Raw genomic sequence first — 72089 nt, forward strand, 5'->3', positions numbered from 1 at the left:
GTGGTGAGTGATAAGTGAATGGAAGTGATAAGTGATAAATGTATGATATGATAATTGAATGATATGTTAAGTGAATGATATGATAAGTGAATGCTTTAAGTGTTTAAAAATAGGGAACAAAACCCTTCCTTGCATGGCAAGGAACGGAGACACAAGGAAACACACGACAATGTCCTAAGGTTGCAAGGAATGTTGTTTTTGTGTTCTAAAATGCGTAGGAGTTTTCAATGATGCTTAAACATGAGGTCTTTTAGGATTTAACTTTCCTACTTCAAGTCTTTAATTTCGTCCATCCTCTTGGCTCCAAGCATATGATATCCATTCCAATCTCTAATTTGCTCCAAAAGGCATCCTTTTGCATACCTTGCCCTTAGAACCTGAAGACACACAAAAGAAGCATAAAGGACTAAAATAACTAGAGAAACATAACGTAAATGCACGAGAACAAGCCATTTAAGTCGCATGAATATGCTCCTATCAAATACCCCCACACTTATCTTTTGCTAGTCCTCGAGCAAAACAGAAAGAAAAACAAAACAACACGAAATGAAACAAAACAAGTAAAACACAACCTAAACCTTCCAACAACTGTCTTAGGGATTTCCAATGCACATGACATGTTAAAAATCATCATTCTCACAGATTTTAGTCATCTTCACACTTAAGTACATTCTTAATCATAGTCACCATATACTAGTTCACAATTAAGCATTTAAAACCATGTTTTGAATGTAGTAACATGCCTTAGAGAATTTGCTCAATTCCTTACAAGATATGCACTCAATTTTCACTCAGAATTTCTAACAACATACCCTAATCTAGTCATATGTGAGAAGATTGATGTAAACATGAAAACGAACACTCACATATATGTATCACAAAGAACGCAATTTCTGGAGTTAATAAGCATGTTTAGATATGATCTCATGAATGGAATGCTATTACTTAGACGCGAGAACCAGTGACACCATATGCTCATACCAAATTCAAACTCCACAATTGAAATGCACAACACTTAAGATAGAAGTCAAGGGTTGTAACGGGGTTTGGGGTATTGGCTCACAAGGAAAGGTAGGGATAAACAAAAGTTCTTTAAACAATAGCAAGCAAAGTAATGAAATTAAGGCTTAGAATTCACTTGGTATGCAGAAATCAACTTTTAGACATAAGGGGGAGATTCAACAACTCTTAGGGCCTAATTTATTGTTTTGGGCCCTTACTTCAACAAACAATACTTTTCAACTTTTTTTTTTTTTTTTTTTTTTTTTTTTTTTTTTTTTTTCTTTTTGGCCGTGCCTATGGCACATCAACTCACATAAACACTCTTTCCCCCACACTTATTTTCTGCAATACCTTAATCAAAAGGAAATCATTGCTTATTATGCTTCAAGAACAAGGGTAAGGATGGTCATATTCTAGGCTAGGTGAGGATAATTGTGGGTTAACAAAGAAAATAGGCTACACAATGCTCAACGGGGTTAAATCCTACAAAACAAATAAAATTGGGAAATATGGCAATTTGGCTTTGGTGGTGGTCACTACACAACTTCTTCTTGAATATGTGTTATGCAAATCAATAACATGCTTTGAATGAAATGGGCATGAGTTCTAGCATTTGGAACTATATGATGAAACGCTTTCTAAGTAGTAACCAAGCAAAGAATAATGAGATCATGCAACGACTTTGGAAAACAATAATGCATAGATTTTAACTCTCCAAAGAACGTTATAGGCTCAAGTCTTTCAGGGCTGTAGCGTTTGTTTGAGTTCCTTCCTTCAGGCATGTTACAAAAACGAATTTTTCTTTTATGATTGCATGTGAAGTCATACATTATAACCATAACCAAGCATATACCAAGAGTAAATCAAACTTTTCTCTATGTTTATAACTCTTTTTAACAGTCATGCAATTAGAAACCAAATCCTTATCATTGTGTTGGAAGGTGACCTACGACACAAAAACGACTCAAAACACTCTTTTTAGGCTTTTCAAAACATGTTTTTCAAATTTTTATGTGATTTTCAAATTTTTAAGTCAAAACACACTAAACACACTTAAAAACAGCAAGAAACAACATTTGAAGTTATGGTGGATAAAATCCTACGAATTTGCATTAAAACACTTTAGTAACTCCCCCACACTTAAATCAAACATTGTCCTCAATGTTAAAAACCACACTAAACACAAACAAACATATAAACAGCAATTAAACATACTAAACATGGCAGAATGTGTCTAACAAAGAGAAGAGTTTAGAGATGCAAATCTGGTTATGGAGTTTTCGTTCCATCTTCTCCTTGGTGATGCAGTGAGGCTTGGATCTTTGTGATTCCACAGGCTTACTCTTGAACTGCGCTGCTCCCATCGTTGATTTTCCTTTGTGCTACTCTTGAACTGGGCAGCAGGCTTCCTTTGGTCTCCCCCGAAGGTCTGAGCTTCCTCCTCTTATCTGTTTCTTTGTTCAATCTCTCCAATTCGTATTGAAGAGGGTTAGAGGATAGCTCAGCAAAGCTAGGTAAGCAACCAGGGAATAGAGTCTAGATAGACTCCAAGTGCCGGCTGATTGCTTCTTTCACTTTGCCATGCAAGTAATATCAAGGACAAAGGAAAAGACAGGGAAAGAGCATGATATGAGATACCTTTGCTTTTGCCCTTGATGATATGAGATACCTTTGCTTTTGAAGAAGCGGTGAATGAATCAGCACATGTATTTGTGGTGCTGTTTCCTCCTGGGTCATCTGTACTCCAGGCATCTGGTATCATCTTTGGGGAAGAAGAAAGAAGTGAGTGTTTCGAAAGGCTTTGCTGGGAGTGCGCCCTCAGAGGTGAGAAAGAGTTGGGCATTTTCTTCAGGTTTGCCTTGCCATAAAAGATGAAAGTCGACAAATATAGGGATAGCAAGTGGTGGTACTGTTTTCTTACCCTTGTCGACAAACGTTTTGATCCCGCAAATCCGGCTTTTTGAAATAGTGACGACTCTTCGAAGACGCCTCTTCGATTTCTGAGCAGGCGCTTTCTGAAAAGCAGAGAAAGCGTCGCCGAACTTTGCGCTTGTCGGCTAAAGACGTGTAGCTGCGATGATGGCCTCCACGTGTTGAACGCGTTTTTTGAAAAGCTGAGGGAGCGTCGCCGAACTTTACGCCTCAAATTCCGGCTTTTTGAATCGGTGGACGCGTTGCCTTGGCTTTTTATAGAGCTATCGATCACCGCCAACTTACACACTCTGAAGATTTCCCATTCTTGAAACTCGTTTCCGGCCCTTTGAAAATTTACTTCGTCCACCCCTTCTCTTTGAACACTTTTTTAAAAAAAATGGCAAACCCATCGAACCTTAGCTTAGAATTGAGTCTCCGCAGTGATACGGGCGTGCCGCTTCAAGGTAACGTATGGCGCCCTTCTTTCTTATCTTCTAACGGTCCTCTTACAGGTGAAGATTCCGTGATGCAGGACGCCACAACAGCTACGATAGTAGCTCGGAACCTCCTCACTCCCAGAGATAGTCAGCTACTTTCAGGACGGTCCGATGAGTTGGCCGTTCAAGAGTCCCTGGCTCTCAGCGTTCAGTGCGCTGGTTCTGTGTCAAACATGGGCCAACGCCTCCTTGCTCGCTCCCGTCAGATTGAATCATTGATGGCGGAGGTGGAGAACCTGAAGCAAGAGATAAAACAACTTAAGCACGATAATAGAACTTTGCACGTGCTTGCAAATAATTATTCATCAGGCATGAAGAGGAAGCTTGATGAGCTTGATGACCGTCAACGGTTTGCAGCTTTCTTCCAGAGGCACCTCTTTCCTGGGTCATCCAGCGTTCCACCAAGGTTTGGGGCCTTGAATGATCTATCCTCGGTGCCTCCCGCTCCTATGCCTCCTGCTCCGATGCCTCCTGCTCCGAGACCTCTTGCTCCGAGAGTGTTGCCACGTAGTGGGGCCTCACGTACACAACCTTTGTAAAGGCTCCATCTTTCTGCCATGTTTAGATACAATTGTAATTTATCGAAAAAAATCAATGAACAAGCAAAAGTTTTATTTACTGTATTGGGTTGCCTCCCAAGTAGCGCTTGCTTTTACGTCTTGTAGCCGGACGAAGAACACAATCATGCCTTAATGGAACCCACGGCATGGAGTTGATCATTGAATGGATGATGATACTTGAAATGTTCCGGCAATGGTTGAATTTCAAGAGTGGGTGCCCTAATCATTGACATCAACAACATATTAGTCAAAAACGACTTTGGATTTTGAGTTGGTGGCTTACCTATGGGCTGCAATATTGGCTCTAAAGTCGCAGCACATTCAACAAATGCACAAGGGATGTTTTCATTCAGATTGGACATTTTGAAGGTTGTGGCTGTGTGATCCACTCCAATTTCCTCCTTGATGAATTCAAGATGCTCCTCAACCACTTTTTCCTCGTGAATTGTTGGAAAGGTGTCCAAGATGTCTTTCTTCCCCTCATCTTTCATGGATTGCATGAACCTGCCAGGGAAGGGTGCATTTGGGGGAACAAAGTTAGAAATAATTAAATTTGGAACAACCTTACTTGAATGGGGTGGTGTAGGAATATTGGGAGGTTGTGGCAAGGGTTGTTCTTCCCTTGCCGTGCCTTGTGCATCCTCCTCCTCTTCGAGCAGTAGCAATTCATCCATGGGCTCATCTTCAACCATTTGTTCTTGAATTTGTTCCATGCATTCTGCATTCTGCCTAAATTGACTGTTCCACTCAGCCAACTTTTTTGCTTGATAGAAATCCTCAATTGGTCGCCAAAATGCGTCTTGTTGAAATGGTTGAGCTTCCCTGCCCTGCTCCACAGAATTCAGTTGTTGAATAACTTCATTATAATAATTTGATATACCTGAATTTGGATGTGAAGATTGAGGGGAAGGCTGTGGTGGTGCATATGAATCCTCATATGGTTGCCAATATGTTTCTTGGTGAGTCTCCTTAGCTTGATTTTGTGAACCCTGCACCAAAGAGTTTAATTCATTAAGAATTTGATTATAATCTATTGACGAATTTGAGTTTGGTTGGGCATATTGAATATGAGGTGGCTCCCAATATCTTTCTTGTTGAACATTTTGAGGTTCCCACCACATAGAAGTTGAATGATCACTCCAATCCGAATTGTAAGTATTGGAAAACACGTTATTCCTTGATTGAAGATCAACTATATCAACGTTTTGCATTTGGGACCTTTCCATGAGCTGTGACAAAAGATAAGCATTATCAAATGCCATGTTGTGCTTCTAAAAAAAAAATAAATAAATAAATAAATAAAGACAAGGGACTAGCAAAGTTGCTAATCCCCGGCAACGGCGCCAAAATTTGATGCGAGAATTACCTGACACTCAAATTAAACCCTCGTTTGACAATTGTAGTAGAATGGATAAGTGAGGGATCGTTCTAGACCGGGGATTAGGAGGGCTTGCTAAAACCTTCTAAATTGACTTAAAAACGTAAAAACAATATAAAACACTAAACTAGACTCAAAGAATGTGAAACTAAACGTTAAAACACTAAGACAAACCAAAAGAATCAAAATGCTTTAAAAACACAAACTAAATTGATTTCTAACTATATTGAACATTAAAGCAAAAGGGGGGTTGAGGTTTGACGAAAATTGAAATAACGAAACAAGTTAATAACTAGACAGAATGTAATTGATGAAATAAGATGGTTGGTGAATTAGCTAGAGGTTCTTTCTCCACACATGATATTTATGCATATGAATCAATTTCCAGTTATTCCTTCATTGAATTATGAACGACAATGCCCCAAATTAACCGTGACATCACTAGTTAACCCTCAGATTTTCCTTATATTATTGGATTGGATGGCATCATTCGACAACCCAAAATATTCTCAAAAGTTCCCTACATGTCATCATAATAGAGATACAATCGAAGATCATTAAGAATAATGAAAACCATAAGCATTGACAAAGCATTTGCAACTATGACATCATGTTACTCATGCTAAGAATTAAACTTAACGCGATCGTGACAAGCGACCTTCACTACTTTCAAGTATAAGTTAGTAACGATTATGTGAAACCTTCTTAAACTTTAGCCACATATTCATGCATGCTAATTAAGTGTCGACCCTCAATCAACAAACACAAATAAGTTAATCATCAAATAGTTAAGCCAATTGCATTCACGAATCAAGAGTTCATAACCGGAATTCATCAATTCATATTACATAAATAATCATGGTATTGAAATCACCCCTAGCCAAAAAGGGTTTAGTTCCTCATAACTTTGAAATCAAAGAAACACCTAAACATTCCAACAACTCAAACTTGAATTGTATGAACGTTTAGGCACTCTTCTCTTCCATTCTTCATATTACAAAACAAAGAGAATTGAATTTAAACATTGAAATCAAAGAAACGCGTAAACATTCCAACAACTCAAACGTGAATTGTATGAACGTTTAGGCCCTCTTATCTTCCTCTTTATTGTGGCACAAGGACTAAGGGATGTTGTTGGTGTGTTGAATGGATTGGGGGATTATGGAAATGGATGAGGAGTGGTGGAGAAAATGGTGAGAAACTTACGGCTAGGGAGAAGATGGAAGTGTTTGTGGTGTGTTGTGTATGAAATGAGATGATCTTTGAATGAATGAATGCAAGGGTATTTATAGGAGGAGTGGAGATGTATATGGCTATTTGTTTAAGGTGTTTGTGGTTGCAATGATGAAGAATTGCATGTGGAAATAAAAGGGAAAATGTGGTGAAATGATGAAGTAGGAAGGTGGAAATGCATGTGAGATGTTGGAAAGGAAATGGGAATATGAGTAGGCCATGGCATGGGAGTTATTTTGTTGGTGTAAATGTGCCATGGTTGCAATGATGAAGAATAAAGGGTGCATGTGGGGTGGAAGTGATGAATGCAAAGTGAATGAATAATGAAATGAGTTAAAGAGGGAGAATGTGGTGAAATGATGAAGTAGGAAGGTGGAAATGCATGTGACTTGTTTGTGGAATAAAGAATGAATGGTGGAATGATGAAGTGAATGCATGTGGAATTAAAGAGGGAGAATGTGGTGAAATGATGAAGTAAGAAGGTGGAAATGCATGTGAGATGTTGGAAAGAGGTGGGTGTGCATGTGAGTTGAAATGCATATGTTTAAATGGTTGAAATGTGTAGATAATTATGAGTATGATAAGTGATAAATGTATGGTTATGATAAGTGAATGGTGAATGATATGTTAAGTGATAAATGAATGATATGTGGTGAGTGATAAGTGAATGGAAGTGATAAGTGATAAGTGTATGTTATGATAAGTGAATGGTTTGATAAGTGATAAATGAATGATATGTGGTGATAAATGAATGATATGTGGTGAGTGATAAGTGAATGGAAGTGATAAGTGATAAATGTATGATATGATAATTGAATGATATGTTAAGTGAATGATATGATAAGTGAATACTTTAAGTGTTTAAAAATAGGGAACAAAACCCTTCCTTGCATGGCAAGGAACGGAGACACAAGGAAACACACGACAATGTCCTAAGGTTGCAAGGAATGTTGTTTTTGTGTTCTAAAATGCGTAGGAGTTTTCAATGATGCTTAAACATGAGGTCTTTTAGGATTTAACTTTCCTACTTCAAGTCTTTAATTTCGTCCATCCTCTTGGCTCCAAGCATATGATATCCATTCCAATCTCTAATTTGCTCCAAAAGGCTCCAAAAGGCATCCTTTTGCATACCTTGCCCTTAGAACCTGAAAACACACAAAAGAAGCATAAAGGACTAAAATAACTAGAGAAACATAACGTAAATGCACGAGAACAAGCCATTTAAGTCGCATGAATATGCTCCTATCAGTGCTCTGATATAAACTCAAGAATAAACACCACTCCCTTTAAAGTTTCAGGGATATTGGACTTGGCCAGATTGCATGTGAGAATTGGTCCTTGTCTAATGTCCTCTTTGATGCCTTCTACATCTTCTCCATCCACTACCTTCTCTTGAATCATTCTTCTTGGTGTACAAAGTCCTTTGAAGAATTCAACACCATCTAAAACTTGCTGTGTTGCACCAAGAATTGGAATAACATTTTGAACTTTTGGGAAGGCTTCCACGATGTCCTTTTTACTCTCTTCTTGGTTGGGAATCAAAAACCTGCTAGGAAAAGGGACATTGGGTGGAATAACATCAGAATAACATGGAATTGGGACGTCCTTACTTGTGGTGGGTGGTTTAGAGGGCTTAGGGGGCTGCAGCAAGGGTTGTTCTTCCCTTGCCGTGTGCATGTCTTCTTCCTCCTCCTCAATTAGCAGCTCCTCATCCACTTCTTGCTCTTGAATTTGTTTTATGAACTCCATAATCTGCCCAATTTGCTCCTCCATATCCATCATCTCCTTCTCGTTATTTGCTATCCGGTTGTTTTGATTTTGCAACCCCTACGAAATAGAGGTTAGTAATTGCATAGCTTGATCACTTTCCAAGGACGTGCCTGAATGAGATGATGTCGAAGGTTGTTGGGGTTGTTGGGGTGCATATGGCTTGGAATAAAAATCAGGGGGGTTTGGCCTAAATCCTCCTTGTTGGGCAGCTTGTTGTGGCTCCCTCCATTTGCAGTTTGGATGGTCCCTCCATCCGGCATTGTAAGTGTTCGAGTATGGGTTGTTTTGATTTTGTCCTTGGAAACCAATTGCATTGGCAGATTCCCACCCACCATTATCGATTAGTTGAGGGCACTTGTCGGATGGATGCCCTTGAATTGAGCACACGCCACAAACTTGGTGTTCTTGTGCTTTTGGACCAATCACAACCTGAGAAACAAGAGAAGTAAGATTAGCAAGTTGTGATTGAATTTCAGAAATAGCACTCACCTCATTTACACTTTGTTGCCGTGGGGCTTCCCTTTGTTGAGCCTCCTCGACTTGGTTTTGTGAGCCCTGCACCAAACAAAGTAATTCATTAAGCTTTTGATTATAATTTATTGACGAACTTAAGTTTGGTTGGGCATATTGAATATGAGGTTGTGGTGGATGCATAGACGTTGAATAGAACTCCTCATAGGGCTGCCAATATCCGTCTTGTTGAATATGTTGAGGTTCCCACCACATAGAGTTTGAATGATCACTCCAATCCGAATTGTAATTATTGGAAAACATGTCGTTCCTTGATTGATTATGATCAAATGTACCAACTCTTTGCATTTGGTACTCTTCCATAAGCTGTGACAAAATGGAAACACTATCAAGTGCCATGTCTTGCGTATAAAATCAACAAAATAAAACTAAAAATATATACACACAAACGAAAAAAAAACAATCCAAGAGATTAGCAAAGTTGCTAATCCCCGGCAACGGCGCCAAAATTTGATGCGAGAATTATGTGCACACAAATTAAACCCTCTTTTTGACAATTGTAGTATAAGTATAAGTAGGGATCGTTCTGGACCGGGGATTAGGAGGGATTGTTAACCTCTTGGATTTGACTCAAAAACGTAAAAACACAAAATAAAACACTATACTAGACTCAAAGAATGTGAAACTAAACTTTTAAAACACTAAGACAAACCAAAAACTCAAAACATTTTAAAACATAAACTAAACAGATTCTAAGAACTAAGAACAAGAAAGTAAAAGGGGGGTTTTGTTTTGATGAAAATTGTAATAACAAAACAAGTTAATAAACTAGGAAGAATTATAAAACGAAGGGATAGAATGGATGGAATGGCTAGCTAAGGGGTTCATCTCCATACATGTTATACTTGCATATAAAACGATTTCCAATTGCTTTTCAATAAATCATGAATTCTCAACGCCCCGGGTTAATTAGGTCCGCTTAAATTAACCGTCAAGTTTTCCTTAAGTTAATGAATTGGATGATTGCATACGACAACCCAAAGCATTCCTCACAAGTTCCCTACATGAATTGCATAATAGAGATACAAGCAAGAATCATTAAGCATCATGAAAACTATAAGTGTTGACGAGGCATTCGTTACTATGATTGCATGAAACTTATGCCAAGAATATGTTTAACGCGATTGTTTATAAGCAACCTCCACTACATGTGAATATAAGTTCATAACTATTACGTGAAACTCACTTATATTCTAGCGTCAAATTCATGCATGAAAATTAAGCGTCGACTCTCAATAAACATACATAAATAGGTTATCAATCAAATAGTTAAACAAATTGAATTCACAACTTATGAAACGTAATTAGAAGTACTCAAATCATATTGCAAGCATAAACATATATTTCGAATCACCCCCTAGCCAAGGGGGGTTTATTTCCTCATACGTACAAAACAAAGAGAATTGAAATTAAACATTGAAATCAAAGAAACGCCTAAACATTCCAACAACTCAATCTTGAATTGTATGAACGTTTAGGCCCTCTTATCTTCCTCTTTATTGTAGCATAAGGTCTAGGGATAGTTGGTTGGGGGGATGGAAGTGTTGGGAAATTATGGAAATGGATGAGAAGTGGTGGAAATGGAAGATGGTTTTTGGATTCTAAGGGAGACTCACGGCTAAGGAGAGAATGGAAATGTTTGTGGCTTGTTGTGTATGAAATGAGATGATTTTTGAATGAATGAATGCAAGGGTATTTATAGGAGGAGTGGAGATGTATATGGCTATTTGTTTAAGGTGTTTGTGGCTACAATGATGAAGAATTGCATGTGGAAATAAAAGGGAAAATGTGGTGAAATGATGAAGTAGGAAGGTGGAAATGCATGTGAGATGTTGGAAAGGAAATGGGAATATGAGTAGGCCATGGCATGGGAGTTGTTTTGTTGGTGTAAATGTGCCATGGTTGCAATGATGAAGAATAAAGGGTGCATGTGGGGTGGAATTGAATGAATGCAAAGTGAATGAATAATGAAATGAGTTAAAGAGGGAGAATGTGGTGAAATGATGAAGTAGGAAGGTGGAAATGCATGTGACTTGTTTGTGGAATAAAGAATGAATGGTGGAATGATGAAGAGTTGCATAAAGAATGCATGTAGGGTTAGCTAGGTTGGCTTTGTTTGGGTGCATGTGTGTTAATGGTGGTTTTGCATGTGAATTGATGGATTGTTTTTTATGGAATGGATGGTTCTTTGCATGGCTTTTGAAGTGATTGTGGGCTTTGGAATTGGAAGGAAATGCATGGCCTTGGGGTTGGTTTAAGAGAGAATGGGCTAGGCCCTTTGTTTTATGTCCAAAATGAATACAAGGCCTTCAAATTCGTCCAACACTTTGGCTCCAATCATATGCTATCCATTCCAAGCCCAATTTTGCTCCGAAATGCTCCAAAATGCATCTTTTTGCTTCCTTAGCCATATGAACCTAAAAACACACGAAAATGGCTTAAACTACTAAAACAACTATGAATTAACAACATAGATGCACGAAAACAAGCTAAGTAAGTCGCCTAAATATGCTCCTATCACTCACGGCTAGGGAAGAATGGATGTGTTTGTGGTGTGTTGTGTATGAAAATGAGATGTGTTTAGGTAATGGGAATGCAAGGGTTTTTATAGGAGGAATGGAGGTGTATATGGCTGTTTGTTTAAGCATGCATGTGGCTGGAATGTGGTGGAAAAACAACTAGGAAAGTTGTGGAAAGCTGGAAAGCATGTGGCAAGCTGGAATTGCATAAGCAACCCACGGCACAAAGGGATTTGGCTGCTGGAATGGGTTGTTTTGCACGGCTCAATGTTGGAGAATGAATGTGTGGCTGCATGGTTGAATGATTAAAGTGCATGTGGGTTAGGTGGAATGTATAAGGGGTACACGGCAAAGGGGGAATGTTGGTGCTGAAATTGCATGTGTGTGCATGTGAAAGCTGGAAATGCATGTGAAGATGCTGGAAATGGGAGTGAAAGCCACGGCAAGGGGATTTTTGGTGGTGTAAATGCATGTGTTTGTGGAGATGTAAAGCAAAGGATGTGCTGGAAATGCAAAGGGGATGCTAGAAAGGCAAGGGAATGCACGGGTTAGGCTTGGTTGAATGATGATAATGCATGTGATTGGTGGGAACAAAGGGGGAAGCAAGGCACAAGGGTGCTTGAGTGAATGATTGAATGTGCATGTGGATTAAAGAATGAATGGTGGTGTAATGATGAAGTGAAATGGCTAGAAAGGGTATGAAATGCACGGCAAAGAGTTGGGAAATGAATGATTAAATGTGCATGTGGGTGAATGTGAAGGGAATGCATGTGAGTGACAACTAGGAATGTGGGAATGCATGTGGAAGTGTGGCTGCAAAGGAAAGCTGGAAATGCAATGTGAAGTCACGGCTAGGATATGTTTGGGTGCTTGAAATGCATGTGAATGCATGTGAGTGCATGTGTGTGTGAATGGTGGTAGCTAAGGTGAATTATGATGAATGCATGTGAGTGACAACTAGGTTAGTTGGTGGAAATCTGAAAATGGCATAAGGGATGCACGGCACAAGGCTAGTGTTTGGTGATGGGTGCATGTGTTGGTGGTTTTGCATGGCTTTGATGGATTGTTTGATTGGGCTAGAGGTTTTCCATGGCTCAAAGGATTTGTTTGATTGGGCTAGGCCCTTTGTTTTATGTCCCAAAGAGCATACAAGGCTTCAATTTCGTCCATCCTCTTTGCTCCATGGATAAGCTAATTAATCCATGCCCAAAAATGCTCCAAATAGCCTCAAAATGCACTTTCTTGCTCCCTAAGCCCTTAGAACCTGAAAACACACAAAAGAAGCATAAAGGACTAAAATAACTAGAGAAACATAATGTAAATGCACGAGAACAAGCCATTTAAGTCGCATGAATATGCTCCTATCATGGATCGTACACCGTGTAAGGTAGAGATTGAAGATTCAACGGAGATGAGTAAGAATAATTAAATGGTTTAATTGTTTATGGCAAGGATTAATTAATATGATTATTAATCAAACGAATAAGTTCGTTAAAAGACCTCGGGATAGTTTTGGACCTTAAGGCCCAATGGGCTTCGAACGTCAAGTCCATTGACTTAAGTTGTATGAAAACTTAATGAATAATGATTCACAAAAGCCCAAATAGCCCAATAAATCCTATATGGCCGGCCATTTAGAGGAGGGTAGTGAACTTGGCTTAATTGCAAGTTTGCCACTCCATTGTGAGGTGGTATAAAGACATCTTTATAGCCATTTCATCCTTAGGGTTTTCTTAGGAGTAAAGATGAGAACACAAACCTCCATTTGCTCTAAAAGAGGCCGGCCACCCTTGAGGAAAACATCTAGCAATCTTACTTCCTCAAGGTCACTCATTTCTTCTACAATATGCCTTGGTGTGGAGACTTAGAGGTTCTCAATTTTGGGAACTTGGAGAAACCTTTTCATCCATCCAAATCCATGGATCTAAGATGCAAGGAATGAAGGCCCTCTCTTTGGGTGATTAGCCTTTGCTTATGCAAAGAGAAATCTACAAAGGTATTGATTTCTCAACTCACTTTGTTTTGAGTTGAGTCTTGGTTCACCTATCTACTAGGCTTTGAAGTTCATGGGTTAAGTTTTGTTTTTGAGTGCATATAAACATGATTCCGCCTTTTAATTGTTAATTGCATGTTGTTGATGTTGCTAAAATGAACTTTTTTTTCACAAATCTTCCTTCAGTTATTGTTTTTTTAAGGCATGAATTTGATGCTAGAGTATAAGGGAGTTTCACGTAATAGTTATTCACTTGTATTCACAAGTAGTGAAGGTTGCTAGTCACAATCGTGTTAAGTAAATCCTTGGCATGAGTCTCATGCGTTTCATGGTGATGAATGCCTTGTCAATGCTTATGATTTTCATATAACTCAATGACTTTTGACATGTATCTCTATTATGCGTTTCATATAGGGAACTTGAGAACGATAATTTGATTTAGATGCGTATTCCATCTAATTCAATGAAATAAGGAAAATGCGATGGTTAGTTGTGCAATGCAACTAACTTGGGGCGTTGTCATTCATAGTCTAAAGGAAAAATAACTGGAAATTGGTTTATATGCATATATCATGTGCGGAGAAGGACCCTCTAACTAGCCTTTCACCCATTTAATTCACCTAATTTCGTTTTTACCAAGTGTTTTCTACAAAGTTTTTTTTTTTTTTAAGTTTTAAATTCGTCAAAAAACAATCACCCTTTCATTTAGTCTTGTTATTTGAGTCAAAATCTGTTTTCTTTGAGTCTTTTGAATCAAGTTAAGGTTTATTTTCGTCCAAAATACTTGTTAGTTCTAAAATTAAGTCGTTTTGAGTGTTTGTTGTTGTTTTGAGTGTTTTAAGTTAGTTTAGAGTCTATAGAGTCTAGTTTAGTGTTTTTGAGTCTTAATTGTGTTGATTAGCATCCCTTCTAATCCCCGGCCTAAAACGATCCCTACTTTCATATACTACAATCATATGATTTTAATTTGAGTGTTAGAATATTTCACATGATCAAGTCAGGGAATCAAGGCCTCATCAAGATCCGAACTCAAATGAGAGACTGAACCACATGATTGAGAATCATGTATAATGGTGACGTCATTATTCTCAAGGTTACTTCTGTGGATACCATATAGATATCCATTGTCTAGGCCTAATACTCAGCCATTTTTTTAAATGAATTCAGAAAAGATATCATCACTGATGACCAAGCTGGTTGGCTCTAGTGCAAGTGGGAGATTGTTGGAAATGTGCCCTACAGCCAATCATATGATGATACTTTACAGACATTTCACATGTTAAACTAATCTAGTTTAATATAAAGTGCAAAGATTATTGTTTAAAGTCGTCTCATATAAATGTTATATGCTTAAACGATAAGTCCAAGGAATATGTAATTGGGAGAATGTGATCTAAAGAAGTTAGATTCATGAGACCATTCTCTTTTGTGTACATATCCAAAATGTTCTTGATCATAGGATTGCCAATTGGGAATTGACAGTTTGTTAAGATTAATACGTACTATGTCTTCTCTTAGGGATAGTGACTGGTCTCGAGTCATTGATGTGACTGACAACAAGACAAGCATGTAGGTGCTCAATAGAAAATGAGTCCACTGAACACGATCAACAAGGAGTTCTCATACTCATGTCACATGAGAACTCAGGGTTGGGATAATGCAAAGTAGTCATTTGACCTGAGGCATCAAAGTGTCTTGTAGTTAGGTCTTTGATCTTTGACTATGTCAAAGTCACTCTGTCAAAGGGTGTCCATGACATAGTTGTGGTTAAGCCACTTAGCCATGGAGGCAAATGAATGCACAACAAGGGATCTCTAACCTTCAAATCGTTTGAGGGAGAATACTCTATGATATGATTAAGAATCTTTGGCTAGAGTATGAATGAGATTTAGGAAGTCGTTCCAAATCACATTCAAGGTAATCCTATAAGTAAAAGAATCACATTGGATAGTAGACATGAATAAACTATCAAACCAAACAATGTGGTCAAGAGTATTGTCTTAGAGAAAAACTGTATTGCATTGTAATCCTAAACTGAATAGGTTCTCCACCTCTTCTGATTAGCTTGGGTAGCCATGATATACTGCTAGGTGTCACTCATGGTTTGTGGAAGCCCTAAAGGTGTATTATCACTAAAGGGAGAATTGAAAGTATGTTTCAATTCACAATTGATTTGAAGAGTTCTAATCACCCACTGTCTAGTTAAAAGGAACCTAATGGATCGTACACCATTTAAGGTAGAGATTGAAGAAACAACGGAGATGAGTAAGGATAATTAAATGGTTTAATTATTTATGGCTAGGATTATTAAATACGTTAATTAATCAAACGAATAAGTTCGTTTTAGCTTTTGAGTAATTATTCGACCTCAAGGCCCATTGAGCTTAGAATCGTCAAGCCCATTAACTTAAGTTGTATGACAACTTAATGACTAAAGACTCAAAAGGGCCCAAACAACCTAAAGCCTTTAGAAGGCCGGCCATATTGTAAATGAATGGGCTTTGGTTCTTTTTGTCACTTAAGTGAAGTGACTATATAGAGGACTTTATAGCCAAAAGTTCATTAGGATTTTCTAGAGAGAAAAAGATGAGAACACAAAGCTCTCTCCTCTCTTAGGAGGCCGGACACTCTAGAGGAAAATAGCTAGCAATCTTTCTTCCTCTAGGTCACTCATCTCTTCCTTAATGCTCTCTTTGGTGTGGAGACTTAGAGGTTCCCCATTTTGGGAACTTGGAGAATCCATTCCTTCATCCATCCAAGAAGTCATGGAGCCAAGAAGCAAAGTTCCTCCATCCACATCCATGGAGTCAAGAAGCAAGGAGAATAAGGAAAGAAGGCCCTCATATGGGTGAATATCCTTTGCTAAGCAAAGAGGTGCTTCAAAGGTATAAAAGTTTCTCAACTCTTTTCTTTAAGATTTGAGTTGAGTCTTGGTTCACCACAATTAATAGGCCTTGAATTTCATGGCTAAAGTTTTGTTTTTGAGTGCATACAAGCATGATTCCGTCTTTTAATTGTTAATTGCATGCAGAGATGTTGCTCAACTAAACTAGTTTTCACAAATATTTCCTTCACATTTCTGGGCCCAATTTAGCCCAAGATTCCTCCTTGGGTTAGTGGGGCTAGTTCACCATATATGTACATTTTTTTTAGTTTTGTATTTAAAAATTCATTGAATCCAACGGTTAAGATCTAATTTGAAATCCAACAATAAAAAAATAAAATCTAACGGTCCAAATTTAAATCTAATAGCTAAAATAATAAAAAAAAATCTTTTATGTATTTCGTATTCTTTCATAATGTTTCATATGTTTCATGGTGTCAGTTAGTGATTTTCAATATTTTTTGAAATCTACACATTTTTAGGTAAAAATGTTCATAAAATTAAATTAGGATAGTTTGCATAATTTTTTCTTTTAAAAAAGCACCTTAAGAAAAAAAATTAGCTTAAATTCATTCTTTAATGATCTAGGGCTAAAATTTTAACCTAGAATGGTTGGAGCAAAAAAGCTGTTTCTGGGTTAAAACGTAAATTTTCTGGATTAAAAATTTTAGGTTTTAGCCAAAGGGTTGGAGATAGTCTTAGGGTGCAAAACCACATTGAGATTTCATACCGCACGTAATCAGAGTTATTTGCCAAGTAGGATGTAAAATCCTCAAAACCCACATCTCCAAACCCACTGTTGACCTCTACATCTCTGACTAGGCCAACCCTCCCTACCTACCTTACTGGGCCCTTCAGGATTTCGACCTCTACTCCTCCATTCCTGATTTGCCTCCCTCTGATCGCACCATCCGCCGTTCCTGCATTGTCACCATCGACGATGATAGCGTCCTTTTTCTCCTAGTAAATCCACCGTCCATGTCATTTGCATCGACGTTGTCTCAGGATCCTTCTCTCAAGATCTGTTGGATCAATCTATCCTCATCGTCTTTTCTAATTTTTTTCCTTTTTCGTAAAAATTGTTCATCACGTTTGCATGACCTCCTCTCTTTCGTTTCGTTAACAGCGGCTAGGGTCGAGTGATAGGAGCATATTCATGCGACTTAAATGGCTTGTTCTCGTGCATTTACGTTATGTTTCTCTAGTTATTTTAGTCCTTTATGCTTCTTTTGTGTGTTTTCAGGTTCTAAGGGCAAGGTATGCAAAAGGATGCCTTTTTGAGCCTTTTGGAGCAAATTAGAGATTGGAATGGATATCATATGCTTGGAGCCAAGAGGATGGACGAAATTAAAGACTTGAAGTAGGAAAGTTAAATCCTAAAAGACCTCATGTTTAAGCATCATTGAAAACTCCTACGCATTTTAGAACACAAAAACAACATTCCTTGCAACCTTAGGACATTGTCGTGTGTTTCCTTGTGTCTCCGTTCCTTGCCATGCAAGGAAGGGTTTTGTTCCCTATTTTTAAACACTTAAAGCATTCACTTATCATATCATTCACTTAACATATCATTCAATTATCATATCATACATTTATCACTTATCACTTCTATTCACTTATCACTTATCATTTCCATTCACTTATCACTCACCACATATCATTCATTTATCACTTATCATACTCATAATCATCTACACATTTCAAACATATGCATTTCATCTCACATGCACACCCACCTCTTTCCAAACTAATTCACATGCATTCACACACATGCACATCATTCACTCACATTTCCACCATTCATTCTTTATTCCACAAAAAAGTCACATGCATTTCCACCTTCCTACTTCATCATTTCACCACATTCTCCCTCTTTAACTCATTTCATTATTCATTCACTTTGCATTCATTCAATTCCACCCCACATGCACCCTTTATTCTTCATCATTGCAACCATGGCACATTTACACCAACAAAACAACTCCCATGCCATGGCCTACTCATATTCCCATTTCCTTTCCAACATCTCACATGCATTTCCACCTTCCTACTTCATCATTTCACCACATTTTCCCTTTTATTTCCACATGCAATTCTTCATCATTGCAACCACAAACACCTTAAACAAATAGCCATATACATCTCCACTCCTCCTATAAATACCCTTGCATTCATTCATTCAAATCTCATCTCATTTCATACACAACACACCACAAACACTTCCATCTTCTCCCTAGCCGTGAGTATCTCTCCCTTAAAATCCAAAAACCATCTTCCATTTCCACCAATCCTCATCCATTTCCATAATTCCCCAACACTTCCATCCCCCCAACCAACCTATCCTTAAACCTTGTGCTACAACAACGAGGAAGAGAAGAGTGCCTAAACGTTCATAAAATTCAAGTTTTGAGTTGTTGGAATGTTTAGGTGTTTCTTTGATTTCAAAGTTTCATTTTAATTCTCTTTGTTTTGTACGTATGAGAAATGGAAGAAAAGAGTGCTTAAACGTTCATACAATTCAAAGTTTTGAGTTGTTGGAATGTTTAGGTGTTTCTTTGATTTCAAAGTTATGAGGAACTAAACCCCCTTTAGCTAGGGGGTAATTCGAAACTATGTTTATGTTTGTAATATGATTTGATTACTTTTAATTACGTTTCATAAATTGTGAATTCAATTTGTTTAACTGTTTAATTGATAACCTATTTATGTATGTTTATTAAGAATGAACGCTTAATTTTCATGCATGAATTTGACGTTAGAATATAAGTGAGTTTCACGTAATAGTTATGAACTTATATTCACAAGTAGTGGAGGTTGCTTATAAACAATCGTGTTAAACATATTCTTGGCATAAGTTTCATGCAATCATAGTAACGAATGCCTCGTCAACACTTATAGTTTTCATGATGCTTAATGATTCTTGCTTGTATCTCTATTATGCAATTCATGTAGGGAACTTGTGAGGAATGCTTTGAATTGTCGTATGCAATCATCCAATTCATTAACTTAAGGAAAACTTGACGGTTAATTTAAGCGGACCTAATTAACCCGGGGCGTTGAGAATTCATGGTTTATTGAAAAGCAATTAGACATCGTTTTGTATGCAAGTATAACATATGTGGAGATGAACCCCTTAGCTAGCTTCCCATCCATTCATTTCCGTCAAATCCATATTTACAATTTGTTTTGTTTCCAAGTTTCCATTTTTAGTTTAAAGTCGTCCAAATCCAATCCCCCTTTACTTTATTGTTCAATTTAGTTAGAAATCAATTTAGTTTGTGTTTTTAAAGCATTTTGAGTCTTTTGGTTTGTCTTAGTGTTTTAACGTTTAGTTTCACATTCTTTGAGTCTAGTTTAGTGTTTTATCTTGTTTTTACGTTTTTGAGTCAGTTTCCAAGAGATTAACAATCCCTCCTAATCCCCGGTCCAGAACGATCCCTACTTATACTTATACTACAATTGACAAAAAGAGGGTTTAATTTGTGTGCGTATAATTCTCGCATCATCGAGGGAGCTTCCCTGAGCTCTTGATGGTGGGGATCAAAGGGCGATGGTGAAACTGGAGATCAAAGAGGAAAGAAGAAACTTTGTTTTTAATTTTAAATTTTTAAATTTTTAAATTTTTCAATATCCATGTAGGCCCGTATTGACATGTGGCACCCGATCATTGTCCACGTGGGTGCCACGTCACCAATTAACGGTGGACTTAACAACCTTAAAGGATATATGTGAATGTCTCAAAATTATGATTTTAGGTACCAGTTTGGGATGAAAAAAAGTTCATATACCTTGAAAACCAAAAAACTTTAAGGTAGTAAACTAAGATTAAATATTTTAAATAAGTTATATTTCTCTGTCTTTATAAAAAAAAATTTATTGAATTTACTTTAAATATTTTAAATAACGTTAGAAAATGAAGAGTTCGAACCGCCAACCAAACTCTTTTCTAATCTTGGAAGCATTAGATTTTGAACTTGTATTTGGATTTTTTTTTTTCTTTAACAAACGATATTATCTGAGAAAAAGATATGTGAGCTTAACTTCACAAAAGGTTAGCATACATGTTGTTCAAATTTCCTTTTAGTAATAATGAAATCTAAAACTTTTCACTTACAAATAAAAAAGAATACTATTACTATAATGTTACGTGACAACTTGTCTTAATTTTTTGCTCCTCAAACATCAACACGACACCATTACACAGTTGGTCTACTCCTCACAAAACGACGCCACGTATGTTAGCGCTCTAACAATTATTTCCATCCCTCTGTTCAAATTCCAAATTCCTTTCCACCCTTGCTTCTCCCAGAGAAATCAAAGGGACAAAAGCCAGCCAGTTTCGCACAGAGAGACCCGAAAACCCGAACCGCGACCCGGAAAAATGGGCAAGGATTTGAGCGATGACCAAGTATCGTCGATGAAGGAGGCGTTCACGCTCTTCGATACCGACAACGACGGCAAGATTGCTCCGTCCGAGCTAGGGATCCTAATGCGATCGCTCGGTGGCAACCCGACCCAGGCCCAACTCAAATCCATAGTCGCCGAGGAGAAGCTCACCGCCCCCTTCGACTTCCCTCGCTTCCTCGAACTCATGGCCAAGCACATGAAGCCCGAGCCCTTCGATCGCCAGCTCCGCGACGCCTTCAAGGTTCTCGACAAGGACTCCACCGGCTTCGTCTCCGTCTCGGAGCTCCGGCACATCCTCACCAGCATCGGCGAGAAATTGGAGCCCTCCGAATTTGACGAGTGGATCCGAGAGGTGGATGTCGGGTCCGATGGGAAGATCAAATACGAGGACTTCATTGCCAGAATGGTGGCCAAGTGAGGTACGAAACGGTACGTTTTGCCTGGGTGAAAGTGTTTTGTGGAAGTAATTTGGGAGTAATGTACGTCTTTTTCTTCTTTTTATGGTAAATTTTGGGTTTGTTTGTTTGGATTTTGTTTGCGGTGAATTGAAATTTGTGTCGAGTACTTGGTAAATTTGGAGGTGTTTGGGATGTAAGTGCTGATGATTTTATGGAATGTAATCTGGATTTGCTGGATTACTTTGTGGTCTGGAATTTTGTTTCTGTCTGGGAAGTTTGCTGTTTTTGTAAAGTCTGATCTTTCGGTTGCATTTCGCTTGCGTTTCGATTGCATTTGCACCTCAAGCTCAAAGAAATGGTAATTGAGAAGCATATGAGGCAATGCTTCCTCTGTAAACTTTATGTCTCGAATACAATCATTTAGTTGTGAATGTAGTATTTAGATGCGAGTTTCGCATCGGTCATTGGTGGTGCAAATTCTCAATGCTGGATTTATTTAACGTGGAAATGTGGAGTGTTATAGTTATAGGATATTTTGATGTAAGAATTAGACAACTTAATAAGTTTGGTCTAGCGGGTTTTGCGGACGAGGATATTTGAAGAGTAATGTTCCATTGTCATAATCTGTCATGTTATGATGTCAATGATCAATGTTGGACCATAGAATTGAATGGAGTTCACCTCATTAACGCTCTAGATTGACCATCTGCCAACATTGAATAGAGTTCAATTCATTATCATGTTGAACACTCAGGTAAGAGGAAGTTCCCTCATCCGTGAATATTTTTGAATGTCTAGACTTGGTCGTCGTTCGGTTGAAGACCAAGTAAACAACAGAACTTGAGCTGCTAATTGTAGTATATGGAAATGGTGCAATGATATTTGTGTTAGTAAAGTGCAGTCTATGCCTTCAATGCAATGCTTGTTGCAATAGTTTGAATGATCTTGGAGAAGCCTTCCCAGTCCTGTGATGAACTGTGGAGTAAAGTATTAATGGGTTATGTAGGTGAGTCTTGCCCTAGGGAATGGGATGTAGCTGAGGTATCGAAAAACCAATGTAAGACCTTCAAGTAACATTTGGAAGCTTGATGTAGTTGCTAAATGCTTTGGTGCTCGTTTGGTGACTAGGATTAGAATGGATTGGGTAACTTGTAACTTTCAAGTTTTATGGAAGGTAGATATGAATAATTTTTAACTTTGAGAAGGAAACATCAGGCATAGTAGGTATTTCGACGCTGCCGAATCTAATGCAAGGAGATGAGGGCTTATATTACTATTCGTAACACCACAAAGGGCTTGGAGATAAGCACATGTGAACTCAGAATCAGAATCCAAGCAACAAACAACAATGTCAAGATGTTCCACTTTACACAACAGGTCTCAGCTTCAGATTGCAGTTCAAACTAATGTACAACGATGCCATATAAAATGAAAGCAAATGAACAGAAAACATCTCACGACCAAGTTGCATAACAAATTCAGTGGTTATAGTGTGTTGATTCTTCAAGGTCGTGTCTCCATCACCGAAGTGGCAGAATTTTGCATTGCTGATGAGCTGGTCTTCTGAGCTATGAGATTCTGAACTCTCTGGAGCAGGAGGTAGCTGAGGTTCTGCAAATGGATTATCCAGGCTTCCTTTATCATCATTGGGTGGATCTTCTGGGTCTTTTTTCTCACTCTCTTCGCTAGAACTACCACCGCCACCTCCCTTTGAAATACCTGGAACTAAGTCAGGTCGAGGTTCCACACCAACCCGTCTTAGATGCAGCTGACCACATTGCAAACACCATTTGGATTATAAGGTCATAAAGACTTGTAGAAGCAAATTAGAGAGACCATTTACCTGAAGATGTAAGTTAACTTCATCTGGTCGTGACAGGAACGGAAAATCTCCCCCAGTCTTCAATTGTGCTTGCCTTGCGTTAAGATACCTTTCGCTAACTTCATCTTTGAGTTGTTGAGGAATCCCGCTGTAGTCATTTGTCTTCATGTATATGTTTCAGGAAGAAATTTTTGACTGGTCAGCTTAAATGTTTAAACTTCCCTATCTATGGTATTGCAAGAAGGTTCAGATATATGAACAAACATGCTAAGGCATAAAGCCGTAGACATTCACATTTAAACAGTGGTTGAAAGAATCATATCCACACCACAGCTGGTCTCTTTAAAACAATTTAGGATGAAGAAGTGAAGTAACTCCGAATCTAGAAAGACATTTATCACAACAAATGCAGTGTGACAAATTTATTACGTAACCAAACACTTGTTTCTAGAGGGATTATTTGAAAATGTATTTGTATGCACTAACACAAACCAAACCAGATCCGGAATACATACATCCATTATAGTAATGAATGAATCTGTAAGCAACAGCGGTCCAACTGAAACAGTATCAGCGGTTAAAGTTAACCGGGAGGCGAGGTCCTCTCTTGAGAGCATCTCAACCTGATTTATCACAGTTCCAAGTCAGAAACTACAACAGCTTGCACAACCGTTCAACTTGTACAAGTAACAAGGATAGCCATAACGGGTAGATTGTAAGGGCGTTCACAGACTCTACCTGAGAAACAACAAAGTCGACTGAATCTGCAATAAATGGCTCATGGGGGCCATCGAGTATTCCGGTCAAGACATATCTTTTCAACAAAAAAGAAGGGGTCCAATTAATGCTGCATAAGACAATACCATAATCAGGTAACTCAATCTGTCAAAACAAAACAAAATTGGAAGCAAATTACTCTATGAGCCAAAAGACTATACAAATGCAGTATGCACCTTGTAACAATATATAGAGAATTTAAATTCCCGAGGAACAGTATATCATATCCAATCAATAATGCCAAACATTTTGATTAAAAATTGAAGTATGGTGGAACCTTTCTTTTCTTGTTTTATTTAAAAATCAAACAAAAATAACCATGAAAAAGGGTGGATAAATGGTTCCAATGAACGTAATCCCTTATAAGGATCGTACGAAGTTTTTTACTTCACAAGTGACATTTCATTAATAATGATGTCACTTTAGAACCTAGATGAGATTAGCCACTTGAGAGGGTAAGTAGATAATTTCAATCAACTTGATCCCTTCAATCAGTTAGGTCAAATGCTCAATATTCCATGGAAGCAGGGAGAAGTTAAAAGGCTAAAGACTTATCCTGGTAATACATAATTTAGGTTATTTGAAAGGAAGAACAGAACTTAAAAAACCAAGAAACATCAAGCAGTACCAAAGACCATTACAACCCTTTGCTAGGTCAATGCAACGTCTGAACACTTACAAAACACTGGAACACAGATGTTGAAATAAATAGCTTAACTATCAACCTCTATCAAAACCACTCATTAAATATTTGCCATCTAATACCTAATTTTTGATTTGGCACAAATTAACAGCATGCCTGTAGCTCTATCAATGTGTAAAATACAATATGACAAACATACACGGGAGCCCATGGCATTTCTGCAGAGAAGTTACGCGTGTCCAAAAATGTGTTTGATAGTATCAATGACCGAACTCTTCTTGGACGATGCTGAGCAAAAAGTTGAGCCAAGAAGCCCCCAAGGGCTGTACCATAGATATGTATCTGTTAGAAAGAAATTGATCAGAGTACCTAAAAGAACTATTTTTTTTTTTTAACTAGAGCCCCCACAAGTATGAGAAGATGTTTTAACATCAATTAGAAAATCTCACAATTCATTTAAGTTATATATCAAGATATGCACTGTTATGAAGCACATTTCTCAAGTACATGATGTAATATTTCATGGACAGCGGGTTTCCCCTTTCTCTGCTCCGATCACTTTTCACCATTTGAATAGGCATTTCATATCCAGAAAATCAGCAACTGTTTAATTATCTAATCTAAAACAAAAAAACAGAATATCATGGTGCTAAGAATGATTTTATTTAAGGGATAGTTAACTCTTTGTTTTTAGACATAGGGATAGTTTAACTGTATTCCATGTAATATGTCTGAAATCCTTCCAATCTGATCCAAATTAAAAGCAATTTTCTAGATGCAGCATTCAGTGTAAATTATTGCAGTGAATTTACTATCTGACTATCATATGACTTAGATACCAAGTTCAAATCTGTCTGTATAACTGAAATCACTACTCAACTACCCACACACTAGAAATCAGGGAATTTAGGATCTTTCTTTAATTTCAAAGTACCGAGAGTTCTACGTGTGTATCTGTGAAGCTGGGCGTGGCATGCAATCAGAAATGTAATATTTCCATCTTGCACAATCACTGAAAAACTGTTGATTCGTGAAGCACCTTGCTAACAGTATAACATGAAGATGCACCCAAATATCATATGTATACTTAAGTAGGGATAAAAGGTCATTAATCACTGAAAGCTGTATGCAGCAGTTGGGTGGTTCTTAAAGAAATTAACAATTTAGAACCAAAAAGCTACTTGTGCATTGTGAAAACGAGAAATTCCTTCAGTGCAAGCAACAGAAATACTAAAGAAAATTAGATTGACACTGGCAGGAGTAAACTGTAAGTAAGTGGAGTTCTTACGTGATGGACATCAATAGCATCCAAGAATTTCTCAAATGCTAGAATCCACTCGTGATGATTCCATACACTTGGAATATCAACAGAAATCACCCGATAACCCTGCATATATTATAATTTACTAGTATTAACGTTTAATCTATTAAGTAGAACTTGAGAAGACTAACCAGCTACAACCATTCAAATATAGGGGTGTTGGACAGAGAGGGGTCGGGATTGGTAAATATAAATGTTACTGAAAAGTGAAACCTGAGTGCACCGGAAGCACAGAGACCAAAAATCAGGGCTTAAAGGTCTAGTTAAACAACTGAATTATCCATTTAAAGAGAATAAAAGGAAATCATTATCTAGAAAGATAAAATCCAAATATACAGAGATTGAACATATACAAAAGACACCAAAAAGTAAAGCAAATATGCACGGAAATTTTTTTTCATCCAAAATCTTGGACTATAAATGCAAGTTGCTGATTGTTTGCAACAAAACAACTAAACAGAAAAAAAATCAAGCTCAGTGGACCATGAAAACTGGAAAGTATAGTCTATAAGTGCCTATGACACAAAAGAAAACGAAAATCAAATACTAATATGCTTTGGAAAGACTTATGTGATACATACAATGAAGATTATATGAAGGCCAGCCAACTACCTTCATGGACAATGGCATGATCTGCTTGTAGCAGACATCAGCTGTCCCTGCTGTTCCAGGAAGACAAATAAGAGGAGGTACTGCTTTTGGGCCAAAATCATAGTATCGCCACTGCTTCGTGCCAATCTGCATACACGGTATTTCAATGTAAACATACACAGTAGTTCAAAGTAAACCCGATTATCAAGACAATAAGAAATCAAAAATAAGCAGAAACCTGCTTATCAACACACCTAAAATTGATTAATCATGTAGCTTTACAGCTGCAAAAGGGTACATACATAAGCAGCTCCACATGCAGAACCTCAACTCACAATTGAGCAAATTAGAAAAAACCCCATATCAAAATTCACAAACTTGATACAAACCCACGTCATAATACAGTTGAAAATACAAAACTATGCACAAACATAGGAACCATCTTACAATTGGGTTTTCTAAAAAGGTAAGACTAAACCCAAAAGAACAAAAAATGCAGCAGTAAAATCAAACTAAAGAATCAAACCCAGGAACAAAATCACAAAAAAATGGAGAAATTCGAAAGGGTAAAGGAGAAGTGGAGGTGAAAAGAAACGTACTGGGATCTTGTGAAGAGGAACTTGGGACCTGAAGTAGATGTAATCTCCGGGCGGCGAGTAGACGCCTTTCATTGCTGGTTTTCTACCCCGAAAACCTCCCCTTGTCATACATACCCATTATTCGATTTGATCTGACCGATCGATCACTCTCTTTCTCTTTCTCTTTCTCTCTCGATTTTTCTATTATTTTTCTATGTGTTTGCTGGGTTGGGGTTTTGGTTGTTTGTCCTCGTTGTTTCGAATTTTCTTTGAAATTTTAATTTGGGGGATTGACCAGCAGGGGGTGAGAGGGACGCCACGTGGCTGGGCCCCCACTATGACAGAACATGACTCAATGGTTCATCAACAGCTTGTCAAAGGTCATTTAGATGTTCCGCATGGTTGGTAGTTGTAGTTGAATTTTTTCTTCTTTTGTTTATTTTGTTTTTGGATTTTTTGTTTTTGCATGGGCTAATTGCATTAACATTAGGTTTATCGAATTTTTAATAAAACCTCATCACTTTTGTAACATTATATTAACACCCCTTAAACTTCAATTCACTTTCACATAACCTTCCCACCATAGCACACGTTTGTCCCTTTCCTCTCCTCCGCCCACCCTCTTTGAAAAAAAATTGGAGGTCTAATCTTTGTACTGTGCATGAATGCACCTGTTTGGGCCCAAAATAATATTGTTGGGCCGAGCAGACAGTTAGGCTTGGCCCAAAGCTATGTCAACTACTATGGGTTGCCTGGTAGATTCTGGGCCAGTTGGTTGGGGCGGTCGAGTCCTATCCTAAAAAGGAATAATTCAAATAAACAAAAAGGTCGAGAAAGTCCTGGTGCAACCAGGATTCCCGGTCAGCGAAGAATAAGGCCTCGGAAGAGGGGAAAGTTCAAAATCCTAATAGGAGTGGGTTTGTTCGAAGCAAAGTTGGAGCGGGACAAAGACTCCCAATCCAGATAAGGGTGCGATTCGGTCTCAAGGGATGGGGGCTATAAATACAAGAAATCATGCGATGCAAAGGACCTTCGATTCAACATACAATTGCCCTGCGCAAAGCCTCTCATACATCTTGAGAATTTTTCCTTTTCTCTTCCGCCAACACACCTTCAGTTTGGATAAACAGCACTGTGGAGGCACCCGACGAACACCTTCAGTTTGGATAAACAGCACTATTTCCGCAGAATCAGCCAACCGAGAAGCACCTTCAGTTTCGATAAACAGCACTGCGTCAAGGCCGACTGATTACCTATCTAAGTCTCGGCAGAGAAGGGTTTTCGAACCCTTGTTGGTAGAGGTCACCTTGCTAAGCCTTCTCGGCATAGTAAGGTGTTACGAATTACATTATTCGGCGTACTGGACGCCGAGTGATTTTATGATTGGATACTCGCAAGTGAGTTTCAGAGTTCGACATTCCGACGGCCGAACTACATTCACCATCAAGACATACATCACATTTGAGTACCTGTGTCCATATAGTTTGGTGTCGATTCAACGTGCCTATACTCTTACAAATATAATCACAGTGACCGAATCGGGCGCCGACGATTTGTGAACTTCGTAGAATTAGTAGCCTTGTCTTCAGGCTCTAGAACCCAAGGACCGAGAACGTTCCTTCCTCGGTCGCAGTCGCAAGATAAAGAAGTCAACAACGCGCTCAACGCGACATCAACGAATTTTACTCCTCGGTCGAGCTCGACCGACGAGTTGGCACGCCCCGTATTCAACCGAAGGACGTAGTTAGCTTATTAGTTACTCGGCCTACGCGCCACGTAGGTTTTGTAATTTTTAGGGTTAACATTTTGGCACGCCCAGTAGGACCATTGTGCTAGACCTTCGGAGTTCATGACCATTGAGACACGGTCTGTAAAGAAGAAAACTATAATGGGAAAGTCAACAGCTGACTTACCACAAGGCCCTGGGCAGGATTTGCACCCGGCAAAAAATTCGATCATTGTTGCGCCACCCGAGGCCACAATTACGACGCGCCGAGAAAATGAGATCTATATCGGCGGACAACCTCGCAACTCAGAAGTCCCTAACCAAATAGCAGGCATGTTTGTTGAAGGAGTAGTAGAAGATTGCAACGAAGATGGTGGGGAGGGTTCTGATCCACCAACTAGGTCGTTTCTTCGAAGACGACTCAATGAACAATATCGATAGGTCGAGCATCGATTGGTCAAAAGATGAATGATTTACTAGACGCAATACGAAGTAACAACGACACGCAGACTAGGATGCTTGAACTATTGGTTAGTAAAGCCGTTGAAGATGGCCAGGTAGGACAACCTCGGCAGCTTTCTACGAATGTTCCAATACAAGCCGAGAGAGGAACAACCCGGCCACAACCAATCAACTTAGAGAAAAGAGGTGGACCGAGCAATAGATCCGACGGACCAAACTAGGGAGAAGAAGCCGCTTCTGTAAACATAACCGAGGTCCAAAGAATGATTGATTCGGCCTTGAAGAAAGGACCAAAGTTTCCAAAATTCATCCATCCATACCCAGCTTATGTAGAAAGGTTTGAATACCCGCGAGGTTTCAAGATCCCTGATTTCAGTCTTTTCGCCAGAGAATCGTCTTTATCCTCATTAGAACATGTGGCTCGATTCACGGCGCAGTGTGAAAACGTCAATAGCGACTTCTATAAGTTACGACTGTTAATTTTTCACTGACAGGCTCAGCTTTCGCTTGGTACATTAATCTCCCACCGAACTCCGTACAGAGTTGGGAAGAATTAGTCGAGAAATTCCATGAGCAATTCTATCGGCCGGGGATGGAAATGTCCGTATCATCGTTAGCCAGGATGGCTCAGGCGTCCGATGAATCCCCAATGGAATACCTAACAAGGTTTAAGTCGGCCAGGAATTGGTGCCGAGTACTTCTCCCCGAAGTGGAATTCGTCAGGATTGCCCTAAACGGTTTGGACATGGAATACAAAAAGAAGTTTCTAGGGGCAAATATTCGAGATATGTATGAACTTGCTCATCACATTAAGCAGTATGATTATTTGCTCCGAGAAGAGAAGATATGAAAGTGACCATCCCGGGGAACGTTGTATAAAAATCCCACGGTTAGTTATGCATTGGCCGAAAGCGAGGATCCTCAGTATGCTAGTGTGGACGCGGCCGAAATAGTAATCGATAAACCATATGTCTGCAAGGCATTAGCTCAAGTTAGTTCCAAAGACAACAAAACCCGTTCGGCCATCGAGGAAATGAGTAAAACATCAAAAGTATACACTTTTGATATCACCAAAGCCGATGCAATTTTCGATCAATTATTGGTAGCAAAAATCATCAAACTTCGCCCGGGGCATACTATCCCTAAGGCCGACGAACTGAAGGGCAAGATATACTGCAAGTATCATAATTCTAATAAGCACGCAACCAATAATTGTGTTGTATTCCGAGATACGATTCAAAGTTAGATCGAGAAAGGAAAGTTGAAATTCCCGGAGAAGCAGATGGCGGTCGACGTCAATCCTTTCCCTTCAACAACAATTGGCATGGTGGAGGCTCATCTCCCTAAAAACAAAGGAAAAGGGAAGGCCGAATCCTGCCCGGTGCAGCATGTCCGTAAGAAGAATGGTCAACCACGATTGAAGCTTGATTTGTTTTCGAATGCACCACCAACTGAATGCTCGGGGCCAACCATCGATGAGCCGATGACGGGGTCGAGTTCCGAGGAAACTAATGAATCAATGGTTCTATGCGACCATTATAAAACACCAGTCGAACCTAGGAAGAAGACATCTTCAACACCAACATTAGGCCCACCGTCTACGACCTCTACAACATCGTCAAGGGAATTTGGTAATGGTCCACGACGCCAAGTATTTGAGAAACTCGGCCCACAGGTACGACCAAAAGACAAGGCCCCGGTCAGGTGACGTCTTAACTTTGACGCACCTTTCTATAACGAGGATTATTACTTGCGCAATGCTAGCAGTTCGGGCTCATCAGCCGATCGAAAAACGTTCAAATCGCCCAAGACACCAGATCAACGTTGGTACAGCTACAACTCCTCGACTGGCCTATATACAGTGTTATCTAAATCTCAAAAACGTCGTCGCCAACGGATAGATTGCATGGCTCGACGACGAGAAACGCAGACCAACACTGCCAGCCGGTGGCAACCAAAAGAGGCCGTGGAAAGCATTAACGATCAGCCAACCCGGACTATCATGACCAAATTACTCGAAGGGAAAAAAGCGGCGACTCCCGACGTTGAGACCACCATTGAAGAGTCTGAGAAACGTATCAAGCTTCTTCTCCGGCCTGGGGAGACAAGAACTCGTCTCGAGCATTTTAGACAAGAGGCCGAAAGGAAACTTTCTCCATTACCACGGCTCGATCCGTTCATCAAAATACGGCGAAATCTACACCCTCCATTCCTCGGTGACTCCTTGGAGTACATGCGGAAGTTTCATAAGACATATTCTGCCAAGGACTTGTACGGACTACCCAAGGCCTGTCAGGAAGCCCTCGACCTAGCACTAACTTGCCCTGATGCACAGCAAATTATCCAGAAAACTTCCGACCCAGCAATGAAAGCTAGATTTCAACATATACGGGAGGCTCGGGTCCTTGGCTTTGAGGTCGATCCCTACACGGATATTGACATTGCCGAATTACCTTTTTCTCTCGAGGACCTTCAGCAGTTGCGATATCATTTTGAAGTCTTCTCGGCTGTATCTCTCTTCGGCCTCACGGCCGATGAGAAAAAAAGGGTGGCATGTTTGGATGTGTATCTAGACACGCGAAACGCCCGTATCGCTTATGAAGAACGAGCCCGTAAGGTACAGGACCAAAATAAATCTTCAGCAGTAAACATGGTCGAGGACAACATCCAGCATAAGCTAGACTCGGTCAACACGCCTCAAATGCCGGTTCACATCGAGGCACTCCAAGGTTCGACTGAGGATGCTCCGTCGACTAATACCATGATTACCTCTGCAGAAAATGACGACCACGATCTGATGGTCCCGTCGGTCCTTAAACATATGGAGATCAGTATGGTCCACGTCCTACCGGCTGAGTTCCAACCAAGTACCTATCAGTCAAATTTCTTAGACGAGGATGTAGTTACTGAGGAAGCAACACAAGTGGATTTCGTCGCAAACGACGACGATAGGGAAGTCCGAAACGAGGACAACCTAAAAGCAACCTTGGTCGAGTTATTCCCCCGTTCCCTATCGGTTAATCTTCAACATCTAAAGCCGTTATACGTCACGGCTCATATCGAAGGATTTCCCATTTCTAAAGTGTTTGTCGACTGTGGAGCCACAGTCAACATTATGCCGATGTCCGTCATGAAAGCCTTACGCCGTTCTGATAACGAGCTCATCCCGTCAGGTATAACTATGAGCAGCTTCGTCGGCGACAAGTCTCAGACCAAAGGAGTGCTCCCGTTGGAAGTCAGCATTGCCGGTCGTCACCACATGACGGCATTCTTTATAATTGACTCCAAGACCGACTATAACGCATTACTCGGCTGCGATTGGATCCACCAAACCAGTTGCATTCCTTCCTCACTATACCAAGTCCTCATCTTTTGGGATGGCAAATCGGTCGTAGTACACCCAGCCGATAATCAGCCATTTGAAACCAACATGATTCAGGCCCGCTATTACGACGATCACGTCGGCTATATCACCCTCCAAGGTTTTAACGAGGATGGGCGGCCGACGAAAATTTCGGTACAGAAAGTTATTGAGGTAGGCGCCGAGACTGTCCAACAGGATGCGGTGAGACTCGACTTGGCAGATTTACTCACCAATGCCGATGATTGACGCCACCAAGCAAGAAAGGCGTCAGGCCGCGGTTTCATCAACAATGGAACGTCTGCTGTCCCATTGGTACGCCATCGCCAAACAACCAAATTCCGGCATCAACCTGATCGAATTTTTGACCGAAGCGGATAACGGCCCCGTTCTATCTTTTGATAAAGTTCAGGCCGCACCAGCCGAACTCGAAGACAGTCGGCCCCAGGTTAAGGACCCATTGGAGGAAATCAATGTGGGCACAGCCGATGAGCCTCGAACATTGTTTATCAGCGCGTTACTACCACCATCTATGAAGGTCGAGCTCTGTAAATTACTCAGGGAGTTTAGAGATTGCTTCGCGTGGAACTATCATGAAATGCCAGGCCTTGATCGAAACCTTGTCGAACTTGAGCCACGCATCAAGGACAGTTGTAAACCTTTTCGCCAACCCCCACGCCGGTTTTCGACCGAAGTACAACTTGGCATCAAGGACGAATTAGTTCGGCTTTTGAAAGCCGGGTTTATTAGGACCGCTCGATATGTCGAATGGTTGGCCAATATCATCCCGGTGTTAAAAAAAAGTGGAGCCCTTCGTATTTGCAAATTTTCGTAATCTAAATCTGGCCACTCCCAAGGATGAATACACAATGCCCATCTCAGACTTGCTAATTGTTGCGGCAGCTAATCATGAATTGCTATCCTTCATGGACGGCCATGCCGGTTACAACCAGATCTTTATCGCCGAAGCCGACGTCCACAAGACGGCTTTCCGCTGCCCGGGGGCACTCGGTACTTATGAATGGGTAGTCATACCTTTCCGCCTGAAGAATGCCGGTGCCATATACCAACGAGCCATGAACACGATATTCCACAACTTAATCGGTACAATCATCGAAGTTTATATCGATGATGTAGTGGTAAAATCTAAACGCCGCCAAATGCACCTGGACGATTTGCGGCAAGCGTTCCTTCGCATGCGCAAAAATAGTCTCAAAATGAACCCGGCCAAGTGTGCCTTTGGCGTCTCGGCCAGTAATTTCTTAGGGTTTTTGGTGCACCATCGTGACATCGAAGTCGACGAAAATAAAGCCCGCGCAATCATTAGCGCCCCACCTCCGACAACAAAAAAACAGCTCCAGTCATTACTCGGGAAGATAAATTTCCTTCGCCGCTTCATCGCCAATTCGGCCGGTATGATGAAGGCATTTTCTACGCTCCTTAAACTTAAGGATTCCGACAAGTTCGAATGGCGTGAAGAGCACCAAACGGCCTTTACGCAAATCAAGGTGGCCCTTTCCACACCACCCGTGCTAATTCCACCGTGTCGCGGTAAACCCCTTAAACTGTACATTTTGGCAACCGCTGAGTCCATTAGTTGTCTCTTCGCGCAAGATAATGATGTAGGGCGTGAACAAGCTATCTTTTATCTCAGTCGTAATCTGAATTCACCGAAGCTCAATTATTCACCTGTCGAAAAACTTTGCTTAGCGTTGTTTTTCGCTGCATCAAAACTTCAGCACTACATGCTACCGTCTGTTACGCAGGTCATCGCCCAAACAGATGTGATTCGCTACATGCTCGCTCGGCCCATCGTCAAAGGCCGAATTGGGAAATGGACGCTCGCCTTGTCCGAGTTCAGCCTACAGTATGTACCTCAAAAAGCCGTCAAAGGGCAAGCTCTCGCCGATTTCTTGGCCCAGCACCCTTCCCCTTATGGCTTTGGGGGAGGCGACGTCGACATCGGTTTAGTCGCAACACGTGATAACTATTTGACTATGCATTTTGATGGTTCCAGTACTTCAACCTCGGCGGATGTTGGTAGTGCCATTCAGTCACCCGACCATTGCCGCTCGTATTTTTCTCTTAAGTTGGATTTCAGCTGCACAAATAATCAGGCTGAATATGAAGCCCTCATCATCAGCCTCCACGTTTTACACGATTTGCGGGCACCCAGCGTTCTAGTCCTCGGTGATTCCGAACTTGTGATTAACCAACTCAACGACATGTTTCCTTGCATGAGTTGTACTTTAGCGCCCTATCACATGGTCGCTACCTACATGGCTGAGTCATTTGAACGAATCACATTTGAACATATTTCACGTATTCACAACACGGAGGCCGACGAACTCGCCCAAATTGCCTCTGAAGCACAACTCACGGGGGGCAAGCTAGGCCGAGTAACACCCCCGGGTTTGCGATCGTACCCGACCTTAGTCAATCAGCAAACTCTCCAACGCACGCACGTGATACGCACGAGGGTGATGTCGCTCCCATCTCTACTAGAACGAGGAGATCCCGTAGAAATATGTGTCGTCGAGGTGGAACCAGATGATTGGAGAAAGACGATGCTACGATACCTCGATAACCCCGATGGAAAACACGACCAAAGAACGAAGGTACTCGCCACCAATTATGTGTCCTACCAAAATGAATTATACCGCAAGGGGGATGACGGGCTACTACTATTGTGCCTCGGCCCACACGAGGCTGGCCAAGCAATGGTCGAGGTGCATGAAGGAATTTGTGGAGCTCACCAATCAGGACGAAAGATGCGTTGGTTGCTTCGACGACACGGTTATTTTTGGCCCAGTATATTGAAGGACTGCATCGAATATGCACGGAGATGCGTACAGTGCCAGATTCATGGACCCGTGCAAAGAGCCCCGGCCGAATTACTCCACTCGGTTACTATGGGCAATGAACGTAATTGGCAAAATCACGCCATCATCAGGGGCGGCAAAACATGCATGGATAATAGTAGCAACTGATTATTTCACTAAGTGGGTCGAGGCAAGATCATACGCTGAGCTAACGACCAAAGAGGTATGTAATTTCGTAGAGGAAAATATCGTGACTAGATTCGGCGTGCCAGAAACGATCATAACCGACAATGGCACCATATTCACGGCCGACAGGTTTAAGGAATACGCGGTAAGTCTAAATATCCGACTTGGGCAATCTACATCGTACTACCCACAAGCAAATGGGCAGGCTGAGGCAAGCAATAAAGTGTTGATCGGCATTCTCGAAAAAACGATAAGAGAAAGGCCTGAGATGTGGCATTTGAAGTTAAATGAAGCATTATGGGCATATCGAACTTCACCCCAGTCGGCCACAGGAACGACCCCTTACGCGTTAACTTATGGACATGATGCTATGTTACCAGTCGAGTTGAGTATAAACTCATTGCGAGTAATCGAGCAGAGTAGTTTGTTCAGCGTCGAATATAGTCAAGCTATGCGACAAGAATTAGAAGACTTGGAGGAAAATCGGATTGACGCGGGCAACTTTTTAATAGCACAAAAGAAAATTGCCGAGCGAGCGTATAACCAACGTGTTAGACAAAAAACGTTCGGCGAAGGAGAATTAGTTTGGCAAATGGTGTTGCCTGTTGGGATTAAAGACCCCCGGTTTGGAAAATGGTCACCGAATTGGGAAGGGCCATTCATTGTTCACAAGGTTCTCGGCAAGGGGGCATATCATCTCAGAGATCGAACGGGTTTAATTCACAAATTACCGATTAATGGAAATTTTTTAAAGAAGTACTATCCAGTCACGTGGGAGATGTAAGAATAAATACCGTTGTATTAATAACAAAAGAAATCAAATACAAAATAATTTTCTAAGGGGTCGAAGGAAAGAAAGTCTCTAGGGCTGCTTTTAGCTCCAGCCACTTCACCTCGCTTAAAATTATCTCAGCTTGCCTCGTCTTCTTGTTGAGCTGCAGTTGCTGGATATGCCGTGCGCCGGCAGCAAAGGTCGTCAGCCGAGCCCTGTTGGCCTCGAAGTCCTTCTTAAGCTCTGAAGCAGCAGCAGACCTTTGCCGTTGAAGTTCAGAAATCTGATGTTGGAGATCGGAGATCCGACGGTCAAATTCGGTGAGCTGCGCTTTCTTGGCTTTGATCACCTCCACCTCCAATCGGCCGGCCTCATGCGCGACCTTGGCCACCTTCAAGTCATCCTCGGCCTGAAGAGCTTGTTCGAAAATGTTGAAGTGCCGCCGAGTCCACTCCAGAAGGTCGGTAAGGTGGGAGATGTTCTCCGTGCTCAGGTAGCCGCCGCTAGCGAGGTCGTTCAGACACTCCCCAATGGAGTCGAGACCCTTGCATTGGAGGATTTGAAAGGCGAAAAGGGACAAAAGTTCGCGCAGTCTAACAAGAGCTTGGGCCTCGGGCATGGTCTCCGCTGGTTCGGCAGGAGCAGTAGAGGAGTCGGCCTCACCAGTCGTGCTCTGAAGAAGAGCGTCGAGCTCCACTTCCCACGAAAGCTGCACATAAGAGGAAAACTTGTAAAGAAAAATAAGACATGGTTAAAAAGTACACAACAGAGGGATTGTTTTTAAACCTGCCGAGAGGAAACTTCGACCATGCCCTCTGGGTTATTGCTCAAACCCAGGGAACTTAATGGCCGAGCCCAGTGCCTTAGACTGTTTCTCAATTCACGCGGCCGATGAAGGTTATCTACATTTGATGGCCACGACGGTGGCTAGGAAATATAGACAACGCCTGTCGGCGTATAGAATTGTCGGTGAAATGAACGTTCGGGCACCTGACATTTAGTAGTTCTTTAAGAACATGTGTCACGATAAAATCAACACAAAGGAAATAAGATTTACAAAGGCCGAGGAGACTTCTTGAGGAGGAATGGGAAGGTCTTCATCTTGAGGATGGAGCGGCGTTTCGGTCGTTACCTCAGGATCGGCCAGTGGCTTCTTTCCACGATCCGCCGTTAGGGGATGTGGTTGAACGACCGCCTCGACCACCGGAGGAAGATGAACGGGAGGCGAGTCGGCTGGTCAAGGGCGACAGTCCAGCGGGACCTCGTCACTCTCGCTCTCGACGTCCTGAGAAAACCTTTGTTACAACTAGAAGGCTAAATAAACAAAAGGACGATAGTAGAATTATACCTTTTCCAGAATGACCATCGTTTGCTGGATGGAGGGTGCCTCGACAGGGGCGGCCGTCTTCCCCACGGCAGGCGGCTTGACTGGCTCTGAAGCTAGAGCTGATACGACGGCCGGATCGGCCGTAACCTCAGCCAAAGAGACGGTTGGAGGAAGAGGGTTTGTTGAAGCTAGGGTAGCCGGGACAGAAGGAGAGCCGGCAGGTGCAGTTGTCCTTGTGGTGTCACTAGGAACAACATGAATCTCCCGGTCGCCTTTCTTCGCCAATTTCTTGACACGTTTGGAAGGACGAGGGGTGTCATCCTTCGGCTCGGCTTCTTGGTGAGGGCGTTTGGCGGATACTGTCAGCTCAGTGGCAATGGTCCTCTTCGTGGGAACCAATTTTTTAGCCCTCGCCACCGCGGCGACCGCTTCCACCTTCCTCGACACACGACCCCCTGAAAAAGCAAAGTAATTAATAACAGGGGGCAAGTAATTGAAGTACAAAGAGCGAAAGGACAATATACCTTGGGTCGACTCCTTAGGTTGGGCCGCAGGAGCTAGTTTGGGCCGGTCGCCGAAGACTCTGCTTACCACGTCTTCGGTCGAGACGCCGAAGAAGTCGCTGGTGTACTCATCCCACCAGTCCCCGAAGGTATCGGTTCCCAGGGATTTAGGAACCGTCGGCCGAAGCCGGAATTTCTTACACTTGTTCTGAAACTCCTGCTCCGTCGTCTTACATTCCCTCTCGGAGGAACCAGAAAGACGCCCTCGACTTAAGAGAGACCGAGAGGCAAGCAGGGGTACAGGGCAACCTTGGAGGTAGCCAAGCTGCCGGGGGACAAAATGGGGATGGTAGACCTCCCAACTGGCTCGGCAGGCATTGCAACCAACTGGGAGATCGCGAGCCAGAACGAATGACCCCGAGTGTTGACGAAGGTCCGCATTCTTGGACTCGGCCCACGCTGCCGTGGGGAGCCTGATCAAGGTAGGGTACTCCTGGCGTCGGCACACTAGGAACTCGTCGTCCGAAAGGACGTTGAGGCTGAGGAAGTGTTTGAGGACCTCGTCGGCCTGGTGAGGAGGCGCCGGTCGAGAGGCCAGTTGAAGGCCGAGGGTGGCCGAGCGCTGGAATGCAGGAACCTCGAGCCGAAGGGTGGAAAAGTAAACCTGCAACCAGAGTTGAAAGACCTAGAGGGGTCCGTTCTGGTGCGAGTCAATCTTGTTAATGGTCGTCTCGGCCAAGCAACGGTAGAGGTTTGCAAGTATAGCCGGGCTGAGCGCCAAGGAGTGACCACTAGCCAGTGTTTGGGCCACCAGCATATTCTCGACCAGGCCTTTGTTCGACCTGGTACAACAAATGAATTTGTTGTACCAGTAGAAGAGGAAGGCTTCGTGTTCTCCCTTCCTAAGGCTTTCCTTGCCTCGGCCGGCGAAGTGAGGGATGAGAGTGTTGTAGTTGAAGAAGTTCTTGTAGAGCTTCTGAACTTCTTCCTTTGAGGGCTCCCGGTCGCCCCGACTGAGCATCTCGACGGCCCGTTCGTCGAATAACACCTTTAGGTCGAGAAGAGAAGGGCATCCGAAAAGGGCAGCATCGATGGGGAGGCCGGATGGAGAAGTCTCAAGGATGGTCGAAATGTTGAGGACTGTGGGGCCGAGAGGGCCGAAAGGCAAGATCATGGTGTTGGTGGCCGAACACCATAAACTCAGGGACACCATAAGCAGCTTCTTATCTATGGTAATCTCCATGGTCGAAAGAATGATGGCATCATAGATACCGAGAGCTTTCCACTCCTTGCCGAAGAATGTGCTCATTCGGTCGACCTAGGCGGCCCAGGCTGTGGTAGTTGAGGGCCAGGCTCCTTGAGGCCGCGCCAAGGTCCATTTCGACAAATCGAACCCCTGTAATAGAGGTGTTAAACACTGCTCCTTGAGAAGGTTAGTGATGGACGACGACACTGCGTTTTGAAAAGGGGACCCAGAATCTGGTGAGTGGTGGCCATGTCATTTCGAATCGCAGCGTCTTGATGGCGCTCCGATCGATGAAGTCCTTGCATTTGTTGCACTTGTCGGAAATCTTTAAAATGAAGGAGGCCATTGATAAAGGAGAGGATTTGGGGTTAAAAGAGGAGGTTGCAGAGAGATGAACTCGGGGGCTTTGGTTAACCAAGCAGGAATGGCAAAAGGAAGATTTCGAAATTTCTGAAGGCGTGGGATGCGAATGGTGGAAATTTAGGTATTTATAGGCTTTTCAGAAGGAAGATCAAACGTTTGGTATTTGAAAAGCACTAATTCAAATTGGGGGGAAACTTAACCGGGAAAATGTCCCAATCATTTCGGATATATTGGGAACCTGCGAGGATAGGATCGAGATTTTCGAGAATCCAGGATGCACGATTGCGTGTGGCGGCGGTTTTAATGCGTTAATGAGGAAGAGACGCTTCGGTGGGTGCACGTTTTCGAGGGCCATGATTGAAAATTGTTTGGATTGGCAGAGGGCCGACACGTGGCTGCACGGCGGGAGTAACAAGGATGGTGCAATCATATCTCATAAATATGCAATGATGGTTATCAAGAAAAGCAAAGTCTAAAAAACAAAAGATGGTTCCGCTTCTTCAAGGTCGAGGCCCAACCAAAGGTCGACAATCGGTGACCTCAGAAGCGAGGGGGCAGTGTTTGGGCCCAAAATAATATTGTTGGGCCGAGCATACAGTTAGGCTTGGCCCAAAGCTATGTCAACTACTATGGATTGCCTGGTAGATTCTGGGCCAGTTGGCTGGGGCGGTCGAGTCTTATCCTAAGAAGGAATAATTCAAATAAACAAAAAGGTCGAGAAAGTCCTGGTGCAACCAGGATTCCCGGTTAGCGAAGAATAAGGCCTCGGAAGAGGGGAAAGTTCAAAATCCTAATGGGAGTGGGTTTGTTCGAAGCAAAGTTGGAGCGGGACAAGGACTCCCAATCCAGATAAGGGTGCAATTCGGTCTCAAGGGATGGGGGCTATAAATACAAGAAATCATGCGATGCAAAGGACCTTCGATTCAACATACAATTGCCTTGCGCAAAGCCTCTCATACATCTTGAGAATTTTTCCTTTTCTCTTCCGCCAACACACCTTTAGTTTGGATAAACAGCACTGTGGAGGCACCCGGCGAACACCTTCAGTTTGGATAAACAACACTGTTGCCGCAGAATCAGCCAACCGAGAAGCACTTTCAGTTTGGATAAACAGCACTGCGTCAAGGCCGACTGATTACCTATCTAAGTCTCGACCGAGAAGGGTTTTCGAACCCTTGTTGGTAGAGGTCACCTTGCTAAGCCTTCTCGGCATAGTAAGGTGTTACGAGTTACGTTATTCGGCGTACTGGATGCTGAGTGATTTTATGATTGGATACTCGCAAGTGAGTTTCAGAGTTCGGCATTCCGACGACCGAACTACATTCACCATCAAGACATACATCACATTTGAGTACCTGTGTCCATATAGTTTGTGATGTGTGAATTATACGCACACAAATTAAACCCTCTTTTTGTCAATTGTAGTAAGTATGTAAGTAGGGATCGTTCTGGACCGGGGATTAGGAGGGATTGTTAATCACTTGGATTTGACTTCAAAAACGTAAAAACAAGTTTAAAACACTATTTGAGGGTGTTGCTCCGATGCCTTCTGCTCCGATGCCTCCTGCTCCGATGCCTCCTACTCCGAGAGTGTTGCCACGTAGTGGGGCCTCACGTACACAACCTTTGTAAAGGCTCCATCTTTCTGCCATGTTTAGACACAATTGTAATTTATCGAAAAAAAATCAATGAACAAGCAAAAGTTTTATTTACTGTATTGGGTTGCCTCCCAAGTAGCGCTTGCTTTAACGTCGTACAGCCGGACGAGTACTCTCTTCAATCTTCATTTGAGCTCACGGAATGGAAAGGAATGTCTTCCACCACTTGCCCCACACCATGCTCGTAATATGGCTTCAACCGATGCCCATTCACCTTGAATTCTACGCCATTCCTTAAGCTTTTTATGTGGACTGCACCATAAGGTAAAACGTTAGTAACAACAAACGGGCCAATCCATTTAGAACGCAACTTACCAGGAAACAAACGTAGGCGAGAGTTGAAAAGTGACACTTTCTGCCCAACTGTGAAGGTCTTGGTTCGAATCATTTTATCATGGAATGCTTTGGTCTTGGCTTTGTACATCTGGGCATTCTCATAGGCTTCATTCCGAATCTCCTCAAGTTCATTCAATTGGAGCTTCCTATGAACTCCCGCTGCATCTATGTCCATGTTGAAAGTCTTCACGGCCCAATGTGCCTTGTGCTCTAACTCTACGGGCAAATGACATGGCTTACCATAGACGAGCCGAAAAGGTGACATCCCAATGGGTGTTTTGTACGCCGTACGATATGCCCACAGTGCATCATCTAAACGTAAGCTCCAATCCCTCCTTGTTGGTCCAACGGTCTTCTCCAAAATTTGTTTGATTTCTCGGTTAGACACCTCAGCTTGGCCATTTGTTTGCGGATGGTAAGGTGTGGAGACCTTATGGTTGACATGGTACTTTCTTAGCAACGCCTCAATGGTCCGATTGCAAAAGTGAGACCCTCCATCACTTATGATTACTCTCGGCATTCCAAACCTAGCAAAAATGTTAGTTTTCACGAAATCTGCAACCACCTTAGAATCGTTAGTACGGGTGGCTTTTGCTTCCACCCATTTAGAAACATAATCAACGGCTAGCAAGATATAAGTGAAACCATAAGATGGAGGGAAAGGGCCCATGAAATCAATGCCCCAAACATCAAAAATTTCAACATTAAAGACAGGGGTTTGTGGCATTTGGTCCTTGGTACCTATGTTACCCATTCGTTGGCAACGATCACAAGACATACAAAAGGTTCTAGCATCCCTAAATATAGTCGGCCAATAAAAACCACACTCTAGAACCTTGAGGGCAGTGCGTTGTGTGCCAAAATGACCACCACATGCATATGTGTGACAAAAGCTTAGAATTGAGTGAAATTCAGAATCATGCACACATCTACGTACAATTTGATCTGAGCAATACTTCCACAAATAAGGGTCATCCCAAACATAGAAACGTGCATCATTTTTAAGCTTATCACGTTGGTGCTTGTTTAGTTCATTTGGAAATTGTTTAACCACCAAGTAATTCACTAAATTTGCATACCATGGTTCACTTACCTCAATGGATAGCAGCTGCTCATCGGGAAAAGTTTCAGGGATAGGTACGGCATGTTCATGCTCCTCGTGAATCATTCGGCTTAAATGGTCAGCCACTACATTCTCGCTTCCTTTCTTATCCCGGATTTCAATATCAAATTCTTGAAGAAGAAGAATCCAACGGATAAGCCTCGGCTTTGCTTCCTTTTTCGTGAGCAAGTACCTCAAAGCTGCATGATCAGAATAAACGATTACTTTAGTACCAATTAAATATGAACGGAATTTATCTAAAGCAAAAACCACAGCTAGAAGTTCTTTTTCCGTCGTGGAGTAGTTCAATTGGGCATCATCGAGAGTCCGAGAGGCATAGTATATGGCATGCGGCCGCTTGTCTCTTCTTTGTCCTAGAACAGCTCCTAATGCATAGTCGGATGCATCGCACATGAGCTCGAACGGAAGGCTCCAATCTGGAGGTACAATAATGGGGGCCGAGACTAGCTTCTCCTTGAGTTGGTTAAATGCCGAATTACACTCTTCATCAAACTTGAATGGCACATCTTTTTGAAGCAATCGGCAAAGAGGGTTGGACATCTTGGAGAAGTCCTTGATAAAACGCCTATAGAACCCTGCATGGCCAAGAAACGAACGTACCTCTCTAACCGAAGTAGGAGAGGGTAAGTGACGTATAAGGTCTATTTTCGATTTATCTACTTCAATTCCTTTTTCTGAAACAATATGTCCTAAAACTATACCTTGTTTCACCATAAAGTGACATTTCTCCCAATTCAAGACAAGGTTAGATTCAACACATCGTTTCAAAATTAAGGTCAGATTATCCAAGCAATTATCAAATGAATTCCCAAACACACTGAAATCATCCATGAAAACCTCAATGATCTTTTCAACAAAATCGGAAAATATACTTACCATACACCTTTGGAAAGTGGCCGGTGCGTTGCATAAGCCAAATGGCATGCGACGATAAGCAAATGTTCCAAATGGACATGTGAATGTGGTCTTCTCTTGATCATCCGGGGCTATCACAATTTGGTTATATCCAGAGTATCCATCAAGAAAACAGTAAAAAGCATGACCGGCTAACCTTTCGAGCATCTGGTCGATGAATGGCAGAGGAAAGTGATCTTTCCTAGTCATGGCATTTAGCTTCCGGTAATCGATACATACTCGCCATCCAGTCTGAATGCGTGTAGGCACGAGCTCATTCTCATCATTCTTGATAACAGTTACTCCGGACTTCTTGGGAACGACTTGAACTGGAGAGACCCAACGGCTATCGGAGATAGGGTAGATCACTCCGCAATCCAAAAGCTTGATTATTTCCTTCTTCACTACTTCCATCATCGGCGGGTTGAGACGGCGTTGAGCCTCTCGGGATGGCTTAGTCCCCTCCTCAAGAAGTATACGGTGCATGCATGTGGTAGGGCTTATTCCTTTAATGTCGGCCAAAGTCCACCCTATGGCCGTTTTGTGTTCTCGCAGCACCCTCACAAGCTTCTCCTCCTCCATTGCCGTGAGACTTGATGAAATGATGACGGGCAATGTTTCGCCTTCTCCCAAAAACACATATTTCAAATGGTCCGGCAACGGCTTAAGTTCAAGCGATGGTGCCTGAACAACAGAAGGTAGCATCTTAGTGGAAACTGAATTTGAAAGTGAGAATGGAACCTTACCATATTGTTGTGGCAATGACTCAAGGGCTGCCACAACCTCAATTATTTCTTCACTAGAACCCATGGCAAAGAATTCCTCCTCCTTGCCGTGGCCTTGCATTGGCCCAAATCCGTCATTTTTGCACTCTATGGCCTTAGTGATGGTTGTTTCCAGGGCGTCCTCGTTCAATTCTTCAAGGTATACCTGTGCCAAAGAATCGATAACATCAATGGAAAAACAAGAATGGTCATCAACGGGATATCTCATAGTTTCAGAAATATTAAAATCAATCACTTCCCCATCGAATTCCATTGTCAAGGTGCCTTTGTATACATCAATCTTCGTTCGGGCCGTCTTCATGAATGGCCTACCAAGGAGAATCGGCAAAGATGTAGAATGGGCTGAATCCTCCATGTCTAGGACGTAGAAATCAGCCGGAAAAATTAAATGGTTCACCTGCACAAGCACATCTTCCAAAACTCCTTTTGGATACGCGTTAGAACGATCGGCCAGTTGTATAATTACACCATCTTGTTTTAATTCACCCAAATTCATAGATGCATAAATAGAATAAGGCATGACATTTATGGATGCACCTAAATCAAGCATTGCATGTTCAAAACGATTATGTCCAATCACACAAGGAATCGTGAAACTACCGGGGTCTTTGCACTTGGTAGGCAGTTTACGTTGCAAAACAGCGGACACATTCTCGCTTACCTTCACTACCTCTTTGTTTGCCCTTCTTCTCTTTGTATTGCATAGGTCCTTGAGGAATTTAGCATACTTTGGAACCTGTTTGATTGCATCGAGAAGCGGTATGTTCACTTGCACCTTCCGGAACGTTTCAAGAATGTCCTTCTCGCTTTCTTCCTTTTTTCCTTGCATGAACCTGCGAGGAAAAGGTACATTGGGCAGATTAGGACGTGAAGTACATGAATTTGAATTTAAATTACCTGATTTGGCCGAGTTAGGGTGATTGGGGGCCTGCGGCATTGGGTTTTTCACTCTTCCCGTGGGTGAGCTAGACACTTCCTCAGGTTGTGTCGTCTCTTCATCTACTTTCTGGGCAGATTTGGGATTGTTTGGCTCGGTCCCAACTTCTTTTCCACCCCTTAGGGTGATGGCCTTGGCGGATTCGAATCCTCCCTTTGGATTGACTGTGGTTGAGCTCGGAAGCTTTCCTTGCTCTCTAATCTGTCCAAGGAACTCAGAAATCTGCCCTATTTGTTTCTTCATATCCATCATCTCCTTCTCGTTATTTTCTATCCGGTTGTTTTGATTTTGCAACCCCTGTGAAATAGAGGTTAGTAATTGCATAGCTTGATTACTTTCCAAGGACGTACCTGAATGAGATGATGCCGAAGGTTGTTGGGATTGTTGGGGTGCATACGGCTTGGAATAAAAACCAGGGGGGTTTGGCCTAAATCCTCCTTGTTGGGCAGCTTGTTGTGGTTCCCTCCATTTGAAGTTTGGATGGTCCCTCCATCCGGCATTGTAAGTATTCGAGTATAGGTTGTTTTGATTTTGTCCTTGGAAACCAATTGCATTGGCAGATTCCCACCCACCATTCTCGATTAGTTGAGGGCACTTGTCGGATGGATGCCCTTGAATTGAGCACACGCCACAAACTTCGTGTTCTTGTGCTTTTGGACCAATCACAACCTGAGAAACAAGAGAAGTAAGATTAGCAAGTTGTGATTGAATTTCAGAAATAGCACTAACCTCATTTACACTTTGTTGCCGTGGGGCTTCCCTTTGGCCCACTCCTTCATATTGTTGAGCGTTGAGCGCTCGGTTGGCTATGAGAATCTTGGCATCCCTTGGTGTTTTGTCCACCAATGCTCCTCCCGCTGATGCATCAAGCATTTGACGTTCGATAGGAAGGAGGCCCTCATAGAAATATTGAAGGAGAAGTTCCTCCTTCATTTGATGTTGAGGACATAAAGCTACAAGGCCCTTGAAACGCTCATAATAAGCCGGGAATGTCTCACCATGATTCTGTAGAATACCACTAATTTTCTTCCGTAGGAGAATCACTCTCGAAGTAGGGAAGAATTTCTCCAAGAAAGCACGCTTCATACTCTCCCACGAAGTCACAGTTCCCGGGGCTAGTTCGTAGAGCCAATCTTTGGCCTTGTCCATAAGTGAAAATGGAAAGGCCTTCATCATCATTATACTCCCATCCACAGTGACGGGGGTCATGCTCGAACAAACCACCTCGAACTCCTTCAAGTGTTTGTTGGGGTCTTCCATAGACAAGCCATGGAACTTCGGAATATGGTGTAACAAACTGGATTTGAGTTCAAACACCTCAGTCTTCCCCTCTGCAGCCGTGGGGTATTGGATACAAAGAGGCAATGCATTATCCAAACCCGAGGCCGAAAGCTCCTAGATGGTTCTATTATCTGCTGCCATGGTTTGTTCTTCTTCAAAAATCTGATCCGTGGGCTTTTCTTCTACACCTACTTCGTCTTCTTCAAGCCCAGGTTGTGGTGGAGGTTGCTCTTGTTGACTCCTCGTTCTCCTCAAAGTGCGTTCAAAATCACCGTCAAAGTCGGAGATGTTCTCTATAATAGGCCGAGAGCTACGAGTCATACACAGTACCTGAAAAACAAGAAAACAAATAAACTAAGAATCTGAAATAAGAATGCACGAAAAACAAAAAAAAATAAAAAAATAAAAATAAAGACAAGGGACTAGCAAAGTTGCTAATCCCCGGCAACGGCGCCAAAATTTGATGCGAAAATTACTTGACACTCAAATTAAACCCTCGTTTGACAATTGTAGTAGAATGGATAAGTGAGGGATCGTTCTAGACCGGGGATTAGGAGGGCTTGCTAAAACCTTCTAAATTGACTTAAAAACATAAAAACTCAATATAAAACACTACTTAATGCTCGAAGAAAGCAAAACTAAAAATAAGAAAGATTAAGACTAAGACTTCAACGAAATAGGGGGGAATTGGATTTGGACGAATTTAAACTAAAATGGATACTTGGAAACAAAACAAATTGTAAATATGGATAGATTGCAAACAAGTGTTGTGAAATTAGATGGTTGGTGAATTAGCTAGAGGTTCTTTCTCCACACATGATATTTATGCATATGAATCAATTTCCAGTTATTCCTTCATTGAATTATGAACGACAATGCCCCAAATTAACCGTGACATCACTAGTTAACCCTCAGATTTTCCTTATATTATTGGATTGGATGGCATCATTCGACAACCCAAAACATTCTCAAAAGTTCCCTACATGTCATCATAATAGAGATACAATCGAAGATCATTAAGAATAATGAAAACCATAAGCATTGACAAAGCACTTGCAACTATGACATCATGTTACTCATGCTAAGAATTAAACTTAACGCGATCGTGACAAGCGACCTTCACTACTTTCAAGTATAAGTTAGTAACGATTATGTGAAACCTTCTTAAACTTTAGCCACATATTCATGCATGCTAATTAAGTGTCGACCCTCAATCAACAAACACAAATAAGTTAATCATCAAATAGTTAAGCCAATTGCATTCACGAATCAAGAGTTCATAACCGGAATTCATCAATTCATATTACATAAATAATCATGGTATTGAAATCACCCCTAGCTAAAAAGGGTTTAGTTCCTCATAACTTTGAAATCAAAGAAACACCTAAACATTCCAACAACTCAAACGTGAATTGTATGAACGTTTAGGCCCTCTTATCTTCCATTCCTCATATTACAAAACAAAGAGAATTGAATTTAAACTTTGAAATCAAAGAAACACGTAAACATTCCAACAACTCAAACGCGAATTGTATGAACGTTTAGGCCCTCTTATCTTCCTCTTTATTGTGGCACAAGAACTAAGGGATGTTGTAGGTGTGTTGAATGGATTGGGGGATTATGGAAATGGAAGAAATGGAGGAGAAATGGAAGAAAAACTCACGGCTAGGGAGAAGATGGAAGTGTTTGTGGTGTGTTGTGTATGAAATGAGATGATGAATGAATGAATGAATGCAAGGGTATTTATAGGAGTAGTGGAGGGAACATATAGGGAGAGAATGGATGGGAGAGCATGTGAATGATAGCTAGGAGAATGATTAAAGGGGTGTGAATGGTTGGAAATGCATGTGGGTGAATTGGTGGTGCAATGATGAAAGAATAAGTGCATGTGTGTATTTTGTGTTGGAATGAATGTGGATGCATGATGAAAAGTTAATAAATAATGCATGTAGGGTTAGGAAATAAAATCATAACTTAAAGGGGGGATGATTAAAGGATGTGGCTAGGTTGGAAAGGTGTGGAAGATGGATGGAATTAGGGGGAATGCATGGCAATGATGGGGAGTTCTTTGGTGATGAATGCAATGATGAAGAGTGAATAAATAATGCATGTAGGGTTAGCTAGGTTGGCTTTGTTTGGGTGCATGTGAGTTAAAGAGGGAGAATGTGGTGAAATGATGAAGTAGGAAGGTGGAAATGCATGTGAGATGTTGGAAAGGAAATGGGAATATGAGTGCATGTGGGTGAATGATTTGTGGTGCAATGATGAAGAGTTGCATAAAGAATGCATGTAGGGTTAGCTAGGTTGGCTTTGTTTGGGTGCATGTGTGTTAATGGTGGTTTTGCATGTGAATTGATGGATTGTTTTTGATGGAATGGATGGTTCTTTGCATGGCTTTTGAAGTGATTGTGGGCTTTGGAATTGGAAGGAAATGCATGGCCTTGGGGTTGGTTTAAGAGAGAATGGGCTAGGCCCTTTGTTTTATGTCCAAAATGAATACAAGGCCTTCAAATTCGTCCAACACTTTGGCTCCAATCATATGCTATCCATTCCAAGCCCAATTTTGCTCCAAAATGCATCTTTTTGCTTCCTTAGCCATATGAACCTAAAAACACACGAAAATGGCTTAAACTACTAAAACAACTATGAATTAACAACATAGATGCACGAAAGCAAGCTAAGTAAGTCGCCTAAATATGCTCCTATCAACGACAACCCAAAGCATTCCCCACAAGTTCCCTACATGAATTACATAATAGAGATACAAGCAAGAATCATTAAGTTCTTTGAAAACTATAAGTGTTGACGAGGCATTCGTTACTATGATTGCATGAAACTTATGCCAAGAATTTATTTAACGCGATTGTTTATAAGCAACCTCCACTACTTATGAATATAAGTTCATAACTAATAGGTGAAACTCACTTATATTCTAGCGTCATATTCATGCATGAAAATTAAGCGTGCACTCTCAATAAACATACATAAATAGGTTATCAATCAAATAGTTAAACAAATTGAATTCACAACTTATGAAACGCAATTAGAAGTAATCAAATCATATTGCAAGCATAAACATGTATTTCGAATCCCCCCTAGCCAAGGGGGGTTTAGTTCCTCATACGTACAAGACAAAGAGAATTGAAATTAAACATTGGAATCAAGGAAAAGCAACACCTAAAAATTCCAACAACTCAAACTTGAATTGTATGAACGTTTAGGCACTCTTCTCCTTCTCTTCGTTGTAGCATAAGGTCTAAGGATAGTGTTTTGGAGGGATGGAAGTGTGGAATGGAGTAGGGAGTTATGGAAATGGAAGTGGAGGAGAGAATGATGCAGAAAATGGATGGGGAGCTCACGGCAACAAGGTTGCTTGTTGTGTTGTGGTGTGTTGTGGATGGAGGTGAGGAATGAATGACAAATGAATGAGAATGCAAGGGTTTTTATAGGAGGAATGGAGGTGTATATGGCTATTTGTTTAGGATGCAAGTGGCTAGTTAATGATGGAAAAACAGCTAGGAAAGCATGTGAACGCTGGAATTGCATGTGAATGTGCTGGATTTGCATGTGAAGGCACGGCAAGGGTGTTTGTTGTTGATTTTCTGGCTACATGATGAAAGGTTAATGAATAATGCATGTAGGTGGCTGCAATGATGAAAAGTGAGAGCTGGAAAGAGCATGAAATGCACGGCACAAGGGAGAATGGTGCTGGAATTGCATGTGAATGCATGCTGGAATTGGGAGTGAAAGGCACGACATTGAGTTGGGAAATGAATGATTAAATGTGCATGGCTGGAATGATGAAGAATAAAGGGTGCATGTGGGTTGGAAATGGCTGGAACAAAGGGGGAATAATGATGAAGAAAAGCTGGAAATGTTAGGGAATGTGCACGGCACAAGGTGAATGGGTGATGGGTTGAATGTGCATGTGGGTGAATGTGTGGCAAGGCTTGTGGAATTGTGTGAGGTGTGTGTGAATGCATGTGAGTGGCTGATTTGTGGTGCAATGACAATTTATGAAATCACAACTGGAATTAATCAATTCATATCATAAACATAATCATGGTTTCAAAGCCTCCCCTAGCTAAAACGAGTTTAGCCTCTCATGTTCACAACAAAACAAAGGAAACTTGAATTAAACATTGAAAACAAAAGATAGATTACACCTAAAAACGTTCCAACACTCCAACTTGAATGCAAAACGTCCAAGGCTTCTTCTTCTCCTCTTCTTCCTTGCAAAGCTGCGGCACAAAAGTCTAGGGGTGATTTTGGACGGATTTTTGGGTTAAGGATGGATTTAGGTTGGTAGTGTGGTGTGGCAAAGGTTTAGGAATGGTGTATGAGTGTTTGGGTGAAGGTATGGAAGTATGGAAGTGGTGGGAGAGTGGTTGATGATTGCGGCAAAGGCTTAAGTGTTTTGTGAATGATGGCAGATTGTATGAATAAGTGATTAGGGTTGAATAAGGGTGCGGCCTTAGGTATTTATTTGAAGGAAAGAATCCTAAGTTTTATTACATAGTTTAGGAAAGGATTAGATCCCAAATCCATAAGGAAAACGAGATATAAAGTCAGAAATCAAAGGGAAAGGGGAAAGGAAACTTGCGGCCAAATAGAGTAGGAAAAGGGAATGTGATTTAAGGCTGAAATTAGGCAAGGATTTAGGATAGAATAAGTATGTAGGGTACGGCTAGGGTGAAATAGGAATGTGATCTTGTGACACAAAATAGAAAATATGCATTCCCCTTGCACGGCAAGGAATGGGAAGTTTAGGCAATGCACGGCAAGGGACATAAGGATGCAAGGAAGGTTCATTTTGTGTCCTAAAATGCATAAGAGTCCTTCAAGGTTGCTGGAACATAGGGCTTTTAGGATTAGGAAAGGTCAAACCAAAATAGGAAACCTTGGCTTAACTTTCCTACTTCAAGTAGGAATCCTTCTTTGACTAGGAATCCTTCTTTGATTAGGAATCCTAACATATTTAGGTCTTCAATTTTGTCCATTCCTTTTGCTTCAAGCGTATGCTATCCATTCCAAGTCCAATTTTGCTCCAAAATGCACCTTCTTGCTTCCTTAGCCAAATGAACCTATAAACACATGAAAATAGCTTAAAATACTAAAATAACTATGAACTAACAACATAAATGTAAGAAAACAAGCTAACTAAGTCGCCTAAATATGCTCCTATCAGACCACGCATCAATCCACTGAAAGTTACCAAGGCAGTGGTCCAATCGCATTTCTACTTGATTTCTGATTCCTCTTTTATTGGTCCAAGTGTATGGAAATCCTTTTGTGGGTAAATGAAGCAAATCACAAGCTGAAGACATCTCTTGAAAATCAGAACAAGAAGTATTAGAACCCTACATACGTTTTCCACAATTGTACAAAGAGATAGGTAGCAAAACAACAATACTATTTCATTAACTTCTATAAAATTTTGGTTGTAGTTTATGAAATGGATGAGAAGCTAAGGACAAATGCTGGTATGGCACCAAGCTTAAATAAACCAAATCTCCGACCTCAAATATCCTTTCAGACCTGTGTTTATCAGCTTAAACCTTCATCCAACACTAAGCAATTTCCAAGTTGCTTTCGAGTAAGGATAAAATTCGATCCCTTTCCTTTAAAGCTTGATCCATAGAATCAACCTTAGTAGCGCCATTCTCATAAGCTTGCACTGCTGGTGGAGCTTGTCCATATACAATTTCAAATGAAGTCATCTTGGTTACAGAATGAAAACTTATGTTAAAAGACCATTATGCCCAAGGAAGCCATGAAGCCCATTTCTTCGATTGCAAGCTACAAAAGCATCTCAAATATGTTTCAAGACATTTGTCTGAGGATGGTAACCAAAACTGAAGCATAACGAAGAGCCTTGAAGATGAAAAAACTCTTTCCAAAATTTGCTTAAGAACATCGGATCTCTGTCACTTACTATGGAATTGGGCATTCCATGTAATTTGAAAATATTATCGACAAAGAGCTGAGCAACCATGGATGCAGAATATGGATGCAAAATACGAATGACCAATAGCAGTGAAATGAGCATATTTAGACAATCGATCAACAACAACCTAAATTATATATTTACCTTTACATGGGGGAAGGTGCACAATGAAATCCATAGATATGTCAGTCCAAATCTTGGTTGGTATAGGCAAAGGATGCAACAATATAGGGGGAGATAAAGTCTCATATTTGTTTTGTTGACATATTAAATAGCAAGCTACCATATCCTTCACAAACTTCTTCATACTGATAGGAGCATATTTAGGCGACTTACTTAGCTTGTTTTCGTGCATCTATGTTGTTAATTCATAGTTGTTTTAGTAGTTTAAGCCATTTTCGTGTGTTTTTAGGTTCATATGGCTAAGGAAGCAAAAAGATGCATTTTGGAGCATTTTGGAGCAAAATTGGGCTTGGAATGGATAGCATATGATTGGAGCCAAAGTGTTGGACGAATTTGAAGGCCTTGTATTCATTTTGGACATAAAACAAAGGGCCTAGCCCATTCTCTCTTAAACCAACCCCAAGGCCATGCATTTCCTTCCAATTACAAAGCCCACAATCACTTCAAAAGCCATGCAAAGAACCATCCATTCCATCAAAAACAATCCATCAATTCACATGCAAAACCACCATTAACACACATGCACCCAAACAAAGCCAACCTAGCTAACCCTACATGCATTCTTTATGCAACTCTTCATCATTCCACCATTCATTCTTTATTCCACAAACAAGTCACATGCATTTCCACCTTCCTACTTCATCATTTCACCACATTCTCCCTCTTTAACTCATTTCATTATTCATTCACTTTGCATTCATTCAATTCCACCCCACATGCACCATTTATTCTTCATCATTGCAACCATGGCACATTTACACCAACAAAACAACTCCCATGCCATGGCCTACTCATATTCCCATTTCCTTTCCAACATCTCACATGCATTTCCACCTTCCTACTTCATCATTTCACCACATTTTCCCTTTTATTTCCACATGCAATTCTTCATCATTGCAACCACAAACACCTTAAACAAATAGCCATATACATCTCCACTCCTCCTATAAATACCCTTGCATTCATTCATTCAAAAATCATCTCATTTCATACACAACACACCACAAACATTTCCATCTTCTCCCTAGCCGTGAGTTTCTCTCCATTTTCTCCACCACTCCTCATCCATTTCCATAATCCCCCAATCCATTCAACACACCAACAACATCCCTTAGTCCTTGTGCCACAATAAAGAGGAAGATAAGAGGGCCTAAACGTCCATACAATTCACGTTTGAGTTGTTGGAATGTTTACGCGTTTCTTTGATTTCAATGTTTAAATTCAATTGTCTTTGTTTTGTAATATGAGGAATGGAAGAGAAGAGTGCCTAAACGTTCATACAATTCAAGTTTGAGTTGTTGGAATGTTTAGGTGTTTCTTTGATTTCAAAGTTATGAGGAACTAAACCCTTTTTGGCTAGGGGTGATTTCAATACCATGATTATTTATGTAATATGAATTGATGAATTCCGGTTATGAACTCTTGATTCGTGAATGCAATTGGCTTAACTATTTGATGATTAACTTATTTGTGTTTGTTGATTGAGGGTTGACACTTAATTAGCATGCATAAGTATGTGGCTAAAGTTTAAGAAGGTTTCACATAATCGTTACTAACTTATACTTGAAAGTAGTGAAGGTCGCTTGTCACGATCGCGTTAAGTTTAATTCTTAGCATGAGTAACATGATGTCATAGTTGCAAATGCTTTGTCAATGCTTATGGTTTTCATTATTCTTAATGATCTTCGATTGTATCTCTATTATGATGACATGTAGGGAACTTTTGAGAATGTTTTGGGTTGTCGAATGATGCCATCCAATCCAATAATATAAGGAAAATCTGAGGGTTAACTAGTGATGTCGCGGTTAATTTGGGGCATTGTCGTTCATAATTCAATGAAGGAATAACTGGAAATTGATTCATATGCATAAATATCATGTGTGGAGAAAGAACCTCTAGCTAATTCACCAACCATCTTATTTCATCAATTACATTCTGTCTAGTTATTAACTTGTTTCGTTATTTCAATTTTCGTCAAACCTCAATCCCCCTTTTGCTTTAATGTTCAATATAGTTAGAAATCAATTTAGTTTGTGTTTTTAAAGCATTTTGATTCTTTTGGTTTGTCTTAGTGTTTTAACGTTTAGTTTCACATTCTTTGAGTCTAGTTTAGTGTTTTATATTGTTTTTACGTTTTTAAGTCAATTTAGAAGGTTTTAGCAAGCCCTCCTAATCCCCGGTCTAGAACGATCCCTCACTTATCCATTCTACTACAATTGTCAAACGAGGGTTTAATTTGAGTGTCAAGTAATTCTCGCATCACATACCTTCCCAATAAAAGCACCTGGAAATCTTTAAGTCTTCAAAAAGCCCTCATAACCAGCAGTGGGTGCTACATGGTTTTCAGTGAACACTTTGCTTCTTCATTGACTAGTAGGACTAAACGCATTCTTATTCTTGTATTTGAGAAGGCCATTATCCACTTGAAATTTCAAAGTAGACACTGTAACAGCACCCTATCATCCTTATACCTAAGGCTTTAAATTTTTGACAATATCCAAGGGTCCATTTCCATATCTCTTCTCAAATCATCCAACTATTAAGAATAAGGGTAAGAAATATCCAATACTTTCATATCTACTAATAATTGATCAATAGGATTGGTAACATTCAATGAAGATCTTTATAAAGCATCGTAGCTTGGTTATTACAACCCTGTTTAAATTGAATTTCATAGTCAAACCCAAGCAATTTGGTAACCCATTTCTGTTGAAATGGAGTAGGAGCCCTGCCCTAAAAAAAATATTTCAAATTGTGGTGATCAATTTGAATAATGAAGTGATTCCTTCCTAAATAGGACTACCACTTGTGAATGGCAGGTAAAATTGCTAACATCTCTCTCTCATATGCAAATAACACTTGATACACTTAAGTCCTAGGACTAAGTGCTTTACTAGTGAAAGTAATTGGTTTTGCTTCTTGTTGAAGCACATCACCAATTGCATGACCCGAGGCATTAACTTCAATCACAAAAAGCCTAGTAAAATCTGGTAATGCTAAAACTTGAGGAGATAACCTTGCTTCCTTGAGAGTGTTAAAAGCTATAGTAGCTTCATCAGACCACTGGAAGCTGTCTTTTCTTGTAAGTACAATCAATGTACTTATGATCTTGCCGAAATGAGGAATAAATTTCCTATAATACCATGTTAACCCCAAGAAGCCTCTTAAAGCTTTCACAGACTTGGGAATAGGCCATTTGGCTATGGAATCCAACTTAGTGGGATCAACAAATACCTCTTCCTTGGAGACAATATGCCCGAGATACTCTACTCGTGATTGACCAAATGCATATTTAGATTGTTTCACAAACAGATGATGCTCATTTAATGTCTCAAAAACCACTTTTATATGATTCAAATGAAATTGCCAAGTGGAGCTATAGACCAATATATCATCGAAGAAAACAAGAATAAATTCCCTGAAATGTGGTATAAAGATCTCATCCATAAGGCACTGAAAGGTAGCAAGAGCATTACTCAATCCAAATGGCATTACTAAGAACTCGTAATGACCATCATGTGTCCTGAATGCTGGTTTTTTTTTTTTTTTTTCAACATCATCAAGATGCATTCGAATTTGGTGGTATTTTGCCCTCAACTCTAACTTTGAAAAGTATTGTGCCCCAAATAGCTCATCCAACAATTTATCAATGAGTGGAATAGGGAACTTATCTTTAATGGTGATGTAGTTAAGACCTCTGTCATCCATGCATATGCGCCAAGTTCCCTTTTTTTCCTCACCAAAATTACTGGAAAAGAATATGGGTTGTTACTCACTCTTATAAAACCTATTTCAAACAATTCTGCAACACATTTCTCTATCTCAGCCTTTTGAACCGGGCCATATCTATAGGGTCTACTGTTTGGAGGTTTGCTGCCATGAACAAGTGGAATCTACGATCATGAATTCTGTGAGGTGGCAAGGAATTTGGAGTGTGAAATACTGCCCCATATTCTCTACAACTTATGAAATTGTTAATGTAGAATCTAAGTGAGATTCTGAGCATTCTTTTCTACACTTGCAGCATCTAATTGAAATAAACCAACTTCCTCAGATTCAATATGGAACAAAACTGCCCCCATCGTTGTCTCTTATTGAAATAATTTCTGCATTTGTAAGGTAGAAATATCTTGGAGACAATCCTTAGATGTTTCTAAACTAGTGATACATAATGTATGAGAATGCTTTGTGATTTGCATATACAGCTTGCCGAAATCCCATAATATAGGCCCCAAAGTTTTAAGCCATTGCACTCCAAGTACAGCATCACACATTCCTAAAGCTATAACATATATATTTGAAACCTTGAGTTGTTATAGGAGCTTTTGACAAGGTTCCTTGAGTAGCAACCTTACCCCCATCAACAATCTTCACATCAAAAACATGTTTAGTTTCCAAAGAACCTTTTAATCTCCTAACCAATCCTACATTTATTAAATTGTGAGAATTACCCGAGTCAATCAAAATGGTGGCAGGCAAATTCTTAATATACCCTGTGACTTTCATGGTTTGAATTGATGGTGGTGCAGGGGTCCCAAACAAGGCACAAGCTGCGATCTCTAGTTCATCATTCTCCACTTCATCAATGTCACATAATTAAGAGTCTTGTACATCTATTAATAACAATTGCTTCATTTCATAGTTATGACCCCTAACATATTTCTCCTTACAATGGAAGCATAAACCATTTTTTCGATAGTGATCTACTTCCTTAGGTGTTAACCTTCTCACATTAGTTGGTTTAGTACAATTCTCACCCATGATATTGGAACTAACATTCTGAAATGGAATTCTAAAATTTGACTGCACAAAAGGAGTTTTAGTACTAGATTTCACCTTCAACTCTATGATCTTGGCATTAATTTGTTGGGCAAAGGCTGCAGCTTCCAAGACATCTCTGGGTTTCAACATCATCACATCATGGCATAAATCGGGTTGAAGGCCACCAATAAAGCAAGATTTGAGTAGGGAAAGGCTGATGTCCCTTATGCGATTCGCCAATCTTTTGAATTCCATAACATAATCTCTAATAGTGCTTGATTGTTGCAATTTAACCAAACTTTCAGCCAAGTCTTCGAGTTTTGAGGGACCAAATTCTTAGCACAAAACTGTAGTGAAATTATCCCAATTGGGGAATTTCGTCAAACATCTAGCCCATTTGAACCATTGCAGAGTTTCATCTTCCATGTGAAAGGAACCTAATTTAACTTTCTTGGACTCGTCGATGTTGAAAAATTCGTAGTAATGCTCCGCTTTGTATATCCATCCCAATAGGTCATCTCTGATGTGAGAATTACTTGACACTCAAATTAAACCCTCGTTTGACAATTGTAGTAGAATGGATAAGTGAGGGATCGTTCTAGACCGGGGATTAGGAGGGCTTGCTAACACCTTCTAAATTGACTTAAAAACATAAAAACTAAATTAAAACAGATTTAAGACACTTGGGAGCAAGGAAATAAAAAAGGGGGTTTTAGTTTTGACGAAGTTGAAATAAACAAACAAAATGCAAAAATGGACAGATTGTAAACAAGTGTTGTGAAACAAGATGGTTGGTGAATTAGCTAGAGGTTCTTTCTCCACACATGATATTTATGCATATGAATCAATTTCCAGTTATTCCTTCATTGAATTATGAACGACAATGCCCCAAATTAACCGTGACATCACTAGTTAACCCTTAGATTTTCCTTATATTATTGGATTGGATGGCATCATTCGACAACCCAAAACATTCTCAAAAGTTCCCTACATGTCATCATAATAGAGATACAATCGAAGATCATTAAGAATAATGAAAACCATAAGCATTGACAAAGCATTTGCAACTATGACATCATGTTACTCATGCTAAGAATTAAACTTAACGCGATCGTGACAAGCGACCTTCACTACTTTCAAGTATAAGTTAGTAACGATTATGTGAAACCTTCTTAAACTTTAGCCACATATTCATGCATGCTAATTAAGTGTCAACCCTCAATCAACAAACACAAATAAGTTAATCATCAAATAGTTAAGCCAATTGCATTCACGAATCAAGAGTTCATAACCGGAATTCATCAATTCATATCACATAAATAATCATGGTATTGAAATCACCCCTAGCCAAAAAGGGTTTAGTTCCTCATATTTGCAATAAAACAGATACAAACAAATTTAGACATAGAATAACAAAGTAGAAAACACCTAGAACGTTCCAACAACTCCAATTGAAGAGCCAAACAATTGCACAGAATCTGTCCCCTTTCCCTTGCTTGCGGCAGGTTGTGTAGGTGTAGTTTCTGGGCTGTTTTGATGATGTAGAATGGAATGGGGAAGGTGTAGAGGCACGGCAAGGGTAGTAGGGTGAGTATGGATGAGTGTTTGAGGGTTGGAAGAAGGTGGAAGGCTCGGCAAGGAGGGAGGAAGGCTGCGGCAAGGGAAGGAATGGAAGTGTTTGAGGGGTGTTGTGTTGTGAAATGAGATGATGAATGAATGAATGAATGCTAGGGTATTTATAGGAGTAGTGGAGGGAACATATGGCTGTTTGTTTAAGCATGCATGTGCTTGAATGTGGTGGAAAACAGCTAGGAAAGCTGGAAAGCACAAGGATCCCACGGCATGGCTTGTTGTTGGTGCTGGAATTGCATGTGTGTGCATGTGTTTGGGAAGTTTTTGATGATTTTCTGGCTGCAATGATGAAGAGTTTAATAAATAATGCATGTAGGTGACTGAAATGATGAAGAATGAGTGGTGGAAATGAAAGGGAAAGCTAGAAAGACATGTGAAGATGCTGGAATTGTGATGGTAGCCACGACAACAAGGGGATTTTTGGGTTGTGATGCATGTGAATGCATGTGAATGGATGAAGTGGGGAGTTCTTTGGTGATGAATGCAATGATGAAGAATGAATAAATAATGCATGTAGGGTTAGCTAGGTTGGAAAGGTGTTGTTGAAAATGGAAGTGAAGGCCACGGCATGGAATTGTTGTATGGTATGGATGATTCATTGCATGGCAAAGGATAGTGTGATGAATGATGAAAAGCTTGGAAAAGGAAGGGTAGGCCACGGCAACAAGGGAGTGTTTGGAGAATGAATGCAATGATGAAGAGTGAATAAAGAATGCATGTGAATGTGGCTGATTTGGAGGAGTGGGAAGTGGAAAGTTGAAGTGCAATGCACGGCAAAGGGAGAAGAATGAATGATGTGCATGTGTGATGTGTGTGAATGCATGTGGATTAGGTGGAAAGAGGTGGGTGTGCATGTGAGTTGAAATGCATATGTTTAAATGGTTGAAATGTGTAGATGATTATGAGTATGATAAGTGATAAGTGTATGGTTATGATAAGTGATAAATGAATGATATGTGGTGAGTGATAAGTGAATGGAAGTGATAAGTGATAAGTGTATGATATGATAAGTGAATGATATGATAAGTGAATGATATGTTAAGTGAATGATATGATAAATGAATGATATGATAAGTGAATGATATGTTAAGTGAATGATATGATAAGTGAATGATATGGCAAACATTGTCCTCAATGTTTTAAGCTTAAAACCACACTAAACACAAGCAAACATATAAACAGCAATTAAACATACTAAACATGGCAGAATGTATCTAACAAAGAGAAGAGTTTAGGGATGCAAATCTGGTTATGGAGTGTAAATTCCATCTTTTCCTTGGTGATTGCAGTGAGGCTTCATCTTGAGTTTTTCCACAGGCTACTCTTGAACTGAGCTGGAGATTCTTTTGGTTTCCTCCGATCGTTGATTTTCCTTTGTGCTACTCTTGAACTGGGCAGCAAGATTCTTTTGGTCTACCCCGAAGGTCTGAGCTTGCTCCTTTTATCTGTTTCTTTGTTCAATCTCTCCAATTCGTATTGAAGAGGGTTAGAGGATAGCTCAGCAACGCTAGGTAAGCAACCAGGGAATAGAGTCCAGATAGACTCCAAGTGCCGGCTGATTGCTTCTTTCACTTTGCCATGCAAGTAATATTAAGCACAAAGGAAAAGACAGGGAAAGAGCATGATATGAGATACCTTTGCTTTCGCCCTTGATGATATGAGATACCTTTGTTTTCGAAGAGGCAGCGAATGAATCCACATGCTTCGATCCACCGTTTCCTCTTGCCTCCTTTGTACTCCAGGCATTTGGTATCTTCTTTGGGGGATACATCCATGGTTGAAAGTGTGTTCTCAAGAGAAGGAGAAAACTGAGCATGTTTGAGAGGGTTGGTTGCATTTACATTCTCAGCCGAGAAGGAAAATCATGCGCTTCTGGGTGTATGCCTTGCCATGAATGTTGATGTATATAGGAAGTGTAATGGCAAGTGGCAATGCGGATGCGGCAATGTCTTCCACGCGTCTTCTGAAAAGCCGGGAGCTTTTGACAAAGTGGCACGCGTCTTCTGAAAAGCCGGGAGCTTTTGACAAAGTTGCACTCGCTTTCTGGAAAGCCGGGAGCTTTCGGCTTTGTCACCCACATTTGTCGGCTAAAGTGTGCAGCTGATTTCTCGCCTTCCACGCGTCTTCTGAAAAGCTGGGAGCTTGTGACAAAGTTACACACGCTTTCTGAAAAGCCGGGATTGCGTCTGACGAGCTGGCGATCTTTACGCCGGAACTTCCGGTTTTGAAGAGTGGTGTCTCTTCATTTCTGAATCGGTGAACGCCTCTCCTTTAATAGAGGTGATCGATCACCTCTAGCATGCACACTTGAAAATTGCCCAGAAATCGTCTCCGGCCCGTCGAGATTTCACTACATCCAACCCTTCTCTTTTAACTTCTTGAAAAATGGCTAGCTCATCTAACCCATCGAACATTTGCTTAGATTTGAGTCTAAGCAATGATCCTGTTGCGCCGCGTCAGGATAAGGTATGGTGCCCGTCTTTCTTATCTTCTCATGGCCCTCTTACAGATGAGGACTCTGTGATGACGGATGCCACAACGGCTACGATAGTAGCTCGGAACCTCCTCACTCCCAAAGATAGTCAGCTGCTTTCTGGACGATCCGATGAGTTAGCCGTTCAAGAGTCCTTGGCTCTTAGCGTTCAGTGCGCTGGCTTTGTATCCAACATGGGCCAACGCCTACTTGCTCGCTCCTGTCAGGTTGAATCCTTGATGGCGGAGGTGGAGAGTCTTAAGCAGGAGATCAAACAGCTTAAGTACGAGAACCGAAGTTTGCACGTGCTTGCCAACAATTATTCGACAGGCATGAAGAGGAAGCTTGATGAGCTTGATGACCGTCAACGGTTTGCAGCTTTCTTCCAGAGGCACCTCTTTCCTGGGTCATCCAGCATTCCACCAAGGTTTGGGGCCTTGAATAATCTATCTTCGGTGCCTCCTGCTCCTATGCCTCCTGCTCCGATGCCTTCCGCTCCGATGCCTCTTGCTCCGAGAGTGTTGCCACGTAGTGGGGCCTCACGTACACAACCTTTGTAAAGGCTCCATCTTTCTGCCATGTTTAGATACAATTGTAATTTATCAAAAATCAATGTACAAGCTTTGTTTTATTCACTGTATTGGGTTGCCTCCCAAGTAGCGCTTTCTTTTACGTCTTGCAGCCGGACGAGTACTCTCTTCAATCTTCATTTGAGCCCACGAAATGGAAAGGAATGTCTTCCACCACTTGCCCCACACCATGCTCGTAATATGGCTTCAACCGATGCCCGTTCACCTTGAATTCTACGCCATTCCTTAAGCTTTTTATGTGGACTGCACCATAAGGTAAAACGTTAGTAACAACAAACGGGCCAATCCATTTAGAACGCAACTTACCAGGAAACAAACGTAGGCGAGAGTTGAAAAGTAACACTTTCTGCCCAACTGTGAAGGTCTTGGTTCGAATCATTTTATCATGGAATGCTTTGGTCTTGGCTTTGTACATCCGGGCATTCTCATAGGCTTCATTCCGAATCTCCTCAAGTTCATTCAATTGGAGCTTCCTATGAACTCCCGCTGCATCTATGTCCATGTTGAAAGTCTTCATGGCCCAATGTGCCTTGTGCTCTAACTCTACGGGCAAATGACATGGCTTACCATAGACGAGTCGAAAAGGTGACATCCCAATGGGTGTTTTGTACGCCGTACGATATGCCCACAGTGCATCATCTAAACGTAAGCTCCAATCCCTCCTTGTTGGTCCAACGGTCTTTTCCAAAATTTGTTTGATTTCTCGGTTAGACACCTCGGCTTGGCCATTTGTTTGAGGATGGTAAGGTGTGGAGACCTTATGGTTGACATGGTACTTTCTTAGCAACGCCTCAATGGTCCGATTGCAAAAGTGAAACCCTCCATCACTTATGATTACTCTCGGCATTCCAAACCTAGCAAAAATGTTAGTTTTCACGAAATCTGCAACCACCTTAGAATCGTTAGTACGGGTGGCTTTTGCTTCCACCCATTTAGAAACATAATCAATGGCTAGCAAGATATAAGTGAAACCATAAGATGGAGGGAAAGGGCCCATGAAATCAATGCCCTAAACATCAAAAATTTCAACATTAAAAGACAGGGGTTTGCGGCATTTGGTCCTTGGTACCTATGTTACCCATTCGTTGGCAACGATCACAAGACATACAAAAGGTTCTAGCATCCCTAAATATAGTCGGCCAATAAAAACCACACTCTAGAACCTTGAGGGCAGTGCGTTGTGTGCCAAAATGACCACCACATGCATATGTGTGACAAAAGCTTAGAATTGAGTGAAATTCAGAATCATGCACACATCTACGTACAATTTGATCTGAGCAATACTTCCACAAATAAGGGTCATCCCAAACATAGAAACGTGCATCATTTTTAAGCTTATCACGTTGGTGCTTGTTTAGTTCATTTGGAAATTGTTTAGCCACCAAGTAATTCACTAAATCTGCATACCATGGTTCCCTTACCTCAATGGATAGCAGCTGCTCATCGGGAAAAGTTTCAGGGATAGGTACGGCATGTTCATGCTCCTCGTGGATCATTCGGCTTAAATGGTCAGCCACTACATTCTCGCTTCCTTTCTTATCCCGGATTTCAATATCAAATTCTTGAAGAAGAAGAATCCAACGGATAAGCCTCGGCTTTGCTTCCTTTTTCGTGAGCAAGTACCTCAAAGCTGCATGATCAAAATAAACGATTACTTTAGTACCAATTAAATATGAACGGAATTTATCTAAAGCAAAAACCACAGCTAGAAGTTCTTTTTCCGTCATGGAGTAGTTCAATTGGGCATCATTGAGAGTCCGAGAGGCATAGTATATGACATGCAGCCGCTTGTCTCTTCTTTGTCCTAGAACAGCTCCTAATGCATACTCGGATGCATCGCACATGAGCTTGAACGGAAGGCTCCAATCTGGAGGTACAATAATGGGGGCCGAGACTAGCTTCTCCTTGAGTTGGTTAAATGCCGAATTACACTCTTCATCAAACTTGAATGGCACATCTTTTTGAAGCAATCGGCAAAGAGGGTTGGACATCTTGGAGAAGTCCTTGATAAAACGTCTATAGAACCCTGCATGGCCAAGAAACGAACGTACCTCTTTAACCGAAGTAGGAGAGGGTAAGTGACGTACAAGGTCTATTTTCGATTTATCTACTTCAATTCCTTTTCCTGAAACAATATGTCCTAAAACTATACCTTGTTTCACCATAAAGTGACATTTCTCCCAATTCAAGACAAGGTTAGTTTCAACACATCGTTTCAAAATTAAGGTCAGATTATCCAAGCAATTATCAAATGAACTCCCAAACACACTGAAATCATCCATGAAAACCTCAATGATCTTTTCAACAAAATCGGAAAATATACTTACCATACACCTTTGGAAAGTGGCCGGTGCGTTGCATAAGCCAAATGGCATGCGACGATAAGCAAATGTTCCAAAGGGACATGTGAATGTGGTCTTCTCTTGATCATCCGGGGCTATCACAATTTGGTTATATCCAGAGTATCCATCAAGAAAACAGTAAAAAGCATGACCGGCTAACCTTTCGAGCATCTGGTTGATGAATGGCAAAGGAAAGTGATCTTTCTTAGTCATGGCATTTAGCTTCCGGTAATCGATACATACTCGCCATCCAGTCTGAATGCGTGTAGGCACGAGCTCATTCTTATCATTCTTGATAACAGTTACTTCGGACTTCTTGGGAACGACTTGAACTGGAGAGACCCAACGGCTATCAGAGATAGGGTAGATCACTCCGCAATCCAAAAGCTTGATTATTTCCTTCTTCACCACTTCCATCATTGGAGGGTTGAGACGGCGTTGAGCCTCTCGGGATGGCTTAGTCCCCTCCTCAAGAAGTATACGGTGCATGCGTATGGTAGGGCTTATTCCTTTAATGTCGGCCAAAGTCCACCCTATGGCCGTTTTATGTTCTCGCAGCACCCTCACAAGTTTCTCCTCCTCCATTGCCGTGAGACTTGATGAAATGATGACGGGCAATGTTTCGCCTTCTCCCAAAAACACATACTTCAAATGGTCCGGCAACGGCTTAAGTTCAAGCGATGGTGCCTGAACAACAGAAGGTAGCATCTTAGTGGAAACTGAATCTGAAAGTGAGAGTGGAACCTTACCATATTGTTGTGGCAATGACTCAAGGGCTGCCACAACCTCAATTATTTCTTCACTAGAACCCATGGCAAAGAATTCCTCCTCCTTGCCGTGGCCTTGCATTGGCCCAAATCCTTCATTTTTGCACTCTATGGCCTTAGTGATGGTTGTTTCCAGGGCGTCCTCGTTCAATTCTTCAAGGTATACCTGCGCCAAAGAATCGATAACATCAATGGAAAAACAAGAATGGTCATCAACGGGATATCTCATAGTTTCAGAAATATTAAAATCAATCACTTCCCCATCGAATTCCATTGTCAAGGTGCCTTTGTATACATCAATCTTCGTTCGGGCCGTCTTCATGAATGGCCTACCAAGGAGAATCGGCAAAGATATAGAATGGGCTGAATCCTCCATGTCTAGGACGTAGAACTCAGCTGGAAAAATTAAATGGTTCACCTGCACAAGCACATCTTCCAAAACTCCTTTTGGATACGCGTTAGAACGATCGGCCAATTGTATAATTACACCATCTTGTTTTAATTCACCCAAATTCATAGATGCATAAATAGAATAAGGCATGACATTTATGGATGCACCTAAATCAAGCATGGCATGTTCAAAACGATTATGTCCAATCACACAAGGAATCGTGAAACTACCGGGGTTCTTTGCACTTGGTAGGCAGTTTACGTTGCAAAACAGCGGACACATTCTCGCTTACCTTCACTACCTCTTTGTTTGCCCTTCTTCTCTTTGTATTGCATAGGTCCTTGAGGAATTTAGCATACTTTGGAACCTGTTTGATTGCATCGAGAAGCGGTATGTTCACTTGCACCTTCCGGAACGTTTCAAGAATGTCCTTCTCGCTTTCTTCCTTTTTTTCTTGCATGAACCTGTGAGGAAAAGGTACATTGGGCAGATTAGGACGTGAAGTACATGAATTTGAACTTAAATTACCTGATTTGGCCGAGTTAAGGTGATTGGGGGCCTGCGGCATTGGGTTTTTCACCCTTGCCGTGGGTGAGCTAGACACTTCCTCAGGTTGTGTCGTCTCTTCATCTACTTTCTGGGCAGATTTTGGATTGTTTGGCTCGGTCCCAACTTCTTTTCCACCCCTTAGGGTGATGGCCTTGGCGGATTCGAATCCTCCATTTGGATTGATTGTGGTTGAGCTAGGAAGCTTTCCTTGCTCTCTAATCTGTCCAAGGAACTCAGAAATCTGCCCTATTTGTTTCTTCATATCCATCATCTCCTTCTCGTTATTTGCTATCCGGTTGTTTTGATTTTGCAACCCCTACGAAATAGAGGTTAGTAATTGCATAGCTTGATCACTTTCCAAGGACGTACCTGAATGAGATGATGCCGAAGGTTGTTGGGGTTGTTGGGGTGCATACGGCTTAGAATAAAAACCAGGGGGGTTTGGACTAAATCCTCCTTGTTGGGCAGCTTGTTGTGGCTCCCTCCATTTGAAGTTTGGATGGTCCGTCCATCCGGCATTGTAAGTGTTCGAGTATGGGTTGTTTTGATTTTGTCCTTGGAAACCAATTGCATTGGCAGATTCCCACCCACCATTCTCGATTAGTTGAGGGCACTTGTCGGATAGATGCCCTTGAATTGAGCACACGCCACAAACTTGGTGTTCTTGTGCTTTTGGACCAATCACAACCTGAGAAACAAGAGAAGTAAGATTAGCAAGTTGTGATTGAATTTCAGAAATAGCACTCACCTCATTTACACTTTGTTGCCGTGGGGCTTCCCTTTGGCCCACTCCTTCATATTGTTGAGCGTTGAGCGCTCGGTTGGCTATGAGAATCTTGGCATCCCTTGGTGTTTTGTCCACCAATGCTCCTCCCGCTGATGCATCAAGCATTTGACGTTCGATAGGAAGGAGGCCCTCATAGAAATATTGAAGGAGAAGTTCCTCCTTCATTTGATGTTGAGGACATGAAGCTACAAGGCCCTTGAAGCGCTCATAATAAGCCGGGAATGTCTCACCATGATTCTGTTGAATACCACTAATTTTCTTCCGTAGGAGAATCACTCTCGAATAGGGAAGAATTTCTCCAAGAAAGCATGCTTCATACTCTCCCACGAAGTCACAGTTCCCGGGGCTAGTTCGTAGAGCCAATCTTTGGCCTTGTCCATAAGTGAAAATGGAAAGGCCTTCATCTTCAATATACTCCCATCCACAGTGACGGGGGTCATGCTCGAACAAACCACCTCGAACTCCTTCAAGTGTTTGTTGGGGTCTTCCATAGACAAGCCATGGAACTTCGGAATATGGTGTAACAAACTGGATTTGAGTTCAAACACCTCAGTCTTCCCTTCTGCAGCTGTGGGGTATTGGATACAAAGAGGCAATGCATTATCCAAACCCGAGGCCGAAAGCTCCTTGATGGTTCGATTATCTGCTGCCATGGCTTGTTTTTCTTCAAAAATCTGATCCGTGGGCTCTTCTTCTACAGCTACTTCGTCTTCTTCAAGCCCAGGTTGTGGTGGAGGTTGTGGTGGCTCTTGTTGACTCCTCGTTCTCCTCAAAGTGCGTTCAAAATCACCGTCAAAGTCGGAGATGTTCTCTATAATAGGCCGAGAGCTACGAGTCATACACAGTACCTGAAAAACAAGAAAACAAACAAACTAAGAATCTGAAATAAGAATGCACGAAAAACAAAAAAAATAAAAAATAAAAATAAAGACAAGGGATTAACAAAGTTGTTAATCCCCGGCAACGGCGCCAAAATTTGATGTGAGAATTACTTGACACTCAAATTAAACCCTCGTTTGAGAATTGTAGTAGAATGGATAAGTGAGGGATCGTTCTAGACCGGGGATTAGGAGGGCTTGCTAACACCTTCTAAATTGACTTAAAATCATAAAAACTAAATTAAAACAGATTTAAGACACTTGGGAGCAAGGAAATAAAAAAGGGGGTTTTAGTTTTGACGAAGTTGAAATAAACAAACAAAATGCAAAAATGGACAGATTGTAAACAAGTGTTGTGAAACAAGATGGTTGGTGAATTAGCTAGAGGTTCTTTCTCCACACATGATATTTATGCATATGAATCAATTTCCAGTTATTCCTTCATTGAATTATGAACGACAATGCCCCAAATTAACCGTGACATCACTAGTTAACCCTCAGATTTTCCTTATATTATTGGATTGGATGGCATCATTCGACAACCCAAAACATTCTCAAAAGTTCCCTACATGTCATCATAATAGAGATACAATCAAAGATCATTAAGAATAATGAAAACCATAAGCATTGACAAAGCATTTGCAACTATGACATCATGTTACTCATGCTGAGAATTAAACTTAACGCGATCGTGACAAGCGACCTTCACTACTTCCAAGTATAAGTTAGTAACGATTATGTGAAACCTTCTTAAACTTTAGCCACATATTCATGCATGCTAATTAAGTGTCGACCCTCAATCAACAAACACAAATAAGTTAATCATCAAATAGTTAAGCCAATTGCATTCACGAATCAAGAGTTCATAACCGGAATTCATCAATTCATATCACATAAATAATCATGGTATTGAAATCACCCCTAGCCAAAAAGGGTTTAGTTCCTCATATTTGCAATAAAACAGATACAAACAAATTTAGACATAGAATAACAAAGTAGAAAACACCTAGAACGTTCCAACAACTCCAATTGAAGAGCCAAACAATTGCACAGAATCTGTCCCCTTTCCCTTGCTTGCGGCAGGTTGTGTAGGTGTAGTTTCTGGGCTGTTTTGATGATGTAGAATGGAATGGGGAAGGTGTAGAGGCACGGCAAGGGTAGTAGGGTGAGTATGGATGAGTGTTTGAGGGTTGGAAGAAGGTGGAAGGCTCGACAAGGAGGGAGGAAGGCTGCGGCAAGGGAAGGAATGGAAGTGTTTGAGGGGTGTTGTGTTGTGAAATGAGATGATGAATGAGATGATGAATGAATGAATGAATGAATGAAGTAGTGGAGGGAACATATATGGCTGTTTGTTTAAGCTTGCATGTGCTTGAATGTGGTGGAAAACAGCTAGGAAAGCTGGAAAGCACAAGGATCCCACGGCATGGCTTGTTGTTGGTGCTGGAATTGCATGTGTGTGCATGTGTTTGGGAAGTTTTTGATGATTTTCTGGCTGCAATGATGAAGAGTTTAATAAATAATGCATGTAGGTGACTGAAATGATGAAGAATGAGTGGTGGAAATGAAAGGGAAAGCTAGAAAGACATGTGAAGATGCTGGAATTGTGATGGTAGCCACGGCAACAAGGGGATTTTTGGGTTGTGATGCATGTGAATGCATGTGAATGGATGAAGTGGGGAGTTCTTTGGTGATGAATGCAATGATGAAGAGTGAATAAATAATGCATGTAGGGTTAGCTAGGTTGGAAAGGTGTTGTTGAAAATGGAAGTGAAGGCCACGGCATGGAATTGTTGTATGGTATGGATGATTCATTGCATGGCAAAGGATAGTGTGATGAATGATGAAAAGCTTGGAAAAGGAAGGGTAGGCCACGGCAACAAGGGAGTGTTTGGAGAATGAATGCAATGATGAAGAGTGAATAAAGAATGCATGTAAATGTGGCTGATTTGGAGGAGTGGGAAGTGGAAAGTTGAAGTGCAATGCACGGCAAAGGGAGAAGAATGAATGATGTGCATGTGTGATGTGTGTGAATGCATGTGGATTAGGTGGAAAGAGGTGGGTGTGCATGTGAGTTGAAATGCATATGTTTAAATGGTTGAAATGTGTAGATGATTATGAGTATGATAAGTGATAAGTGTATGGTTATGATAAGTGATAAATGAATGATATGTGGTGAGTGATAAGTGATAAGTGTATGATATGATAAGTGAATGATATGATAAGTGAATGATATGTTAAGTGAATGATATGATAAATGAATGATATGATAAGTGAATGATATGTTAAGTGAATGATATGATAAGTGAATGATATGTTAAGTGAATGATATGATAAATGAATGCTTTAAGTGTTTAAAATAGGGAACAAAGCCCTTCCTTGCATGGCAAGGAAGGGAGACACAAGGAAACACACGACAATGTCCTAAGGTTGCAAGGAATGTTGTTTTTGTGTTCTAAAATGCGTAGGAGTATTCAATGATGCTTAAACATGAGGTCTTTTAGGATTTAACTTTCCTACTTCAAGTCTTTAATTTCGTCCATCCTCTTGGCTCCAGGCATATGATATCCATTCCAATCTCTAATTTGCTCCAAAAGCCATCCTTTTGCATACCTTGCCCTTAGAACCTGAAAACACACAAAAGAAGCATAAAGGACTAAAATAACTAAAGAAACATAACGTAAATGCACGAGAACAAGCCATTTAAGTCGCATGAATATGCTCCTATCAATCTCCTTCATTGAATCTTGGAAATTCCAATTTCAAGAACAGAGGCCAAGGTTGCTGATTGAAATTGTGCCTAAATTCCTGACGATTTGGATTAGGGTTCATACGATCTTGAAATTGATTCTCGCCCAAACTTGCTTATGAAGGTTGACCCAATGATCCATCGTTGCAATGCACCAAGAAAGACTGTAGTTGCACCAAAATCAACTCCTGGATTGCCTTAACCTCATCTTGCGAGAGTTTGAATTCATCAATCTTTGTCTCCAGATTAGAAACTCGGGACTCCATATGTTTTTTGTGAGGCTTGCCACGTTATACAACCTCAAAGGATTCAGAGGAACAAACTAGCTGATACCAATATTAGACCCCTACTCTATGTCTTCCACAATTGCACAGAAAGATAGGTAGCAGAACAATAATACTATTTCATTAACTTCCTTTCTTTCCTTACAAGGTTCTATTAGTACTGACCTCTAACTTCTAACAACCCCTAACTAACTCTTAACTAACTAATATCCATTGTACATTTGTCAATCTCAGAGGATACCACTTGGCATCCTAACAAGAAGTAGTCATGGGTAGAACCCCACCCTTTTTTTCATGAGCACCTAAAACACAATTAAAATCCCCTAGAGCAAGCCATGGACCATTAACAAAAGAAGATTTGATAACACAACTGACAGAATCCAAGGTACAAGAAATAGTGATTTGTTGAGCGGTTGCCCATAAAATAGAAGGTTGGATGGCTTGATCACAATGCAATGAAATATTTGGCTGTAGGTCACCCCTGTCATTAACCGCAACTCGAAACAAGCGTAAAGATCACCAAAAGAAAATTTAATGGAATTTAATTGAATAAAAGGTTCAGAAATACGAATTAAATATGGATGATGACGTTGAACCATTCTTCTTAAAACCCGTTTCGTGGGAGCATTCCTCATTCCTCGGGCAATCCAAAAAAGAATCTTCATAAATCAAGTCGTTCTGCGGGCACCCTAGAGCAGGTTGGATATGGTTCCCTGACTTCTTTAGAAGTATTCCCATCTTTAAACTTTTTCCTCATCTTTGCTTTTTGGGATTTCGAAAGAACTAAAGTCATTCCATCTTCATTAACAATATCACAAATTTTGGTACCTTCTTGAAAATCAGAAGAATTATGAGAGAAATGCTGGCAAACAAGCTGACCACATTAGTTCCCAAATCACCATAATTAACTTCAAAACATTGAGAAGGAGGGTTGATAGCCTCGTCAGACTCCGAATCATCCCCAACTACACTAGAGTTAAATTAGATATTGTTCATGCCAGGAAATAAAACGACAGAGGCAAAGAAAAAGAAAAATAAATAAATAAAGCTCTTAGACAAAGAAAACTTTTTGGGTTTCAAGGAGACAAGCAAGCGAAGATGTAGATAAGCAATCCACCCCCAAACTTGAATATTTGTATTGGCATCATGGTAAAGTAG

General features: G+C 40.9%; 2 protein-coding genes across 6 annotated transcripts; one reads left to right on the forward strand and one right to left on the reverse strand.

The window, feature by feature from the left end:
* The first annotated feature begins 20640 nt into the window (after positions 1-20640).
* LOC103955504 (probable calcium-binding protein CML13) lies at positions 20641-21341 on the forward strand. The gene has a single exon (XM_009367398.3). The coding sequence runs from the start codon at positions 20663-20665 to the stop codon at positions 21104-21106; it is 444 nt and encodes a 147-aa protein (XP_009365673.1). The 5' UTR covers positions 20641-20662; the 3' UTR covers positions 21107-21341.
* A 1041-nt stretch (positions 21342-22382) lies between these two features.
* On the reverse strand, positions 22383-27080 carry LOC103967913 (maspardin-like). 5 transcript variants are annotated; one of them, XM_048570800.1, is made up of 9 exons: positions 26840-27080; positions 26506-26524; positions 26262-26389; positions 25617-25715; positions 24528-24670; positions 23647-23755; positions 23424-23531; positions 22930-23070; positions 22383-22854 (listed from the first exon to the last, which is right to left on the reverse strand). In XM_048570800.1, the coding sequence occupies exons 2-9, from the start codon at positions 26510-26512 to the stop codon at positions 22453-22455; spliced, it is 1137 nt and encodes a 378-aa protein (XP_048426757.1). In that variant the 5' UTR covers positions 26513-26524; positions 26840-27080; the 3' UTR covers positions 22383-22452. The 5 variants fall into 5 exon arrangements, with proteins under 5 accessions (XP_048426757.1, XP_048426762.1, XP_048426768.1 ...); XM_048570805.1 differs by having other exon boundaries at positions 26506-26565; XM_048570811.1 differs by having other exon boundaries at positions 26262-26387; positions 26495-26565; positions 26840-27079.
* Positions 27081-72089: the final 45009 nt, after the last annotated feature.

Source organism: the organism of the source record quoted next, unplaced genomic scaffold, assembly GCF_019419815.1.
Source record: "Pyrus x bretschneideri cultivar Hongxiangsu unplaced genomic scaffold, Pyrus_bretschneideri_v1 Contig103, whole genome shotgun sequence".
In the NCBI taxonomy this organism is placed as follows: domain Eukaryota; kingdom Viridiplantae; phylum Streptophyta; class Magnoliopsida; order Rosales; family Rosaceae; genus Pyrus; species Pyrus x bretschneideri.

What these genes read in the sequence shown, in the direction of transcription:
- LOC103955504 (XM_009367398.3), top strand. Translation starts at nt 20,663, where the DNA reads ATGGGCAAGGATTTGAGCGATGACCAAGTATCGTCGATGAAGGAGGCG.
- LOC103967913 (XM_048570797.1), bottom strand. Translation starts at nt 26,947, where the DNA reads ATGACAAGGGGAGGTTTTCGGGGTAGAAAACCAGCAATGAAAGGCGTC. An exon ending in ATGCTATTGATGTCCATCAC is followed by an intron (nt 24,671 to 25,616) that starts GTAAGAACTCCA and finishes TCTTTCTAACAG; the next exon opens with ATACATATCTATGGTACAGC. An exon ending in AAGTTAACTTACATCTTCAG is followed by an intron (nt 22,855 to 22,929) that starts GTAAATGGTCTC and finishes CAATGTGGTCAG; the next exon opens with CTGCATCTAAGACGGGTTGG.